The sequence below is a fragment of the Parus major genome, chromosome 12 (genome assembly GCF_001522545.3).
Source record: "Parus major isolate Abel chromosome 12, Parus_major1.1, whole genome shotgun sequence".
In the NCBI taxonomy this organism is placed as follows: domain Eukaryota; kingdom Metazoa; phylum Chordata; class Aves; order Passeriformes; family Paridae; genus Parus; species Parus major.
In genome coordinates, this window is record NC_031781.1 from 16,060,626 (window position 1) to 16,132,714 (window position 72,089).

A 72,089-nucleotide genomic window follows, 5' to 3' on the forward strand; every position below is an offset into this window, starting at 1 on the left:
GCTGTGTCTGCTAATGGAATCATTCATGCTTTTTATACAGTTGATCTAATAATATTTTCCTCACTGCTCTCTGGCATTATTTTTTACTTTGTAGGAAGCATGGCAAAGCTGGCAATGACACTGATGGTGATTTTTCCATGCTTTTGGGTAAGGCAGGGTTTTTTCCTCTCTTTTCACCATGGTCATTCCAATATATTGTGGTGTGAATGTGTGAATCAATGATTGGTTTACAGGATTCTCTAATAAGGAAGAAGACTTTTCCAATATTATTCTGCTGTTTAAACTGCTCTGTTCATGCAGGCCATCAATAGACTGTCCATGAGATATCTTCATTCTTCTCTCTATTTTTTAAAAGCAGTGTACTCCAATGAGCTGTGAATGTCTTTCCTGGTCCCTCTTCAATACAAGAGAAATGGTGTCTCCCACTGGAAAGCACTAGGAGGTGGTGAGTCAATGACTTTCAGCATTTTCTGATAGGAAGGTTTCAAACAAGGTGAACAGACTCTTCTCATTTAGTGACAATATTTTTTTTTTTCTGGAAACACTTAGAAAGAGAACAAATTATGGACTGTAGCAATGACTGCCTCCACTCCATTTTATACTTGCACAACCTCCACAATGAGTTTAGTGATGGTGGGGGCAGAGGCACAACTGTGGCCCTTCAGTGTGAGTTTTCTTCATATTTTACAGAGGGTCCAAGATGCCAAGTGCTACCTCAGGGGAGCACAGCCCTGTACAGAGGCAACAGATGCAGTTCAGCACTGCTCATTCTCTCATGCTTCAGCTCTGACCACAGAAGCACGAGCTCTTGGGACAGAAAGTGCTCTGTTTACACTCAGACCTTGGCATTTTTCCTAAGGGTACCAATTATAATGGTGTTTTTTGTGATATGGGCACACATCCATTATGAATTGGCTTGCACCCACCAACTCATTTTGTACAGGCCATGGAACATCCATCAGATGGCAACGATTCCCATTCGTGTGCAATGTTAAGGAAATCTAGATCATTACCAGCAGAATAATGAATTCCCTAGAATTGTTCCATTGTGCAATTATATGAAGTATGCTAAGAGAAAGGGCAGTTTCTCAATAAAGTCCTCCTTTTTATTTTCCTAAACCACAGGAATGATAGATTATTAATCATGATTAATGCTCAGTTACAGTGAATTATAGTAGAGCAGTGCCTGTAAATCCCAGTCTGCTTGGTAAACTCATTTTCTTGCATAATAGAAAACTTACCTTGCATTTAAGAGAACCCAAACAGATGAAGATGAAAGCAATGGAACCACCCATTTAATATAATTAAAAGAAAAATTTAATAGATATATACATTCTTAGTCTGACACTATTGAACTTTTTTTGATACTGTACAAGCATAATAGGAGAAATACAATTGCAAGCATCTTAATTGTTCCCGTATTTTGCTTTCTTCCTGAGAACCAAAGCCTTCTAGAGCTCAGCTGCAGCACTCAGCCTGAATCCCTAAGCAGCACTGCAAGTTAAGGCAGACTTGTGCGTTGTCTGGACTTTTGGAAGATGTTGGTTGTTGTAGTTGATGATTTCTCAAGAGAATATGAATGATCAAAGTGCTTTAGGAAGCAGAGGAAAGTTGAATGAGGTAATATAATATATTCCATCCCTGTATTTGGGGATGTACATGGGATAATTTTTGGCAGTCCCAAATCTCAGGGACTTGTTGTACATGGAGAGTAAGGCACCAGAGCGACATTATGGAAAGGCCCATGGTCAGTTAGAGAACTTAATATCCTTTGAGATAACTGACCTTTGAACTTTTGGAAGGCTTTTCCAATATTTAGCAAACATCATTTCCCCTAAAATTTACATCCTAATCCGTATTGTGTTCTGAGAACAGAGTGAAGGAGGCAAAAAGACATTTTTGTCTCAAGGATGAGACTGCTGGGTCATTTCCAAGAGGAGATCCTTAGAGAGCATCCCATGGTCCTTTCCTGTGGAAGGTAGCAATGCAGCTCTCCGTTATTCTCTCTGTCTCTCTCTTCCCCCAAGCAATCTGTCAGTGCATTTCTGGTGCCGGGGAGAGGCGTCGTGTCGGAGCGCTGTTCCCGTTTGCAAAACGGGAACTTCTATTTGTTGTTCTCAGGAGCTGGTTTCACGCGCTGACATCTCCCCGGGAGCACAGCTGAGTCCAACATGTTCCCAACAGCCATCCACCCAAACGCCTCCTACTCGAGCACCCAGACCTTCCTTCCCAGTAAATAAAAAATACAGAGACTGCCTCAAATTGTTCCAAACGCTTCGGTTTCACTGGAATGTCTACCCATGTTCAGATCTGATAAATGGGTGTTTTTCTGCACTAGGAAGTCAGTTTAGTGTGGGAATAGGATGACTTTTCAAAGAGTTTCTGGAATAGTTAATGGAAAAGTCTGGCTGACTTTCTCTGGTGTTAATATGTTTAAGTGCTCCTATGTGTCATGAAAAGACAATGTTGCAATTAACAACTTTATAGCAGAAAACAAAATTGTCATAGGCTGCTGATTCTCCTGTGTTGCATGAAATAACATGTTTTTCAAGGTTTCATTGCTCTAAAAGGTCTCAAAAAATCTACTTCCTAAAGCAGGAAACTGAGCAACGTGCCCTTGTACGCTTTAGGCAAGGAGATATTGCTGCATTATTTAAAACACCACCATGCAGTACAGCAGCAGCTCTCAATATATCCCAGTGTGATTCCATTCATGTTGCTGGGACATCCTGGCTAATCATGGCTAAAGTAATTCTGGTTTTGACCTTGCCTGTGCCCTGTAGTAGACATGACCTCAGTAGGCCAACCTGTCAATTACAACACACAAAAAAAAGAAAAAAAAGAAAAAAAAAAGAAAAATCTTTTGAATATTGATTTCTATCAAAAGAAAATAAAAAGAGTTGGAAAAAATTCCAACATTTGTGCCAAAAAGCCCCCAGTTGAAAACATTTTGGGGTATGCCACCCTCTGGTTTCCCCTCCTGGGCTCCATCCAGCCATTGCACATGAAATCTCCCTTTTGGAGATTGGCATCAAGAGCAAGAACTGCCAATATACATCTTGATTAGTGCTTCCCTAGGAAATGGTAAGTGGAACAAGTTTTCCCCCTTTTCTGACTCCTAAATGCCTCAGCTCAGAGTTTTTTTTCATAAATACCCATATGCCACTTTGTCAAGGACAACCTGTGGCAGAAAGTACAGGATGATCCAAGCCTCTGTGGCCTGGTATGTAGCAGTGAGAGTTCAGCTTAGCTTAGGAAGACTTAAGCTCAAATTTCTCTGGGAGAATGCAAATTGAAGCATTAAAACTCAGCACTGCCCATCCTGGGGTGGGTGACCCAAACCAGTGGCTCCTGGATGGCAGTGGGCTGTGCTCTGGGGCTTGGGTCCAGGAAGGGCTAATGATTTAGTTCCTGTGGGTGACTACAGCTCACAATGGGACAATGCAAGATAAGCAAATCTCTTCTATTCCCCACCCATGTCCTGGAAGGAGCAGAGAAATGAGGTGTTCTGGGCTGCTCCCTGCATTGCTGAGGTTTGTTGTCTTCTGGTCCCTAGGCTTTGTTAGACACCAGGACAATGGTTGTGAGTGGTTCTACTTCTTTACTCCAGAAGGGGAGTAAGGAAAGGATATGCACCTAATTTTCTTCCCCCCATTAAATATTTTTGTACCCGACTACTCTGGTTAATAAAAAAGTGGTTTCAATGATTTTAGAAATGCTTAATGTCCCAGTATCTTTCCCAGGATCCTTGTTTGGGATTCCACAAGCACTACTGCACTGAGTGTAGTGGGGGTTTTGGGAGAAATTTTAGTTCTTATACAAAGCAAACACTGACTTTGGTTTTAGTCTATAAATACCTAATTTGAGCAAACAACTCTGTATTTTCCCCTGTGCTTAATACCTGTGTTCTGCATCCTCAGGCAGCTGAGTTTACATGCTTTTGTTGTCATGTGCAACATGTATTTCCTTTTTATTAATCAGACCTCCCATCAGAAAAGAGATAGAGGGAGTTTGAAAGCACAACCAGGATAGATAAAGTCATTTTGTAATCTTTTGTGCCCAGGTGGAGATGCCTGTTTGAGCTGGAATAGGTGGCAATATTCTGTTTCTTGCAGAAGTCCTACAAATGAAAATCAAGCAAAGAAGTTACTAGCTATCCACTGGGTAATTCTCCTCTAGAAGTGTGCAGCCAGTTCCCATTTAGGCTAATTACACTTAAGGAGCCCTTTCCTATAACTAGTGAACAATAGGCATAACCTGTTACTGCATAACCATGGGCCAGCACATTAATACGAATTGCACTACCCTGTGAAAATTCTTCCTCCACAAAATTCACTGGAGATTTTTTATGACATTTGCTGTAATTACCAGTAGCATGGTTTCTTATTCATTTAATTTTTTTCTCCTACCTATACTGGGCATATAGGAGTGTTTTAAGAGATTGGATAAATAAATTTTTAATTATAAAATAATGCTCTATCATAAATTATTTATAATAACCAACAATGTGTAATACATGTTTAGGTATGAATCCATTAGGAAGATGAACTAGTATATATATCAGTCCTAAAATAATGTCCTAATTTGTTCTGTGTTTATGAATGGGGAAATCTGTGTTTAAAGCAATTAGAGGTTTATAAAAGCTTGGATTGACAGTGGGTAAAGCAGTGAGCACACTTGGCACTTAGGAATTCTGTTGTCATCTATGGCAGAGAAGACCCTTTTTTGTCCTTTATTGGTTTCAGCAGCTTGTGATATCATGCCACCAGAATGGTACAGATATAGAGACCTCCAGGGAGGGAGCAACAAGATGCACATAGTCCTCATTGCCAAAACCTCTGGTTATGATTAATATTTAAAAAAAAAAAAATCTCCTTTGTAATCTGTCAAGTAGTTTTGAGGAATTATTAGCGATAGCAGACTTCTGAAATCTCCATGGCGAGTTCCAGGCACTCCCCAGTCTCGTGGCAGGACTCAAAGAGGCTGCAATCAATGTCACAGTCACAGTTGCAGTCGTTGTTGCCGTGGTCTTCGTCGGAGGTCTGGTAATATCTATTGGATGGACAACAGGTATCTGTCAGCCAATGTTCACAGGTATCAGGCAGCATTATAAGAAAGTCCCAAAACTGGCAGAACAAGCAGGCCAGGATAAGTGTTGCGCATTCATCTAAGAGAAAGGAAAAGCAGGGAGATGTAAGAACAAGCGTGAGCTGGGATAAGCCAGGTTTAGGCCAGTGTGGCTACACAGAAGTGAGAGGGGTGAACTAAAAACACATTGATGAGAACTACTTCCATAGAGACAAGTGAGAAGTTTATTTTCTGTTTTATTTGCTCTGGAAAAAAAACAAAACCAGCTGTATGAAGTGAATTTGAATGGAAATATTCTGTGGCAGTGAAATTCAGAAGAACAAGCCCTTTAAACCAAATTTTATCTTCTCATGCCCAGACAGCAAGGAGGCTAGAGAGGCACAAGAAAATGGGAGAGGACACAACCAGAACAGCTGACCCCAACTGGCTAGAAGGATATTCCAGACCATATGGCATCAATATTAATTAGGAAGAGAAAGAGCAGGGTTTTCTGCTCAGATAACTGACTGGGCATCAGTTGGTGAGTGGTGAGTAATTTCAATGTGTATCCCTTGTTTTATATATTATAATTTTTAAAAATTATTATTATTATTATTATTATTATTATTATTATTATTATTATTATTATTATTATTATTATTATTATTATTATTATTATTATTCCTTTTCTGTCCTATTAAAATGTATTTATCTCATCCCATGAGTTTTCTTCCTTCTATCCCTCTGGTACCCCCATTCTGCAGTGGGGCAGTGAGTGAGGGGTTGTGTGGGGTGGAGTTGCTCCCTTGGATTAAATCACAACACCAGCACAGGTGACACTGGAGTTTATTTTCATTTTCACAAGAGTTTGCACTAAAAATGTTTAAGGACTACCAAGGACAGGGAGGGAGAGGAGGTCTGGAAATGAGCATTCACAGAGGGCAGAGTGCTGGCTGAATCTCAGCTCAGGGTCCTGCCAGCTCCCCACCAAACAGAGTTCTCACCTTTTCCTTCACAAATGCCAATTTTTCAAAGGAAACGAAAGTTTGGAAAATAGATTGTGTAGGATGTGTGTCTGGAGCCAGTGAATATTCCTGAAAACTTGGTCACCATGACTAAAAACTCTGTGCTATGTTTGTGCCCTCCCAAAATCAACTAAGTAACTCCCACCCCTCAGCCTCCAGCATCTGGGGAGGCTGCTTGGGTGCAGCAGGTGTGAGATTCCAACTGTGTGAATCCAGTTGGAGCACAGACCCAGACCTTTCCTTTTTCTTTTTTTTTTCTTTTTTTTTTTCCCCTTTCTTGTTTTTGGAATGGAAAAATGCCTTCAACAATATGAATGTCTTTTCATTGGTTCTTTCAGGAAAGCATATGGTTATAACCACATTTCTTGCCCTAGGATGACTAACTGTGAACTCATTCAACTGCATTGGTTCTGTTGTGGCATTTTCTAGCTCACGTAACATTAAGTTCACTGCCAGGAAGTTTCCAGAATTATGCTTTTTTTTTTTTTTTAGAATGCTCTTCTTGATGAAAAACAAAATTTAAGAAAAAATCATTCCAGCTTCTTTATTAAAAAAGCAGTCAAAGCAGGTAGCAAGAACAAATAGCATACATCTGAACTTCTTTCTAAGTGGCATCTTAGCACCAATGTTATCAATTTTAATACTTATTTAAATATGTCAAGATCTCTTTGGGTTCAGACAAGCACAACTAACTTCCAAGTCAGTTCTGTCAAATAAGAATGACTAGATTTTGGTGATACTTGGTAAATTCATGCTTATATTTTTTTCTAGCTAAATGAACTGAAATAATTATAAAATTGAAACATTTAATAAGGTGACACCACTGCATTTAATTGTATGAGATTTACACTGTAGAAAATGTAATCATTTTATGCAGTAGTCCTTGGTGTAATTAAGATTATTCTTTTTAGATCTCTTATGTTTATGAATTTTTTTTTCCTATACATTGATATGAGAGACAGAATTCAAAATTATGTCTTAATTAAGGATTTTGGCAATTTTTTTTCTCCCTCTCCAAAGATTCATTTTTTAATAACAGGTTTTTTTCCATGAATGTGTTAACCATAATGGTGCTTATGTAATCTGGAGAGAATAGATATGATTCTTAGGGCTTCATCCAGGAAAGAGAGCACACAAAAAGCACAAGATTTTAATAATAAAGTAATGTTTCAGCACAGACTCTGTGATGTGCAGTAAAGATGCTTTTAAATTCCCATCAGAGCACACACCATGAACTGTGATAATGGATGTAACACATTTCAAAAAATCTGCATGTGTGAGGCTTTTTGGTCCTGTTTTAAGTGGGGTAATGTATATAAATAATAGATATTAGCAATTAGACATCCATTCCTATGCATTCATTTATATATTTGAAAATAAATTAGCCACAAACTGCATAAAAGAAGATGCAATCTCTTGTTTTCCCCTCTGCTTTCCCTGCTGTTTGCCAAACGGCATTACTGCATTTATCTCAGTGAGAACAATGACCTCAGCTCTCATTCCCTACATTAGTAGATTAATTAGCACAAAAGAAGAATTTATAATAATTTTCCTAGCATGCCTCATCTCTAAGTTTTCCTGCTCTTGTTTGGTGGCATCTGCTCACACAGATGATGCTCTGAACAGCTCCAGTCCAGAGCTTGCTGGAGCCTTTCTGGTCATCCTTGGTGAGACCTATGAGTGTTGTGTTTGCTCTTGTCTGAGCACAGGGAACAAAATAATCATCAATTTCCTCATATATTGCTCTGCCTTCAGAGGTTCTCCAAGCACCAGCAAACAGGATTTGGCCTTGTGTATGTGGAATAAGCAGTAAGTTGTCAGAGTGGAGTGAGCTGAGTATGCAGTGACAACCACAAATCTGTCTTCCTTTGGTTTTCTTGGCTTCAATCCAGCCCTTAACATTATTAATTAAGCACAGATTGGGCTTTTTTTGTTGTTAATTTCCTTCACATTTAGCTTTTTTAAGGAGAATGAAATCTGTTATTTTCATCACATGGGACACACCTGTGTGCCAGTAATGGTTGAGATAGTTCTCAAAGTCAAAAATAGGGAGTATCTGGACAAGAGGAAAAGTCCCCTAAATAAAATAAATACTTCAGATCCTTCCTTGAAATTAAGTGTATTTTAACAGATGTATCAGAGACGTCCCTTTTGTAAGGATCTGTGACACAATAGAGATGTTAATGATTCCTGGAGAACAGGGCACTTTATTGTGTTGATCTGTACTTAGAAATGCTTAATTTAGGAATTGCTAAATGATATGCATGACAGGTCCCAGCTCCACTGGATATAACACACTAATCCATTATTGCAAAAGGCACTCAAAAGAAACTTCTAAAATACTTCACAGAGCCTTTTTTTAACATCCACTGGAATAACCAGGAATAGATTTATCTGATACTGACACTGGTGCTTCTGTGCAAACACTCATTACTAAAGTACAAATGCTCTGTGGCACAATAGGCTCTAAGCTCCTCTTCTACGACTTTAGCATCACTGACAATTTAAGATCATCTTCTAGAAATTCTCATCTATCACACAAATGTCTGCAGGGCAACTTAACATTGCTTTTGGCGATGTTCTTGAACCTCCTGTTCTACATTTAATTTTGAGTTGGTTATACATAGTGCTTTTGCAGTGGGCATTATTTAGAAATCAGCTCAAATGTGATCTGCTTTATAAAACATACCGTCACTGTCTCTCTGATGTACTGATGCATCATCTTCAATGTAAGTGAATTCTCTGCATTTCTCCAGGGAAGCAATGGATGATCTGCTTGCATCTGACAATTTCTTCTCATTTTTGGTACCCTTTGATGAAGCGTCTGTGATGCTGAATTCTGCGACAGAACTCATAACAATACCTTTCATAGGCTTTTCATCTGTGTGTTTTTCATTTGTAAGCTGGTTATCTGGTGGGATTAGGAAAAAAAAGACTGTGATACTAAGGCAGAGATCTGAAAGAATAGCATATGCAGAATTTTCAAATCTACAGTTGTTTACTTCCAAGGCCTAACCCTTCTTACCTAATGATTTCAGTCTCTTTACAGAGGTTTATTCACAGTAAAATTATTTGTGAACTTGCTTTCTAAGGTTTTCTCTTAAACCCAGAGGACTTAGAGGCTAAGTAATAATTAACTTCCAGTGGGTGGGATCAAGTTTGGAAAGAAAACAGAACTATTGCCTCAGTTGACATCTATTTAGAGTTTGATATCCTAACATCAATTTGTGACATAAAAGAAGGCAAAACAATTATCTTGTTATTTTTCAGCTGCAACTTTGCATCCCTAAATTAACAGCCAACGATGTGCACGTAGGCGGTACCTGGATGCAGATGTGCCAGCTCACCGTGGCTCATAATCTTGTAGCAAAGACAGCCAGATGGTCTCTGTTTAGCATCCAGATTCCTTATTTCATAACTTCATCCCCACTTGAGTTGTTGGCCTGGAAGTCAGCTAGGAGATGGGATACTTCACATGCTGTCAGCGTGCCAGACAGGCAGCTCAAAAACCAGAGGGAGAGCTTAATTTTAAGCCCCGACTAGGGGAAAGGTTAAGAAGAGTTCTGAGTTCAATTTATTCTTGAAGAACTTCTCAGGCACAGATAAACACGGGTTGATATACAGTTTCTCTCACTCTCTGAAGTGATCAAGTGGCCAAGAAACTCAGTCATTCTCTCCATGGCGGGGATGATAAAACCTCATCAGTTCTTATCTACAGCTGATTAACTCCTGCACCTCACATCAAGCACAGCCTCACTTTTTATCTCACTTAAATCTTGTGATATGCTTTCTCTTGAGCTATATACAGAAAATCAATCTTTACAAACACCTCAGTTTTGCAAATGCTACTTTCTGAGAGGAACTGTAAGTGCTCTAGAGTGGTTCATCTGCACTTGGCTGCAAGGAGGCTGAGGAGAGGCCCTGCGTGTCTCTTGGGTTTTAGGTACCTTTGACTTCTGACACATGTTAATGGAAAGCCAAGGAAAGGCTGACAGAGACTGAAACCTTGATGAGACTGCAGCTGTTCCCCCAGTATCCTTGCAGCTGAGAGGAAGAAAAGTGGATGGGATGGATTGATTGCGGGTTAAGTGAAAAAACAGTGGGACCATGAGGCTTGAAGGGGGGAGAAGCAAGGATTTGAGAGATGAGTGGTATCTAGTTCAAGTCCAGTGAAGGCCCTGAAGTGATGAGGGGCTGGAAGACCTTCTGTGTGAGCAGAGGCTGGGGGAGCTGGCTTTGCTTGGCCTGGAGGAGAAGGCAAAGAACAGTGCTGGATGCTTTGTTCCCTTCCAAAGCCAGGGTTAGGGAGAAGCCAGACCCCAACTCCTCCCAGCAGCGCACAGATGGAAAACAAGGAGAGGCCACTGTCACAAGCTGCAGCAAAGACAACTGGAGCTGCCCAGGGAATTAATTCCTCATCATGGGATGTGTAAAACACCAGAACAGGCCTCAGCAGGGCTATGGTTGTGTGAAAACTCAGCTGGCCATGGCCCCCAGCAACCTGCCCTTAATGCGGGTCTCTGACAGAGGCCAAACAAGGTGATTCTAGAGTCCCTTCCAAGCTAATTTTTTAATGATTTCTATGACTCCATTTACTTGCAGAATGAGTGAGCAATTAATTTAAATTTCTGCTCGTAGTTGGGTTTCATGCCATTTTTAGATCATTTTTACCTAGTGAAATACATAGAAGCAGAAAAGCTGGGTATAGGTTAGAATAAGATCTTGGGACAAGGTAAGCAAAAAAACTAGGCTATCATTTTCATTTTAAATCACTGCTTTGAAATTGTGTGTTGGCAGAGATATTGTCCTAATTTGAAGTCGTAATGACAACAAAGTCTACTGTGATGGAAATGTGAATTTCCCTGTCCTGGAGAGTTTACAGGTTGGCCTTGGGCAGGGAGTGAACGATGGGGTGGAGGCAGTAAGAGAGCCGTGGCACAGAGAGGAGTCTCAGAAACCTGTAACTATCAGGTTTCATGAGCATTATGATGAAGGAAAGCCACAGGCAAGATGGGAAGGGCAGGATAGGCAGTGGCTCTGCTGGGTGTGACCCAGCAGTGCAAAGCACAGCAGCTCTGCCCTGAGGTTGTACCCTTGGTCATAGGAAATCAGCATCCAGGGCTATGCATGTCGGGGTTTGCCCATCTGTGATGATTTGTTGATGGTTTTTCCCTCAGAGGAAGCAAATACAGCTTCTTTTTTACCCCCTCTCTGACTTCTTGGCCAGCCTCTTCAGTCCAGCATGTGAAAACTCATGTATTTTGGATGTCCTTACATGTACAGTCATGACTGTTTTCCAGTGTTCCTAAATCAATGAGATTCCACAAGTTTCCTGCACTTTCCTTCCATAACAAGCCATCTCCAGGAAAGATTGTGCTGATTAAAGCAGCTGAGCTCAGGAGGAAGCAATGTCCTGCTTATGCACTGGATTTATTGGATAACAATTGTTTTGTGAGTCCAGAGGACACAAGCCCTAGCTGTTATTCAGGTGCCAATATTACAAATGGGTCCTGTTTGTTCACACTGAGAGCTGCACCCAGGCTGAGCCTTTGGATACACACGGATCAGATCAAAGGGCTTAGGCAAGAATAACTATTATTTTCCACTTTCAAAATCTGACCAAAAATCTAAACTAGATATGTTTTAATTCATGATATATCTGTCGAGTTCCCCAATTCTGCAACAATACAATGGCCCACGGAATGCATTTAAGCATTCAAGTAGCGAGACTGAAAAAAAGTCTGACAGAAGTAATCAGTAAATGCCAGACTAACATTTACTGTATCCACCGACTTCTACTATTCATACTTTGAGTCAATTTTTATTCTTGAAGTGCTGTTGAAGAGAAATCAAAACCAGAAATAGAAAGGCATAGACATAACCTGAATTTTTCAATACAGCACCATCAAACAAAAGGGTAACAAAAGCTGTCACTCAGGGACTCTTCTGTTTGTTAAAGCATACTACATCTTGGAAAATACAGTACATTTTAGTGTCAGACTCTTAGTTTGAAAAGCTCCCTTTCAGTAATGTTATACTTGTCTTGTACAGCTAGATCAAGTCTTCATGCAATCACTGTAACAAGCAACTTGCTATGACAAGTGAGATCCTTGCTTCCAGAAAACACTGCGGGAGAGGCTAAAGCAGTGTACAATTATAGGTCTCCATTTCATTTTTATGCAATTACCTTCAGTTCAGCTGTGGGTCCATCTACATTATGTCTTTTATCAATTTAATGTTTGCACAAAGTGTCTGAAGAAATAAAGATTGTGCTAGACCAGCAGGAAAAAAAAAAAGGTGGTTAGCACTTTTTTTTTTTTTTTCCTATTATAGTTTGTTGCTGGATGGAACAGTAGTAGGTTGAGAGTTTGGAACAAATAGATATAGCCAAATAAGCTTTAAAAATATATTACATTGCACTGATACTATTTATGATTACAGTTAAATGAGAATATAAAAAAACCCTAAATTACAATTAGAGAAGGGAAGAGGGTCAAATTTTGCGACTCTCTTTTAAGAGCCTGTGTTCAGCTTCAAATGTCCACATATGTCTGTGTTTTTAACATATAGAAATCAATGACTGAAGTGAACTTAAAGAGAAAAATAAGTGTATCATGATGAAGAAATCTCAGATTATTCAGTGTTAGACTGTTAGGCAGAGGCTGCTAAAGGTACACCCCCACAATGTGCCATTTTTAAATAGTATGAAGTAGCAACTTTCTTCCTCACATGGGGAAGCTGGGACTCGCCTTGGCTGTTGCAGTAGAAGCCTGGGATCGTTCACCCATGTTTGTATTAAAGACAGTCTCAATACTCCCATGGAATTTCTTTTTTCTTTTTCTTTTTGGAGTTGGGCGATTCAGATGGCTGACTATGGAGTCTAAATTCATGAAAGCACAAAGTAAATCACTTACTTTCCACTGATGCCAGCCCCAGATCCCACTGGTTAATAGGGAGGAGCAGTGATACCAAGACTGGCATTTGCAGTATGTCCCCTGACCTCTATTTCTCTTCACTGGCTTTAGGCACAAACCAGCATCTTTCAGTCCTGGAGGAGTCTGCAGATTCCCTGTGTCCTTCTGAAATTAGATTTAGTACAGAGGCATAGGAGGGCTCCGAGTCTATTTGTGATAAGGGACAGAGGATTTAAGAGGTGGTCTGTTCTGCTGAACAGCGACTGCAGCAATGCAGGTGATCCAAAGCAGCTCTTGGAGCAGCTGTTTAGGAGGAGACTCCACTGAAGGAAAAGGAGAATTGATCTCTGACCCTTCTAGGGCTCATCCACATCTTACAACCAAAGGACGAGGGAGCCTGTGGCTCTACTCAGTGCTGACATTTGTTCCAAATCCATCCTGGCAGTGGCCCTTTGCCTCACACCCCTGCTGCAAGGAGTCCCAAAGGTTAATGCTAAACTGTGTGGAAAACTGCAGCAGTTTAGGACCTGTAACTTTTTAATTTTCCCCTGAGGCATGTTGGTGTATCAGCGCAGCAAAAACACCAAGGGAAGGCTGTTTTTTATCCCGTGCCCTGCTGTGCTACCTGTCCGTTTAATGTATCACATTCTCATCACTGAACAAGCCGTGTGCCATGTCCATTCAGTCCTGAGATGACACAGGCAGAGCTACACCAGACCTGATGGATGAAAACTTGTACGTATGAAGGCTTGATCTGAACTCACTTGGTCTGAAAGGACTCACAGAACGATGAAACCCAAACCTCAGGGTTTGACAGCAGTGCTTCAAAAAAGCAAAAGCCAAAGGAAAACAAAACACTTTTTCTTGATTTTTTTAAGGGATGTAATAGTCTGCCAAGGAGTATCTCTGCATGCATGTGCCAGCAGCTTACCTGGATGGTCCTCACTGCTCGGCGTCACCCCAGGGAGGGCCAGTAGAGGCAGGGAGCTGGTGCGACGGTCTTGGTGGAGAGAAGAAGACAAAATTGAAGAGGGATAAATGTCAAATAAATGTGGTCTGGCACAGCTATCACCCTCAGCTGCTTAGTGACAGTCATTGACCTCAGGCATTGTTGCTCTGAGGTCAAACAGAAGCAAGTGCATTTCCTTGCAGAGGGAGGTTAGCTGGCATGGTGTGCTGTTTGTGTTACCCTCTGTCTTTTTTCAAGAAAGGAAGCAAAAAATAAAACAAACTGCCAGGAGAGAAAGTTCCACCCAAGAAGAGGTGAAGAGGATCACCAGCAAACAGAGCAATTCAGGTAGGTACAGAAAATTTGGGAGCTGGAAGGTCTGAGATGAAATGTGGGGCATCATCCATGCCCAAACACCCCAGATACCTTAGATGAGGATCCCACATCATCACCAAAAGAGGAGAGAGGAAATTTAAGCCCAAACTCCAACCTTCATGGCTTGGCAGTCTTGGTGGACAAGATGCCCAAGGTCCCCACAGGTGGTGGCAAGCCCAGGTCCCCACACAGAACAATGCTGAGCTCCTCCACCTCGGCTGTGCCTGCCAGGCTGTTCACTCCATGCCTAAGCCTTGGAGGCTTAAATCATCTTTCTTTCTCTCTCCAAGTGTCAGGGAGGCAAAGTAGGAGGGGGTGTGGGACTATCCCAGCAGTGAGTGCAGCAGATGGAAAAAAACCCCATGGGAGCTGCTGCCGCCCACATGGGAGAGGCCGGAGGGAGCGCGGGCGCCGTGGCCCATCAGAGCAGAGCTGCTCTAGACCAATATATCACGGGGATTTCAGAGATCCGTGCCCATTACATTCTGCTGAGCTCAGGCAGAAGGATGCAGGGGATTTGGAGACTGTTTATTTTTGTCGTAAGGAAACAGGAAATAGTACACAAGGCTATAAATACATCCCAGGCTTCAGATGACATCATGAACTCGTGCAAGTGCTTCACTGCTGATTTACGATGATGGACTGGGAATTCACAGGAGCTTTGGGTTTGCTTTATTTTGCTGTTGCAGTAACAAAGCTAATGGTGCAATCCCGGGAGGGGGTATTCTATCAATAGTGAATTTTTGACCTCATTGCATACGTTTTAACTTCATGAATTAGTGACCCAGCTAACTGTAAAGCCTTCTATAGGCTTATTGTAAATCTATCACAGGACTGGCAAAAACTTTTGGCCCAGATCCTAAGCTCTGACAGGCATGTGTTGATGGACTGCATAGCAAGCACTTCCACTAATATTTCTCACTAATTATACCATATATTAAGAAAAAATGAATGAAGCCAATGTTTATATGCCGCTTTAACTGCTTTTCATATAAGAAAGCAACACAATCCCTAATAAATTTTCACCTTCAACATTTCTATTCATTATAATTTTTACCATGATGAATGAAGTTAGAACTGGAGAGGGAGGGGGTTCATCTTGAAATCTGTTCAGTGAATGACTGAATTTACTTCCCTTCCTCAACTTGTGTTGAGGAAGGAGGGAACAGATGGACACAGGAAGAAGAGGGAGGCGAGTGCGGAACGAAGGAGAAGGGTGAGGAACAGATGGAGTCAGGAGAAAGTGAAGAGGAGAGTCAGCAAGGATGGTAGAAAAGTTTTCCACTTGACCTTGAGTTGAAATGGAGATCTGCATGCAGCATGGGACAGCTAGATTTTCTGGGATGCATTCTTTTTTAAGGTCTTGTAGGCCGTCCCAGCAGCTCAGTGCATCCCAGGGGACCTGCAGAGCCAGGCCCTGGATTTTCCCCAGGGGTCACCTGCTGCAGAAGGGCACCTGCACTGTGTTCAAATAATGGTAACAGCAGGGGAAAACTGTGTGCCAGCACAGGAACAAAATTTGGTTGGGATGTTGTAATTCTCCCAAGCCAGAAATAGGAGTTTATAATTTTGAAGATGTGTACTACACCTAGTTTGTTAGGATCCAATGGCCAAAATACTTAGAGTAATTTATGATTTTACCTGTTTAAAGCAAGACATTTGAGATGGCCTGATTTTCAGAATATGCTGAGCATCTGCATTTTGATGTGTATTGAATTATATATCCCAAATCACTAGTAAGTCCTGGAAAATCTTGATTGTTTTCTTAATTCTGTTAAATTGCCTGCATATACTCCACTGGTTCTGGCTTTGCTAGCTAAAGAATGGAAGAGGTGAAAGCTAAATATTGGCCATGTGTGTCATTCCCTTTGAAGAAAATGGGAGCCATGTGCACTCACCTAACAGCAATGTTTGGCCCCAACTATGATTTCACAGCTGGGCCCTAACTTCAGGAATGCCAAAGCACTAAATGACTCAATTGGAGTAATCTGATCAATGCTGTATTTTCGCTGTGGATTTAAATTGCACACACAGCAAGAGCAGAGTTGGTTTTTCTTCTCTCTCAAAATCACTTTTCTCTGCAGATTTGATAGCATAAATATGAAGTATTGCTCTCATCACACAAATAAGTGAAATGGCAGAAAACGTATGTCAAATAAAATGCACAACATTACGTCCTTTTTACTTTTTGGAGACTGTTTAAGAAAACGGCTTCATTAATTTTGACTGAATAAAAGGTTCCTTTAAGGGATTTCAATAGGTGACATGAAAAATGTTAATATGAATGATCAAGACAATGGAGGTTAAAACTGTTTTGAAAATATGTTTCTTTTATAGATCTCGGCTGTTGGAAGAGTTACAGAATAAATATACGGTAGTGCTGACATTCAGTGCTGTTTCATCTTAGCAAAGAGTTTTTAATAAAGAAAATTCTTTTCAAGGAATGCTTTCTGCAGCCATTCTTCAAAAAGAGGTTTTCCCCCCTCCCAGTTTAATAAAATTAAAGTAATTTATGTCATATTGATATGTCGATATGTTTTTCAATAAACTTTTTCACAGAGGTTTTTTTTTTTTAAATTCTCTTCACTTTAAAAATTATAATTATATGTCTTCCTCCCACTTTGAAAATGGCACAAGGTGCTCATTTGCAGAGCTCTACTGTTCAAATCTTCACTGAGAATAGAAATGTCATGACTCAGTTAACAATGCTTTATTATTCACATTGATCTTTTTTTATAGTGTTCTTTATCTCAAAAACATTGTAAATCAGATATCTTCCTCCCACTCTTTTGTTCATTTGCAAATTTTTATTATTCTAGTTTAAAAAAGCAATGGAGTGTCAAGAGTCAGTGTATATTGTTTATGTTCTTTTTTGCTTTAAAATTACTTTTAACTATAAAAAGTAAGATGTATAGCAGAAAAAAAGAGCTGGATTTAAGGATGCTTAAAAAAGAATTGAAGAGATCAGTGTGAATTTTATGCTGTTCTCTTACACCTTGGAGTTGTAACAACTTTACAAGAAGGGGGACTGAGCAATTTATGGAAAGGTTTTTATGTCCACAGTCCCTGTTGCATCAGACATCATCATCTGTGTTAAAGGCTGGGCATAATTCATGCCCAAAATGACCACAATAGAAAAATTCAGAGTGTGTTCACTGGCTGGTTTACAGGGCCTGCCCAGAGCCCTCCTTGTCCATTGCTCCCTGTCTGGGAACTCCTCAGGAGCCCTTGGCTGATAAGCACCAGGATAAATCACTGAATTTTCACAGGAACCTCACAGCTTTGGTATCAAGTGTTAACTGCAGCAGAAACCCAACATCAGCTGGTCAACAGGCAAGGCAATCCCTGAAACCCATGGGGCTGGATGTGGGATACAGCTGTGCACTCTTCAGGAGAGCCTTATTGAAGCCCTAAGGACTTGTTTGTAGATTGGCTCTCCCAAATTCCCCTTCAGCCACTGTTTTCTTTCCCTGTCACATTTTTCTTTAGGTCCTTATTTCTATCCTGGCGGTCATGACTTTTTGAAATGGCATCCATGAGATAAATCTATTACAGGAATTGGAGTTACCCAGGGAGCAGCAGGATCTCGTGGCATTTCACATGCTTCTTGCTGTTAGGTAATTTTTTAAAATCTTTTCCCTGTTTTGAATTTCATGATCAGAGCATCCTGGCACCCTGTTGTTATTCCAGCAGGTCTTGAAAGAGATCATCCTCTCTGGGATTCACTGAGATGGAGTGGCTATACCTGAAGTTGTATTTAAGCCCAGAGTGGATTTTTTCGTTTTACTGAATTTTAGAGTGGTTTGGGTTGGAAGGGACTGAAAGGTCATCTAGTTCCAACCACCCACCATGGGCAGGGGCACTTTCCACTAGACCATGGTTGCCCCAAGCCCTGTGGAACCTGGCCTTCAACACTCCAGGGATGGGGAGGACCATGTGTGGTGGCCCTGTTATATGAAACAGCCCTAAGTAGTGTTGCAAATGAAGCTAAAGTCTGCTTTCCAGATTACTTTGTTTCTTTTTTTTTTTTTAAATCTGCACTCTGCAGACTTTTGCTAAAAGGGATAATTAAGAAACTCAGAACAAGTCACAAACTGAACCTGAACTGAAAACACAAACTGAAAGCCTTGTCCCTCCCCCTCCAAGTGGAGGGCTTAGCAATGTTTGCTTTTATTGACATCAGTAGGTGACTCCAGTCACCACATGGCTCTGCCAGTCCCTGTTCTCTTCCCCAGGCTGGGATTTGGGATGCACAGCACCACACAGAGCCCCTGATGGGGCTGCCTGCACACCCCTCTGTGGCTGCTGGGGCAGATCTATCCCAGTGCTCATGGACAGCTTCTTGTTTTGCAGGGCTAACTCAAACCTCTCAAATTCTCTTTATTCCTCACTGAAGAGAGTAAAACTGGAAGGTTTGATGTATTGTCTCATCTGAATTGACCTTGTTGTTTCCAAAGCAGAGAAAAAACAAGCTTCACAATTGTTGTTGTTGCCTCGATGCCACTGCTGCATTAATTCACTCTTCCTTCCTCTCATGGTTAATGACTCACCCCACAATGAGGTTAAGGTTGTCTGCCAATATGATCAAGTTTCAGAAACAAAATCCTAACCTGAGCTGAGCAGCCAGAAGTGGATGGAGTGTTATTTAATATGCTGGCACAGTAATTAAAGGTAGGTTTCACCCATGGATATCCTCATGTAATTGCTCACTCTTTAGCTGGGGAAATTTATAAGGCAATATAAAACAGAAAATGCTGAGTTTATTACAAAAGAAATTTTTTCCATGTAAAACTCTGTGTCATTAAATTTGGAAAGCACTTAAAATTCTCAGTTTTATTTTTGGTAAGCACTGTGTATTGAAAAGTGAAAATATCAGAGGGATCTCTAGGCAGAATTTGTGAACTTTCCAATGAAAAGACAGCATGTCTTCCTTTCATGTCCCAAGGTCCTTGACAACTGTGCCACTTTCTGAATGACACTGAAGTTATGTGCCAAGAGTTTATTCCCAAAGCAGGCATTACACACAGTTATGGTCACAAAGATATCCTTGCACAGCACTAATGCCAGAGCAGCTCTGAGACTGTCAGCATCTTCATGTGGTGCGGGGAAGCACCAACAAACCCACATATATGAACACCATCAAACCCATATATATTAAAATAAATCCAAACATTTTAAATGCTGTGAAAGAGAGGTGCAAATCACAGAAGATGCAGCATTTCTCACAGATAATCCTTAGAGCTCTACTGGTGATAAATTAACACATGATAATATATGACTACAACTCTCCATATCTTCTAATAAGTTATAAAAGCTTTTCTTTGATTTGAACCCAATGGTGAGTGGCAATCTGTGAGAGTCTTATGTTTTCTATGAGACTTTCCTAGCAAACACGTCCATTTGTTTCTCTCTTGCTTGCATGCCGTGCTGGAACACAACTGGGAGCTGGACTTGCACACTGTAATAAACATTATTAATCTTATTGCCATCTGAGCACCTCCCCAGGTGTTGCAGAACAGGCTGTGCTGGACCATGCTGGAAAACTACTTATTTATCTTCACAAGGGCTTGATCCTGTATCACCAGATGTCAGAGAAAACAAATCCAGGGAGGTCAGATCAGGCTCCAAACCAGCCTCCAGTATGGTGGCCTTCTCTGGGTTTCTTTGCTCTTCTCTTCAGAAAAAGCCACAGATAAAGCAATTAGCAATATCTGAAGCAGAAGTTGTATCATGCTGTGCATCTTTTCACAAATCCCTTTTTCCCCCTGCACCGAAGATGCAGAACATCTATTCTGGGGGCAGACAGATGACATCCACTGTTACTTATGTATGTAATAAGTACTCCTAAAACGGTGTAGTCTTGCCGGCTCTGGCAAAGGCAAACATGGTAAGTGTTCTGCTCACAGCATTAAACACACTTCTCTCACTGTGCAGTGGAAGAATGTGTTTAAACTCGCAGTCTATCACTATTCCTGGATAGTGTAGGAGAGTCAGGAACACTCAAGATGTCTTTTCCTGTGTATATTAACTTGTTCTGAAGAAAATAGTGTTCTTAGAAAACACAAATCTTATGGCAGAAGAAAGTTTCCTTCATGATTGTGATACAAAAGTTCCCGAACAGCTGCTTGTTCTTTTGGGTGCATGAAATATGAGGTTCAGCCTGCTCAGAAGTGCAAACACATAATTTCTTCTCACTGTGGCTCCTTCACCGCGGTCATTTCCACCTGGCTTTGTGATGCTGGCAAGTGCAGTAGTAGCACAATGTCTCCATTGTGTGAGCTCTTGGAGGAGGGCTGCAGAGCTGCACAGCCCCAGGAAAATGCCCATCTCCCCAAAGCTGTCTGTTTGTCCTGCTTCACCAGGAGCTGCATTCACAGGGAGTTTTGTTAGCCTGATACAGGCACTGAACACCAGAGTTTCAGGTGCTGCTGGAGGGTAGCACAGCTCCCACCTGCCTGTGCACCACACACAAGGATTGCAGGATTTGGGCAGCCTTCAGCAGGCTGGGCTTGCCAAGGCCACAGGAGTGGCACCCCTTGTCCACCTCCTGCCCAGGCACAGGGGCAGGTGAGAGCACAAGTGCTCTCCTCAACACTTCCTGACATCAAAATCATCACTGAAGTCTTGCACAGGGCTCAGGTGTACAACCCCTTCCAAGTGAGGAGGTCACAGCCCAGGCCCTGAGAGGAAGAAGTGGGTGTCAAACAAATGGCAGTGTCACTATTTTAACACAGATTAGGCAAAATCTAACCCCCATTAATCCTTCAGAGCAGGACCACTGGTTTATTCTTTTTTCAGTCTGTTCTGTATTCAAAGCAAGTACAGTTTTTTTCTGTCGCTGTACCGCTATTGTTAACAACTATAAATGTATTAAAAACACAGGGGCATTTTAGTATGTGTATTGTGCATAAGAAATATTGTTACATGACAAGCTCCAATTGGCAAGTGAAAAGAGGTTTTATTGAAGGAAATAGCAGTAGCAAACAGTGAACTATGCAGAATAATGGTAATTGTTCCTTTAACATTGGCAGCGCGCGTTCACTTAATATGACTGCTCCTCTGTCTCTGCCTCATCCAGACCCAGAGGACCTGTTAGACAAGCAGGCAGCCACCTCTCTCTGGGATCAAGCTGTCAATGCAAACTTGCTTTCTTTCTATTTCTCCGAGCTAAGCTATACCCCCAGAGCTCCTGAAGCTTTTCCTGAGTGAAAGCTTTAAAAAAGCTCCATTCTAAATTACATCACACGAGCTGTTCTCTTCAGACTGACAGAACAAAAGCAGGAGGGGGGGGAATGCCAAAAGTACCATCTGAATGACTTGAGTTGCACAGGATGATTTACCTCCTCATGCTTTATCAGAGCAGGTAAACATCTTGACCTTGCCTACCAAAGCCTCATCAGTGTCCTCTAAGTAGCAGAGAAAGTTTGCATCATGTGTGTTTCCAGCACAACTAGAGTCATAGAATGGTTTGGGTTGCAGAGAACCTTAAAGACCATTCCAAGCCCTCTGCCATGGGATGGGACACCTTCCACCAGACAAGCTCCACCCAGCCTGGTCTTGAACATTTCCAGGGATAGGGCATCCACAACTTCTCTGGGTAACCAGTGCCAGCTCCTTGCTGTTTTCACAGTAAAACATTTCTTCCTAATATCAAGTCTAAGCCTACCCTTCTTCAGTTGTAAGCCATTCCCCCTTATCTATCACTTCATGCCTTTGTCAGAATACCCCTCCCAGCTCTCTCCTAGGCCCTCATGAGGTACTGAATCCATTTGGTGTAGGCTTTTTTGATTGCAACAATACAATCTTGGGTGCCCATTCCTAATGGGGCCATGGTTCTTTCTAAAATTTTTGGATGATGTGGTTTCAAACACAGCCAGCTCACTGCTGCTGGAAGAGCCCAGCCTGTGGGTGCTTCCCAGCCTGGTGTGCCCATCCTTTAATCAGGAACACCCCAATTAATGGTCATGGTGAGCACTGCTGAGGGCCACTGCCAAAATCTGGAAGATGTCTTGGGTTGGCTCCAGCTGGGATGCTCCAAATGCCATTTTCAGAAGTAATTGGAGCAAATAAGCATTACCCACTTCTGGAGTGGCTGGGTAGAAAGCAGATAAATTGGCATATCTCCCCATTCTAAAGGCTTTCAGATGGTGTTAATTCTTATGAGAAGCCTCAGTTAGGAAAACATCCTCAGCTGGGAGGGGATAGGACCACAGGCCTTGCTGCTCCTTTGGTAGATAAATAGAGGAAAGAGGGCAAACAACATCATGGCAGCTCTCCAGGTAATGTGCAGAATTAGTAGCCCTGGAAAGGAGGCAGCTTAAGGGTTTCCTGATAGCAAAGTAATAAACTGAGATCCTGCAAATGGGAATAAGCAGCCTTTTTGTGGCTTCTAAGCTGACCCTTTTGGGGTTCTTACTCAATTTTCATATAAAAATGTCAGTGAGGTTAAAAGCTTGTTCTCATGCACTAAAACTTTTTAGGCTTAGCCCCCTGCACAGAACTTTTGTGTTTCTTCTGTTTTGAGTAAACTTCAAAATGTTTCTTTAGCATCATTAACACAAAAAGTAATCTCAATTTAAAGATGTGCTGAAGGCTGAAACAGGTGAAAAATATTAAGGAAAAAGTGTTGCTTCCATCCCCCAATGGAATTAGACTTATTGAGCTAATTTTTTCATGGAAGGTGCTACTTCAGTACCTGAAATGATGTGATGCCATGCCCTATATGCTGTAGGGAGAAGGAGCTGAGAAGGTGAAGGGTTTACCTGAGTTTCTAAGGGGCTGCCCAGTTTGAGAAAATAATGGGGAAAGAAAGTTTCACTAATCAGGAAAAGCTCCTCAGCTGGTGATGTGCCTTTGTTATCCCACAAGGGTGTTTTGTGAACACCTCAAAACTGTGCTGTTATCAGAGGAAAGAGAAAAGTCAGGCTATGTCCCCTAATAGAATTCACAAATATGTTAAAGATGACTCCTAATAGAAGCTGGGAGCTACCCCTTCCCTTTAGTTAAGGTCCTGTGGCTTCTCACTGAGATGATCTTGGATGTGTTTTCCAACCAAAGTGATTCTGTAATTCTATGTTTTTCCCAGGGAACACAGCAATTTTCATATAGTCAAGACATCTTGTCTTACCCAAAAGAGTGAAGACTGCTTTAGGATCCTGGTTCACTGATGCAGCACTGAACCCTGAGTTTCTGAGTGAGTAAACTTTTTTTTTTGATGTCTTTTATTTGGTAGCTTGTGTCTGAGTTTTCTTTATGCACCTGGTCAATGAAATGACTCTACCTTGATCTTAGGGACCATCCTAATGCCCATTAAAGGTGATGGAAATGTTTGGCTGCAGGGCAAACCATATCAAGTGCTGTATCTGATTCCTACACCAAAATGAAAACCTTAATTCTGCAAAACCCTTCATTAAAATGATTGCAACTGAGGCAACTGCTGGTAATGAACTGTATGCTTTGTTACATCCCTGCTGCTACCAAGGATACAGATAAAGATGCTGGACTTTTGAAGGTAGTGGAATAAGTGGAACATAACCCTAGTCTAGTTTTCTGAACCATGGGTTTATGATAGGTTGGAAGGTTAAATTTAGCTCACCCGTTTTTATTTCTCTGTTTCAGCATAACAATGTTTCTTACCTTTTTAGGTATTTTAAGTTTTTGCATTGCCTTTCACCACCATGGCCTCTGAGAATCACTAAATTTCTAACTGGCAGAGCTGAAAACTTGGTGATGTCTGTAGCACTTTCTCCTCTCTTTGGAGGAGAAGATGTAGTTCTTATCTAAATGACTGAGTACTTGGGTGGCACTGTGATCCTGATGGATATGGGATTTTGTGCCACAGAGGTCACTAAAATAATGTTTTGCAGTTTCTTTGGTAAATCTTGATCTGGACACAAATTGTGTCTCAGGTTACGTTTCTAGTAGTGCTAACCAGTAGCTTACTTTGTTATAAAATGAGGAAAATGTTATCTGGAAATAATTTTTGGATAACAGGCAGGATGCCATGGTTCTATTCCCAGACTCAATTCCAGCTCAGCTGGCCTTTCTGCTGGACAGCAGTGAAGCTTCTTGTGGCTTGGAAATGAGTGTGCTTGTAGGCAAAGGCTTGTGAGTCTCTGACACTTGTGAGTCTCTGACACTTAGCCACAGGCAGGACATGGGGTCCCTGGGGAGCTGTGTGTCTGAGAAGGGATTAATTTGCTTATGCCACTGGGCAGACCACACTGCCCTCTGCTCCCACCCTGCTTGATTCACAGCCTGGGTTGCTCTGTCTGGTCCCCTGCTGGCTGCAGCCTCTGGGGTGGGTGGAGGGAATTATTTATTCCCATCTGGATTGAGGTCCAGAAAATTTACTTAGAAATCTGTAGATATTTCTCCCTTTTATTCTCCAAGAAAGTGTAAGACAAGCTTTATGCTGTCTTTGAGCTTGCTAAAAAGGGAACAGAAATTCATGCCTTTTTCCATGTGTGTATTTTGAGTCACGATTCTTCTGGGAAGGGTTATTTGTTTGTCTTTCCATGACAAATGACAATGGTTTAAGTTGCATCTCTGCCAACCTCTTTCTAAGTGGTTTCAAGTAGTTTACTTACAGGGATTATTTCATCTGCCACAGAACATGAGGCAGCTCTGAGGTAGTGTCTAACTTGCACTGAACAAGACCATGGAAAGTTAGCTTGAGGCAGGAAATTTAAGGTTCAGTAGACAGTAGGATCACAGGAGCATGCAGTGATGGTTTGCAAGTGTTTTGTGCTTTGAGAAAAAAGAAATTGTTTGACTTTTCCTCTCTGCTGGTACCAGGGAAGACCAGGAAAGTCTTGTAACATTGGATGTGCTGACTGCTTAAATTCTGACTGTCCCTCAATAAGAGCTTGTGCTATTTAACCCCCTGTAAAGTGGGAACATACAGTACCTAAGCATATATAATTTGGTGCTGAAGTCATTGCTGTAAGCTAATATAGGCTTTGCAAATGTCATTGTCCATGTCTTGTGGCTGCCTTGCTGAGCCTCAGAGTCTGAAATCTCTGCAGCAAACTTCCCCAGCTCTCACAGCTTAGGGTCACTCGTTATCTGCAGCAGGAGGGTCGGACTTCGGAGACTGCAGCTTCTTTCCAGCCTGCAGGTCTCCTCCCCCTTCAAGTCTGTTTTTTACTCTTGCCAGTACCCTGCCTTCTGTTTAAAAGCATTAGTAATACCAAATAAAGCTAAAGACGCTTGTTATAACAACTAAGTTGTTTCCTTTTTAATCAGAGCACATGCTTATGCCAGGTTTGGCATGAAGAATCTGTGTAAGTGTTTGGTTCAGGGCACAGTAAGCTGATCATTTGTTAGAAGTAGTGCCTTACATATCATTTTGCTTTTAGTGGTACTATTTACTGGGAGGTTGGTACAAGTATTGGTAATATAATTTTTGCTTGGTTGGAGGTGGTTAAAGCATAAAGACTGGGAGATAATTCTATTGCCATGTGTGCTGAATTGTGGTTTGGTCACAGCAGTTGTCTGTAGCTAAGTGGCCATCAAAACCTTTCTTGGGGTGGCAATAAATTATAAAAAAATCTTCTGAAAAATATCAGTTTTCAAAGAGCAAAAGATGCAGCAATTATTGTGACACAGGTTTGCAGTCTGGTTCTGATTATCTTTTTGGCTGGAGAGTTGGGGTTTCTAATTGTAAGGTTAAGGAATCCTTTTTATCTATCTCTTGCCTCCTAATCCTATGCTAGACAGTATTGATTTCTGTGCCTTTTGTCTTCTGGGGAAGGAGACAATCTCTGGCTCATGCGAACATCTTGTTAGAGTCTGCTGAGGATTAGGGGGTGTGACAGTTTTCTTGCTGAGCCTTTTTATTGGGGATTTTTATGCCTGCTTTTCTGGGAGGTCTTTGAAATGTCTTTTATGTAGCAATCATTTCACTCTTTCTTTGTTGTCTCAAACGTTGAGGCTGTATTCTTCTCATCTGTTCCTGTTTATATTCCATACTAGCTGGTCATAACAGTTTAGCTTGAAACTATCATCACACCGTGTGCTTCTGAATCATAGGAGTGTTGCTAACAGCTCTAGGACGACTGCAAATTTGAGGGGTTTTTTTTTAGTGCATCTGAAGATTTCGCATGGTAGTTTAGCATGAAATACTGATAAAGAGGTTCCAGATGAAAAACAGTCTGGGAATTGGATTTTTCAAGCATTCTCAGCCAGGTATAGGCACTTAAAAATGCTCCTGCTCTAAAGAGAAAGGTCCCCCTTGGTGGTGTTCATCATTCCAGCTCTACCTGATAGGTAGGATAGTTGTTCAATCTTGCCTAAACTCCTACAGAAATCAATGAAAGACAAGCCTATCCTGCTGCAAGTCACCTTACCTTGACTGAAGAGATTAAGCCAGGAAAAAACTGCTTTTTTGAAAGTCTGGTTTTGTCCCTACTCCATGCCTTCCCCCTAGAGCTGGCTACAGATAATTATCCCAACCAAAACCCAAAATTCTCTGAAGTCAGATGATTGACTAATCCTGGCCAAAGAAATGAGAGAAACTTAGCTTTTCATAAGGTTCTTCATCTCAGTTTCAGGAAGTAATGGGTTCAGTCAATATACTTCAATTCAGGTAAAGCAGTAGATTTTGTTTCCTAAAATTTTTATTAAATCAATGTTTCTATATCTTGAGTAGCTACTTTAAAACATATGGACTTCTCATATCTTTTAAGATGAGATGGTATTTCTGACACTATGTAAGTTCAGGTACCAGCTGGGCAGATCCTAGATTTAAGGTTAGGCAGGGAGCCAGGGTTACATAACCTTGCTGATAATGAAGATATGAGAGACAGGCTTCTGAGACACTCATAAGGAAAAACTGGTTGCATCACCTTCCCTTTTGAAAAGATTGAGGTAAAAATTTTGGTATTGTGACTTCATTACCAAAATGGAGTGACTGATGTGCACAAGATGCTGGTTCAAAATATTAATCTAGCTAAACTCTTTATTTCATTAAACAGTGTATAACACCTTTGTGGAGGAAGAAGCTACCTGCACACATGCTTACTTTTTGCTGCAGTAAATACTTTCCTGCAAGCTGGCTTTCCTTTTTTCTTACCCTACCAAAAATTTGCCCCATATTATAACAGCACTTCCACCTCCCTTTCCTTACTGCCTCTCCAGCCTAATTTTTAGTGTCAAAAGCCATATTTAATATAGTTCAATTTCACACATAACCACAAACCCCATTCTTCCAGATATGACCTCAGTTTATTTTATATCACACATCTTTTTGTTAAGATATTTTATACATAGCATAATATGCAATGATACGGCACTGATGTTTATCAAAATTGTTTTACACTGTACTTATTTCTGTTCCTGTCTTTTGGATCAAGCACAATGCAGCTGCAGATTAATACCACCTTTTAAAACAGGCTTAATGTGTTTATTTTCTTACCACATTCACTTCATCCACTAACTTGTTATATGGATTATATTTAATGGGAATCTAGTGGGACTATCAAAGGGCATTTATTTTCTATTGAAATAACAATTAAGATAACACTCTGCTAATATAGTAATCAAATAAACCTGACAAATAACAAACTTTTTTAAAGCTGCAGAGGCATGCTAACAAATCTATTTGATCAATATATGGGATGTGAAAAAAGAGGAGACAAGATTGACTGATGAATAAAATGGAACTGACACAAATAGGCTGACAGCCAGTCGCAAGTCTCTTTAGGGCAAATGCAATTAACTTAGAATAATAGACTCAAATTTGATGGTTAGAAATGCATTTTTATTAACAATCACAGCCTGAATCATTATGCACTCTTATGAATAAAATTGTAGTTATACTGAAAGTCTGTGTATACATGTATGCATGTACGTACAAAAAAGCCTTGTTGAAGGAGAGCTTTATTTTTATGACAGAATGGTTGTGTGGGATTTAAAATATAAAGCATACACAAGTATAAATCTAAATATTCAAACCAGTGATATAAAAATCACATATGTAGTGTGCTAGTATTAATGATAAAGGCAATAAGCACCGGTCCCAGGACTGCTTGTTCTTTTGGGATGTGAAATTGCAATCAGGGATTTACAGATTTCATTCTGAGGCAGAGAAGTCATTACTAGAAACATAAGCTCATTCTCTTTACTTTAATAGCTATTTTAAATCATTCATTTAGAAAATACATTAACTATTTATTGTATAGGCAGTACGTTTCCATTGCCTTTTCATTTTCATGCTTTTTTATAATCCTTTTTAGCAAATTATTTTATTAAAAGAAGATTAGAATTAGCAAAAGGATCCTACCAATTTTTGAAAATGCTACTCTTGAAGAAGAATATTTCCCATTATTAACAGGTATGCAGCATTAAAACTTTAAAGGAAGGGAAGAGATTCAATTGCTAATGTGTCCTTTTTCTTTTGACCTTCATTGCAGTGGCTGATTGCTATTTGTAAATTGCTTTTCAAAATTATTAATCTCATTTAATTTCTGAATAAATACATAATCTTATTTTTTTTTCCCTACCCAAAAATCCTAGGGTTTTAGATATGAATAGAGCTGCCCAAAGGTTATGCAGTGGTGCAGACATCTCTTATTTGTGGGAAAAGAGAAAAAACACCACGTAATGCAGACAAACACTACAAGGTACCAGCAAAATATAACATGAATATGAAACCATGATACTTGCAATGCTTGGTGCCTAAATATCTTGAGAAAAAGGTGGAATAGTAGGAAGTAAAACTGCACTGGGGATTATTTAAATCCAGTGTTCTCCAGGGTCATGTTTGTGGTGGACTTCTGGCTGGGCAGGGACAGGAGAGCAGCAAGACACGATGCTCTGGCTGCCTGCAGCATGAAAAACCTCACTCTGGTTCTCAGCCAGCTCCTGGGGCTGCTGAGATGGATCCAAGCAACATCCACGCTTGGTTTTCTCCACCTTGGAGGTGATTTTAAGCCTTCCCAATTCTCCAAAGTGAGAAGTGCACAGACATACCAGGGAGGCAGAACACCTCCTGTCTGGTAGGGGAGAGGCTCATGGAAACCATTGAGAGCAGGGATGGTGTCTGGCTGGGGAAGAGATTTTTCCAGTAAACACCTGGTGTCTGGGGAATTTGCCGTTTTGGTTTTCTGCCTCTAATTAGCCTTAAAGTCATCACTGTGAGGGGAAAAAACTTCTTGGGAACTCCAACAGTTGCTGGAGATGTTCCAGCCATTTCTTTCTCTCATAATCTATTCTAGATAGTCACAGCAGCCCACCACAACACTTTGTGAGCTGGCTTCTTGAATAGCTGGCATTGCTCGTTCTTAGAGATAAGACAAATGGATCACATATTGTTCTAGCACCACCAAACCTGGTGTGTACCAAAAATCCTGTTGGTTCTGGCATAGTTGTTTTGCCCAAATATCATTGCAAAATACTCCAGGACTTGGATTGCTGAAGATGTCTCACAGATCTGCATTTAGTGTAAAAAGGAGTCTGAGTAGTTCAACTTGTGTAATCTATTTAATGCCTCCTTTGTAGACATGTTGCTGTAGACTGATGGAAGAAAAGCTACTTTTTTGAATGTGTTGCTAGAAAAAGAATGTTCTTTGACCACAGTTTTTTTTTAAAGGAGAAACAGGACTTACTAAATTTGGTAAGTTACTTTAGGTAAACAGGATGCTTAGAAGGAAGACCAGATGATCTCCTGATTTTGATGGGGCAGCTGCTTTTGAGTCAGTGCAGAACTGCTGTGGAACTGGGGCTGTGGGCTCAGTTCTACCAACTTGTTGGTTTTAGGCCACTGAAATATTTACTTCACCCGGTGTTTCCTGATGTATGGTGATGTAAGAGAAAGGAGGCTCAGGCCCTGCATGATGATAGACTAATTCTCCACTGATGCAATCATCCAACCAGAACAGGAATGACTCATTCTATCCATAAATATCTTGAGGCCTTTGTGTGATCGTTTAAACTCGTTCACACCAACCTCATCTCATTTGCCTGAATGGCCTTTCTCCTGAGTTAGAATGATACATGTAAGAGTAAATCCAGGCCCTTAAAAATAAAATCATAATTAGTTTCTCTTAATAGCTGCTCTATTAAAAAAAGTCAGATCTTCAAAAAGTATATTAGTGAAAGACAATGTATCTAAGTACACTGGGTTTTTTTTTCCTAACTCAGCAGTCACAGGCTTGTTGCTGATGTTTCATACTTGCAGTAGGTTTCTATTGCCATTTGTGTTCCACATTTTTTATATTGCCTTCTCAGAAATTATTTTGTTTAAAGATTAGAACTACCAAAATGTAACTCTCAGATCTTGAAAACACTTGCCCTGAAAAAGGTATTTCTCCCCAGCACCTTCCACTTTTGTTCCACTGCATCTTAAACCTGCTCTAGTTATGAACTCTGATTTCATCGTTTCATCCTCCCAAAATATTAAAAGATTACATTTCCCATCGGTTTACACCTTCCTCAGTTTTTATCTTCTACAAATATGGCTTGGCCAAAACGTTCTTGATGAAATAAAAATACTTTTGCTTTGCTTTCTGTTCACCTCATCCTCGAGCAGGTGCCAGGCAATCTGCGGCAGCTCTTCTGCTACCTGAGAAATCTTCAGATATAGAAACACCAGGCCAGCCTCTGTTGTCACAGCATGGAAAGCCAAAAATAGATGACATGAGAACATATTTCTTCCAATGAAAATTTTTGCAGCTACGTGAATTCATCAGATAAGCAGGTTTCAGTGTTGGAAGAGAATAGTGTTGGAGTGAAGAATCCAGAATGTACATTTACAATACAAAAATAGTCTGTATAATATAGGCTTAATTAGACAGGGATAGGCATATCTGGATATTCCTCCTTCCAGTGGTGAAGAATTGTGGCAACAGCTGGTCTTCCATGTCAGGTGCATGTTTCCTCCTATTAGTGTGATTGGAAAGCCACAAAGTACATAAGTTTCTTCAAAAAGCCACATTTGTGACATATTTGGTTTGCCCTTCCCTGGTTTGCTGCATGGTTCAGGACTATCCTGAAGGCTGGGTTGCACCAGACATCATCTTGTGTTATGGGCACCAGCATGGGGGAATGATGGAATATTTGAAAGCTGAGGAATGCTGCCAAAAAGAATTACAGGTGGTGCAGATCTCAGTTCAGCTAGACCCAGACTTCATGACATCAAAGTCTCTGTGGGCTAATCCCTTAGGTGTTTTCCCTCTTATTTCTCCTTAAGCATCATTAAGTGACAGTGCCAGAAACACTTCCTAGGGCAGAGCATTGCCTAATCATCCTTGCTTGGAAAATATTTCCCTAACATTCAGGCTATGTTCATTCTTTTCCCCAAATAAGTATAAGGGCAGGTGTCCTACTGTGAAAGTGGAAACTTATAAAATGGGTAAGTAATTCCAAGTGGAGGAAAGAAGTCAGCACTGCAGATTCGTCAAAACTTGGTATTTCTGGAATAATTTGTTTCCTCCTGCTCTTGGTGGTGCAGCTTACTTGTGCTTTTCTTCCCAGCAAAGGGTCACATTTTGTTCTCTCATGTGGTTTTCTTTAATATCAAATTACCCTTAAAGACACCCAAGGCAATTGCCATTTCAGTTAGGGTCTAAGTATGCTTGATGGATATCTTATTTATAATAGGCAGTGTCAGTGGTGCTAGGACAAGGGGTTGATTCTGCCTTAGCTTTTATGACAGGGCTAATAAAGTTCTCTGCTTCCCAGATAACATGTAACAGCCCCGTTACTGCAGTGCAAAATTATGGTTAAGACTCAGCTGGTGGTTATTGTCCTGTAAATGTTCAGCATATTTCAGTGGTGCATTAGCACAAAGTTCTTCAAGTGACTGGTGATTTCTGCCATGGCCAGAAATCTGTCACACTAAATGCTCAGTGCAGACACAGGTGAAACGTTTCTGTCCCTGAAAACTTGAGGTCTGCATAGACAGCTGAATTATGGTGATTTTACAGATGATAAGCTGCAATGTGGGCACAGATTTATTTTTTCTGAAAACACAAAAGCAGCTCAGGTAAAGTCGGGTATAAAACTGTGTTCACTTGAGTGCTAAATGGATAATGAAAAGTCTATTTTTTCACCAGTTTTAAATAGTGTCAGCTATAGCCTTTATCCTCTATATGTCTGAAAAATCCTTGCTTCATTTTCTGCTGTCATCAGGGAAAGAGCTACATTGATTCACCTTCTAGGTGGCTTTCCAGTTGTGCATGGTGTGTATTTTTAATTCCTTTAGGTTCAGTTTGAATTGTTCATAGAACACTTACATAATTTCAGTGAAAGTTCTAATATTCTCCCAAGAGAAGGTGAATTTGTGAGGGTTGTCACTATGCTTCTTTTCAAACAATCTCTCCCAAAATTTTAAGGAAGGAAAACCACAAAATTGCACTAAAATGGCAAAGAACACCTATATAAATGTTGCTTTCTTATGAAAATAAGCAAAAGAACTGTAACTGCCTTGGAATTCAGAGTAGTCTATGGAGCTCAGTGATTTTTGGGAACAGGCTAGCCCAGTGCAATTATCCTCTCTGTCTGGAGCTCACAGAAGCCTCCTCAGTAATTTTTCTTTCAGAGGGATTTATTCTTTGCTGCATTAGTGAATGCAGTCAAACCCCAACACATCAGCAGAGAGCCCTGTCTCTAAATCTAGGTGCTGCTCCCTGAAAGCCAAAGGCAGTTTTGCCATCGACTTTGATGAAAGTAGGAACAAGCCCTTTATTTGCAACTTAAAGCAAGTAGGTTAGAATTATGAAGAATGATTATTTAAAATAGCAATGATGTAATATCAGTGTCAATTCCATTATTTTAACAGATGTAAATTTGCTCTGCTCTTGAACTCTGGTGAATTTTAATGGCAATATTAAAGAGATACTATTAAGACTACTTAAAAGAACTATTTGTAAAAAGTGTCTCTAGTTAGGGGGGGGAAAAAGTTTAAATTGCTTTTTTATTCAGTCTGCACAATTATTTATTGAAGGGTTTTGTATATTACAAATTAATATGCATTAGGAGCTGAAAAGATCACACAATAATTCCAGTAGTCATTGAATATGGGAGAGCTTGCACTGTTTAGACAAAGCAAATAGAGTCTTTATCCAGCTGGAGTTTAGGCAGTCTTCACCACAGTGAAAATAAGGATTTTATAATGTATGTTATGGGCAATGTAGATGAAGAAAGCAGTTTAAAATCAGCTGCTTAAATAACTGTAGTGTAAATTTACATGCATTCCAAGGCAAGAGCCATGCCAACAACTGCAGCGTTGTACCAGGCTATTGGTGACTGCTGTCTCTGCCCTGGCAGTCCAAGGGAATCCAGGATTTGGAGGTACTTACAGGATTCAGATCTAATTTTTAACAAAATCTACATTCCAGTGGGGACACTGATGGGAGAAGAAGGTCAGAGTGACCAGACCTGGAGTGAGACCACTTAAAATTTATGTACAAAGCTCTGAGCATTTGCCTCAAAAATGTTTATTTTCTGGAATGAAAGTTTAGTTTTAAAACCAATTCTAAGGCTTCAGTTCAGAGCTGATAAAATGAAATGTAATATTTTGAACAGGCTGGTATTGCACAAACAAGGTTATCACTGGCCAGAAAAGTGGATGTTGCCACTTTTTTTTTATTTTTTCATTTTATTTTTTTTAACATGATAAAACAAATAACAGAAAATGAGTCTGAGAATCAGGGAGAGCCAGATTATAACAATTGGGTGCTGGCATTTTTATTAAGGCTTATTTCTCTCACTAATGTGATTTTTACCTCATCTACAGCTATTCATTTGGGGTGCTAAAATTATTTCTGTTTATTTCTTGGTTACGTGCAGAGTTCATCTTCATTAAGAGATGCTGGGCACTGTAAACTGCAGTCAAGGGTCTCAGCTACCCATAAAGCTGGATATTTAGGATATCTAAGTATTACATATACCTAAAGCAATCATACTTCTAAGTAATTGCTTCACCTCCAGTCCTATTAATCACCTTCATGGAGGAAATAGGCTGCTGTAGTGGTTAAGTGCTGAAAAGGATTTGAGATCCTCAAAAGAAAAGCAAAAATTTGTCAAGTTTTTTACCTCATAGGGGAAAACAAGGTGCCTGAGCAGAGCTGGACTTTGTGAATTATTTGACCTCACAACTGTTTCTTCTGAGTAAAGTCTGGGAATGCATTCTAGGAAAAATTCAGCTTTGATCCTAGAGGAAATGTCTCTTTCCATTAGTTTTTATTTCCTTTTCTTGCTTCACACAAACTTGAATATTACAGAGGGCAAATCCATCTAAATCCATCTAAAATCAAACTTTCTCTAATTTTCCATTGGGAGGTGAATCAAGCTTCATCTTCAAGTGGCAGTCTCTCAGTTGTGCAAAAAAAATGTCTTTAATTCTGTAAAAGCCACCAAAGTGAGAATTCTAGGCTGACCTACTGAGGCAGGAGAGGTGGAGGGTGTATTTGACTGCAGCATCTGGTGTAAACTCACATACAGATAGCTTTAGACATCACTGCATATAAACACAGTCTCCAAGGGTGGAAAGAGCTTTTTCCTGTCAATAGAAACACACCACAACTAATATTTTCCTTCTGTTTTCTCTGCATATAACAATGTTCTCTGTATTATGCAGCAAACCACAATGATCAGCTGCTCAAAGAGCATCTCCTTGGCCACCTGGCCACCCTGGCTGAGACATGACTGACCCAGAGGGGTCAGTGCAGCCTGTTTGCATCCCAGTTGACTCAAGCAGCTCTAGCTCAGCACAAAGTTTTAAACAGGCAAGGCTTGGAAGAGTTTCCCTGCCAGAACTCAAACCCTGTGCTGCCAGTTTGCTTGTAACTCATTGGTATGGGCTACACAGTGCTCTTGAGATTAATAAATATATAATCCCATATCCCATTACTACACTGTGTTTGAAACATTTCCTATTAAGAAAATACAGTACAAACAGGTAAAAATATCAATGCATCTCATTAGTGGGGGGAAAATGGAAAATATGTATTATATTAATGCCAAGTTTTGGGCTCGTGGGAGAAGTTTAAGGGGGTGGGGTGGGGAATGTATTTTTCCAGGTGGTCTCAAGTGGAAGGATAGAGTTTCTTGACTATACCAACAATTAGAAACAGAGCAACACTATAGCCAAGATGTGGCCTCTAATCAAAACCAAGGCATTCTTCATCTCCTATCAGAAGCAGATTCAGCCTAAGCACAAGCCTAACTTCAGGCATATGAGTAGTTCTGGTGACTTTGCTCTTGAAATCTTGGCCTAAAGAACCATATCTGATGTTTTCATTTTGTCAGTATGTGCTTGGGTTGTTTTGTGTTGCACAGCAACCTGCAGTGTCCTGTGCTCTGATTTTCTTCAGCAGTAATAGAGAACTTGAGTGTGACAGAAATGAAGGTGGGGCTAAAGTATGGGGGGATTAAAACCTTGGGAAAAATAATAGAGGAAAACTGTGTGTGATGAATACATGCATTGCAGACCCATGGCCTGAAAACCAAACAGACAAAACCACTCAAATCTTTGAGTGGCAAAATATTTTTCTCTCATTTTATAAGAATGCTGGAGACTGAAATTAGCACTGCTAAATACTAGAAGGGGAAGACTGACATTATTCATTTCAGTGACCATCTTCTGTTCTCTAGGTCTTCATGGCTGACACTGTTAAATTATCTAAGCATGGACACAGGAAAGCAGATGTTTAATTTGTGTTTTGGGTCTGGGAGGGACCCTGGTAGCTGCTGGACTCTGCCTGAAAGATGAGGTTCAGATGGACCAAAGTCCTTCCATCTTTGTAAGGTTCTGCCATAGCAGGGGGTGGGAGCAAGGTGGTCTTTTTAAGGTCACTTCCATCCCAAAATATTCTATGACTCTAAGTAGATAAGCAGCTCTTATCTGCTTTTTTTTTTTTTTTTACTTTTTGAGTTGAAACAATCAAACTCATAATTCAGTGGGTGGGGTTTTTTTAGGGAAGCAGTTCTCCTTGGTGTAGATTTAAAGGATATAATACACTGCTTCTTGAATAAACACAAGTGGCTAGTAAATCCTAACAGGTTTCCAACCACGGTTTAGGATGCCTTTGGCAAAACCTGGAGTACCAGTTTTTACCTGGGATCTTTCTAACTCACTCCTAATGTAGTGTTTCTGGAAAGTTCTTCATGGGGGAAAAAAAAAACCCAACAAACCCAGCTAAAGAAATTGGAAGCTTGGAATGGGAGGTCTGTTGGTTTTCTGCTCTCATAAATTGCTTGCAAAACACACGTGGCTGTTGAAGGGCCGTGTTGGGGGGATAATTCCCCTGTCAGAGCAGCACCACATGTTCCTGCCTGTCCATGTGCTCCATGCAGCTGGATGGGGGATCACATAACGCAGTCAATGCCAGCTGGCCACCCCTGGGGACCCCCAAAACTGTAAATAGAGTGGGCAAAAAACCTCCCAGAGGCACAGCACTACCTGTGGGAGCAGGAATGCTTGAGCCAGCTGCCCAAGCCACACATGATAGGTGGCCATGCCTAGCCCAGGGCTCTTAGTTTGTCCCAGGCTCTTGGCCATGGTCTCATTCTCAGAGCCTGGATGTCTGCCAGAGTAGTTAAGAGGTCACTGAGGGTGTCTTGGGGGCTGAGGGGAGGCTGAGGAAGTGCTGTGTCCTGCAGATCTAAGGGCAGCTCCTCGTAAGGTGCTCAGTAAAACTGGGGCTCCCAAATGCTCTTGCTGCCATTGCACTGAAAAATCATTCTGTGAGCAGAAGGGGCACGTGGTGTGTGCACAGCTAAGATTTTACAGTCATTTTCTTAACACTAGTTATTAGTTTAATTTGTTTATGTAGTAACAGCTTTTGTTTAATTGAGAAAAGTCTGGACTATATAGTCAAACTCTTGTACAATCCATGGCCAGCTTTTCTGATACCTACACTCCTATGTGGTGTTGTGCTCACCCTTCCCACATATGATGTCCTGAAGCTCCTGCTGTGTTTCCACCTTGCCCATCTCCCTCCCTGTCTCTAGGTAGCTCAGGCAGTGCCTGCCCAGGGGGATTCAATAAGGATTGAGGGCATTACAGAGGCAGCCAGCAGGGATATCTGCCTGTGGGAGGTGTGACCTTGAGAGACCACCCCTGTAAGGTTCATCAGCAGAACATGGAGAAGAAATTTTTGGCAGGCAGGATGATAGTGGAAGCAAGATTAGGTTAGATGTAGCCCAAAGGACACTGCCTAGACACATGTACCATTTGTTCTCCCAGGGCTGATGAGGAAGCATCATTGTAGTCCAATCATCCATTGCTCAGTGTTCTGACAAGTTCTTGTTTTATGAAAATGTACAGAGATAAAAAAATCCCAACTTGGGAAAACTATGGCATTTTACATATAAATCTGTTTTATTCTGTGTGGAATTTAACTGTAATGATCTTAATGATTTATGTAAAGTGAAATATTGGGTTTTCCTGTTTCTTTCTCTTTTAGCCCTGGTCTCACACAGGCATATTAATGATTATTTGTCAAAGTCTCACTGTTTGCTTACAAGGTACGAAGGCTTTTTAGACACTATAATGACAGCTTTTGATTCACTTGATAATATTTAGAATAAGCCATAAAAGCCAATCTCTGAAAGAACAGACCGCTTTTATTGGCTTTTAGTGCTATTACTGCTATCATAAGTGGTAAATTGGCCTAATGCAAGTAATACTGCTGTGTCATACTGTAAAAACCACTGCTGAGTTTTTATATTTTATTTATTTTTCATGAAAAATTTCAAGGCATGGGGGCTGTACTATCCTTCTGAAAGTATTGGTGATTCCCTCCAAGCCAGAGCTGGGGAAGCTTCCACTGCTGTTTGGAGTTTCTTTGCTCATGGTTACCATTTCTGATGGAACAGGGCTGATCATAAAGCTGGGGACCAAGAGTGTGAAGTGAATATCTCCCTAAAGCTCATGGGCTATTTATTTATTTAAATCATAAATAAACTTGGAAAAGAAAAAAAAAAAAAAAGATTGCTTAGCTGGAAGCTGAATTTGGATATAGTTCAAGTACTTTATGCTAGATTTTATATGACTTGTTTTATAATAGCAATAGTATTTTTTAAATAGTAAGCACTTAAAATATCTGCTGACAATAAATTTGGTCACCACGTCATCTAGCCAGAATGACTACCAGGGGCCATAATTGCTTTTTCCTATGATTCTCTTGGCTTTCTTCCCCTAATCTCGTCATCTCTTATATTGTTTTATCCACTCCTGGAATATAAACATGGACTTCTGAGCTTCAAAATTAACCTACAACTACTCTTCCTTTTAATAAGGAAATTTGTTTTTTTCGTATTTATAGATGTGGGAAACTGTTGAGAAAGTGAAACCGAAGAGACTTGAATTGACTTTTGAGTTTCCATTCTTTTATCTCCCCTCTTCTTCCCCTTTGCCCATGAACTTTCATAGTGGGTACTTTTCAGTGTTTCTTGTTTGAGGGGAAAAGTGTAGTGCATTTTAAGTTTACTTAAAACTTGAATATTCTGAAGGCAAATTAAACTTCATCATGGTATTCTGTGTGGTTATTAAAAAACTAGTCTTGTGACAGAGAAGTCTGAGTAATAATCACCAACTTAACTTGGATGCATGCTTGAAATAATTATTCATATTCAATATGCTCTAGGAACAGGAAGAATCATATTCCAATTTAAATTCTGGCATCCAAGCATTTGTGGATACATGAAAGCATTTTGGCACAAGTTTTAGTTGCCATGGGCATGTAACTAAACACAATTTTTGGTGCTAAAAGGGTTTATCTTCTATTTAAGACAACTATATTTACAGACATCACAAAGTAGAAAGTTCTCTAAGTCTGATATCTGAATTTTCTTCAGTTAGAAGATACTGAATTGACCTGTATCTTACTCTGAAGAACTCAAGCAGTCCTATTTGCCCAAAATCTACACTTCCTTTAAATTGCAGGTGCAAAAATATAGGCAGAGTGTTCCTAGTTGCATCTCTGCTGCAGTAGCATCTTCTTCATTTGAAACAGTTTGCAGACATATTTCAGCAAGAAGAATATAATCTGTCAGTAATCAGTTCTCTCATGTCTCAACAATATCATGGCAATGTTTGTTTTTCTGCAGAGCACTGCAGTGAGTGGTGCATCTAATTCTCTGTATCTGGAGCCCACTGATGTATTCAGGAAGAAGTTTTTCTTCCTGGGGATATTTCTGTGCTGTGTGTATTCATTTATATGTGAGAGAAGACAACATTATCATGTTTAACTGCTGCAATCATAAGCACATTAAGTAGACAGATAATAAACAATCCATCTGAATTTATGATTAAGTTAATTGTGTCTGTGTTTTTCTAATGTGTTTATTCAGATTAAAGACTGAAATTAGAATGAAACTACATAATCAAGAGACCCTAAGAGACTGTTTGACTCCTATAAAATAAAAATTAATTTAGTTTAGGGGAATAACAAAGATCTCTGCAACACTGAAATATCACTTAGGGGGTAAAGAGGCCTTGTGCAATTCTCTTCAAAGAGATGAATTTCAGGAATAGTTGGAGTTAAGGAACTCAGCTGACACTGAGGGCTTCAGCACCTCATTTTTGCATGAGCCCTTCTGTCCAGCAGGCAGCAGACTCCCTGGTTGTCAGGCTCCTGAGATCACTAAGCTGAGGGGATAGGTGAGGAAACATGGAATTAAAGTTGGATAGCCTGTTGAATCTCAAAGCTTTTCCACTTTTTACTGATAGCTGAATGCTGTCCCTGACAGGAGCCCATCTCCTGTCCTTCACTCAGGTGTCCCTCCCTCTCTCTGCAGCAACGAGCTTTAAGGGCCTGCCCAGACAGAGCCACTTGGGAACCTTCAAACCACGATATTACACAGAGTATCTGATTGCTGGGGATGAGAGTCTTCTGGAAGGAGTGAATCTGAGTACTCTCATATGTTCATGTGCTCTGAGCCCAGATCTGAAGTCACAGATCTAATCACCAAGCTGTTCTGAGAGCGGCTTGTGTCCAGGATTTTATTACTGGTCATTTAAAGCAGTCACTTTTAATGTCTCTTTCCATTTGGACTTAGTTCTAAGTACTTATTTAAAAAATAGTCACATCTATTTAAACTAGGACAAGATGGAAAATAATTTTGTTGAATCTCAGCTAACAAGAAATGTTTAAACTAATTTCACTTCTGATTTTTTTCCTGTAATATCTTCCAAAAGCAATAGGCCACCAGCCTGCCCAGTCTTTAGCCCATCCACACAGTACTTGAGTACTTGGAGGCAGTTGTATTTTAGAGAATGATTGGAAATTTTCAGTCAGATGAGGGGAAGTCTATTTTTTTTCATAACCTAATTATATTTAATCTGAATATTTCATTGAACTGCTCCAATAATAAGGATTTTGCTACCTCTGTATGACTGTGACTGTCAGTTTGGCTCCACATACCCCTCCCAGGCCTATAAAACACTTCCTCAAAACAGGCTCTGAATAATCCATGATCATTCTGCCTTCTAACTCCGAGTAAATCAGGCCAGCATAGTTTTTGTTGTTATGGGCTTGCACTGCCTCAGATCTAGCAGACCAGTTTGGCATTTGACCTTTTCCTTTATGAACTGAGGTGGTAAAATGAACCATGGCTTTGTTCCTCCTGCTGCAGTGGTGCCCTGGGATGATTTCTGGTATCTATTCTTAAACATATTGGAACAAATCAGAATTTTTGCAAGCCAGTGCAGCTCTGTTGCTTTAATGGAATTATTCATCTATTTGACACTGACCCCTAGGCTAAGATTTTCCATGCACCAGTTTGCCATCTTAAGTAGGAAGTGCTATGGAGGTACTTGGACATGAGGGTTCTGCTTTAATGTTTATGTTGCTGAGATACTCAACAACTAAAGAGTGTCTGTAGTGTTATTTCATGTTTTGTTCTACTGACAATGATGGGCAAAATTCTGAATATTTTGCCCAAGTACAGCAAAGAATAGAATTGGTCTGGAAAACTTCCAGTAGTGAATGGAACAATACATTCAGGTCCTCCCCAGCACTGGCAGTTGAATGATATAAACTTTTCCTTTATAAAACAAATTTATTTCAGGCAATCAAACCTAAATAAACATTCACACATATTTTTATAATAGATATCCAGGATATCCACCAGAGCATGACTTTAAACCTTTAAAACTTTAACACTGTCACCCAGAGAAGTACCTCTGTTTTTACTGTACATACAAAGTCTTACATCTTCAGGGATCTTCCAGCTCAAAGGTCAAGGACCCCTCAGTTTATAACATTGTAATTAGGAGTGGTGAGCTGGGACCATTGCAGATTTCATATACTCCCTCTCCATTGGAAGAGTCTTTAAATCTGCTGTTTTACAACTTAAAGGAAGGGTTGTCTTCATTAATTCATTTGGTCATAGTCCTGAAGCTGACAAGGCATCTTCCAGGAATTTGAGCCCCCTGGGATCCTTGTCATCAGTTTTTAAATGCGCTCTTTTTTTGTGTGTGTGGTGCTCATATCTGGAAACAGTCTGCTTGGATTAGAATATTCATCTGAGAAGCATTTGGCATTTTCTGTTACATGAAACTGAGAAGCCTTTCTTTGCTATCAGTCTTCTATAAAGCTTTTCAATGCAATGACTTAATTCAGGCTGAAAGAAGAGAGTGAAAAAAGCTTCTGGACCCAAGTCAGCAAAATTCAGGAAACAAGTGTCCAAGCTTGTATGTAAAATTCCATTCAGTGGCTTGTGAAATTTTAGGAAGAAATTCTAAAAATGCCATTTAACTCCCTAAATGAAGGGATGCAAGTCGGATCAAAACACTCTGCTGAGAATAGTCTCAGCAAAAGTACAAGATTTGTTCTTTTACTCCGGTCCTCCCAAACCAGGGATAAAACTGGAAGGTTGTAAAAACTGAGAAACTCCTTGAGTGTCTCTAGGACTATTCTTCTTCTGCAATACCAGTCTCATGGCATTGTGTCCTTCCCACTTTACTGATGCTTATAAAAGTCTCTTCAAGTCCTGGGTAAATGGGATAGGAGTGTTTTTGGAAAAAGGCATTTTTGAGTGCTGCCCTATAGAATGGTTTTCCTCTTATCCCAGGACCAGGCTGTGGGAAGTTTTGGTGAAGTCAGGAATAGTCTGCTCCTGTGCTGGGATGTATCAGAATTGTGGCCCAGTCTCACCCAGTGGGATTAATACTGGAATAAGACATTATTTGAATAATGTCACTGCATCCAGGTCTATGATATGAGTAAATCTCTCTTTTCATATGAAATGTAGTCCTTTTAAGGGGTGAAATATAATCCTGAACAGAGGCTCTATTTACCACTTAAGCCTTATTTTATGGTTTAAGTGCTGACCTTTCAGTGACCCTCAGTACTGGGCTGAATTTCACCCTACAGCGAAAATCTGCTGGCTGGAGCAGTGGATTAAAGAAATTGGGGCTAGACTTTTTACTATTTGCAAGACAATGAAAACAGGCTTATTTTAGACAAAAATGTTTCTGATTTATGGGAATTTTAGTGCAAAAAGGGGCTATTTTGGAGAAAGTCTTGAGATTAGATTTTCAGTTATATTTTTGGCAAGAGAGCAAGGAAGCCATTTCATTAACTTTTCACTGGAAGTTATATATGGAGGGCATTTGTGTACACAGCTGGGCAGCATAAAACAGGAGGGCTTTGTGTGAAAATATCCTGAAATGAAATTTCATTTCTCTGTGACTTGGATCTGCATTCCTGGGCTGCTGTGGCCAGTTTGGGATGAAACCATGGGAGGGCAGTGTGAGGCCCTCAAACTTTTTTTTTTTTTTTTTCCCTTGCACTTGCAATGGATGCAGAAATAGTGAACAGACCACTGTGGTCCCTGTGCAAAATCAGTGTCACCTTTTATAGCTTTATGTCCATCAGATAAGCTCCCGCCTGCTCCCACGTATCCATATGGCTGTAATCATCGAGGGATACCAAGAGATTTGTTTGGAAGGAGCTCCAAAAGCCACATGCTGGGGATGGTGTGAATTTAGCTTTGCTTTGACCTCCCTCCTTTCCCAGCAGATGGCTGCTAATCTGGCACTAAATCACTGCCATGGTGAAGGAGTCACTGGCCCGTGTGGAAGAGGCAGGGCTGTGGCTGTGCTGGACAAGGTGGAACCATCCCAGAGTCAGTTCCTGGCAGTGCTGCCCATCCTTGAGTGCTGCTTTTATAAAGTACTGTCTTGTGTAGCTTCCAGATTTTGCAGGACCCTCTAATGGCCATGTTGAGTTAGGGGCCCAGAGATGCTTCTTGTTTGGGTGTGATGATCTGCTTGTTGCTCATCAAATCATAGAATCATGGAATGGTTTGGGTTGGAAGGGACCTCTAAGGTTATCCAGTTCCATCCCCTGCCATGGGAAGGGACACATTTCAAATCCCAGGCTGCTCCAAGCCCTGGCCTTGGACACTTCCAGGGATCCAGAGGCAGCCCCAGCTTCTCGGAGCACCCTGTGCCTGGGCCTCCCAACCCTCACAGGGAAGAATTTCTTCCTAACATCTAATTTAAATATCTCTCTTTTTTTTATTATTTATTTTTAAACACTTCCCACTTTCCCTGTCACTCTCTCTCCATGGAATCTTGTAAGTGCATGAAGCAGGTGGGGATGCAAGGCCTTGCAGAGGACATTTCTCAAATATTATCTTCAAGTTATATTGGCTCTATTTATACATGTCATATTCTAGGCACTGCCATTTATGTTATTTTGTGCATGTCAGGGCAAAACGTGCATAAGTGGGGATAGCACATGCACTGAGGATTCCAGCTCCAGTTTTTTCCATGGCAGATAACTTTTGAAGTGTTTCTTTGCTAATGAACCCATGTTTCACTCTGCCCTGATATTTTGTAAGCCCTGACACGGGGATCTCTATATCTCCATCTGAAACCAGCTCCCATCTCCAGCAGCTCCAATCTTCTTCTCATGGGAGGAAGAAAGTACCAATAAATGTCTCCATTCCTACACAAAATAGGAGTAATTGTCTGGGGTTTTTTGCTATATCCCAGGCTTTCCTTGGCTTGGTTCACACCAGTGTTAATGTCAGACAAGCAGAACTGCCTTTTCTCTGTGCTCATTCATACAGGTTCTTGTTGATTTGCATGTGATGGTCTTATGCATACTGTCCAGATGCAAGGTTTCTCCTCTGTTGTGTGATCTTTAGAAAGAAACAGTCCTGAAGAGTATTCCATACTATCAGAAAACATTGCTGGTATAAATATTCCTTACCCTGAGACATGTTGGAATAGGACTGTAAACATTTCACCATCCTTGTTCTCACTTTCAGCCCTGGGAGTCTTTCATGTAATCCACATCTAGACTTCAGTGCTAAATGCCTCAAGAGATAGAGATGTTTTGGGACTTTTTAAAGTCTAAGCTAACCTAGAAAACACATTTAACACTCTTCTCCCCTGTTTACATTTTGATTACTATTTCATTATGGTTCTACATTCTGCAGGTGCTGTAGAGGACCCTTCACCAGAAAAAAGCTTGTAGCACAAGCAAAAAAGAAAGGGAAAGGATAAATTTGTCATTATCCTCTAAGAAAAACACAAACCAGATCAAGGCCATGATTATGTACATGTTTCTGTCCCAGACTGTGCTGACTTGAGCAGCATTTTTGTCCCTTTGTCATCTTTAACTGCCATCAGTTTCCTGGTGCACCCATGGCAGGGGTGTAAGGGCACATCAGTGAGTAAAAATGACTTTTTTAGAGGCAGAGCCATGAGCTGAACTGTTTATACTCTTCCTGCTGATAAGACACAACCCTAGAAGCCTAGCCTACTGTTTTTCTGTAATACTTTTGACCAGGCTGGTTTAGTTTCTGTTTTGCTTTGGGAAAGTTCTCCCTCAAAATGAGGCTTTGATTTCTGCTCTTAGAGGATTCAAGACAGAATTAAATTATCTCTTTCCAAGAAAAAGTAGAAGATAAATAACTGGCAGCCAGATCAACACCCCTCCCCCTACCCTGATTAAACAGTTTCTAATGCTGAAAGACAACAAAAATTTGTAGATACCTTATTTTGCTGCTGACCCACTGTACAACCAGTCCATGAGTTTTTAGTTTGCAAAGCATTAGGAAAAACTAAAGTTTAGAAAAGACACTAAAACCACAGCCTAGTTGTTTATTTCTGATACTATGTGGTTCATGATTGTTTCTTTTAGAAGGAACAAATAATCAATACAAAACCATGAATAAAAATAACTTTTCTTTAACACTGGATGCTAAAAGAACATATAGTCTTCTTACTGTGCCTGATGGAAACAGTACAAGTCTGTTCTCCACAATTCTTTGTTTATTGGAATGCCTGAAATCTATACATGAGGTATTTTTAAAACATTTAAACATAGAAGTTAAGCTTCTGCTCCAGACAATTTGTTTCACCATATTCTAAAATCCCAGTGCATACCACAGAAGTGCTTAAAGCAAAGAAACAACAACAAATTTTTTTTTAAAAAACAAACTTCAATTTAAGATAAAATAATTTCCATATTCTTATTTCAAGGAAAATTTGCTTTCTTCATGAGACACATTCAGTTATTCACTCAGCTGCTGTAGATCTTCAAGGCCCAATTCTGCTCAGTGGCACTTTGGAAAGGAGAAGTGCCAATAGTCAACATTTGGCTCTTTCTGAGAGATTGTAGCTCCTCCAAGCACAGAACAATCAAAATGTTGCTAATGATCCTGAAATTCTGCATGGGGTTTCTCCTTAGGAGCTGGAGAAATAAAACCTTGTGAAGTAGTGTCACTAATTGAAATGAGCTCAGGTGGCTCTGAGCTGTTCCTGGCTCCTGGAGGAGGTCTGGACCAGAGGATAAATATCAATATGAGACTCTGAGGACCCTGCCATCAGTCTTACCCTGTTCAGAGACATGCTAAAGTCCTTTAGACTTCTATATCCCTTTCCAAAGTAGCAAATACCTTGTGTTCTACTCTCTAGTGATGGAATAAATACTCAATTCAGTTAAATGTTTGCTGTCTGCTCACTCAGCTTTATCCCACTCTGGGACACTCAAACAACAAAGTTTCTGCTTGCTGGGTTGTTGTTAAAGTTTACTTTCAAGCAGGAATTTGGGTGTCCATTCAAGGCAAGTCTACATGTTGGTCAGTGCTCCAGTGGGAGTTTTTCATTCTGTGCAAATGCTGCACAAACATGGGAGGCTGCAGGGCAGGAACATTAATTCAGGCCTTCTTTGCTGCAAACTCCTTTACAACTAAAAGATCTAATGTACAGCTAATGACATGAGCTTAAAATAGTGATGCACATCTTAGAGATGACATAAAGTGGCTATAAATGTGCCTTTTGCCCAATACCCCTGTAGCTGGTGTTTTCAAAATATGAGGTCACTTGTTGAGTCTTCCCAAAATATGTTTTTTTAGGATTAGAATACAACTGTTCTCATTAAAAACCATAATTTTCACCCAGCCATGGACATTTAATTTCTCTCTTGTGCATCATGGAAGCCTACACTTGGAACTTCTATTTAATTCAAATCCTACTTGTCTGTATTAAATGCAATAAAGGGACTCTGCTATGACCAACAAATTTGCATAAAGATGTAATAAGATGTGTTCTAACATGGCAAATCAATTTTTTTCAGTGAGAAATATATCCTAAGAACCTTTCTTCATTACTTGTACAAACAATAAGGAAACATTTCAAAATTTTTCTTTGTTTTTTTAAAAATTAGCTTAACAAATGGAACGTAGTATTTGAAATACTGGTATTTGTTTCAAATTAATTACTTAACAGGTTTTCTTTTTCATCCTTTTAAATCTGAAAGGTCCCCATACTTGTCCTGTATGACTTCTCTACATTTGAGGGTTGTACAGATGTTTCTGTACATCCAAAGCGCTGACAACTGATGTAACTTTATTCTAAGATAAAACACTGCAAAATCCAAAGATTCAGGCTTGATCTTTACTCATGCTTGAGAAAGTAATTGTTTATAATAATTAATAATATTAATCCAATTCATTAACAATTTCAGTTACTAAAAATTTTTCATCAGAAGTAAGACAATCGTCCATACTTATAGTTCAGGTCAAATTAAACTTTCCCAGGAATGCAAGGACATTAGAAAAATGAGCTTTCAGGTTACTTTTAAATTTGGTAATTTAGGCTTTTCTGTACCAAAAGAAATTGCATGTGCATGTTGCACAGAAGTCAAGCTATGGAATTTTTATGGTAGAAATTTCAGGCCTAAATATTCAAGCCTACAGGCTATTTTCTGCCTTTGTTTTTAGAAAAAGAGAAATATCTGAACACAGTAAGTAATAATTCAAAGTAACTTACCTTTTTTCAGCCAAGAAATGTTTTGCTTGTCATGTTCAAAACTTTCAGCTGCTTTGATTTTTACCTTGTCTGTCTTGTCCTCTGACATCTGTGGGAGAGAAAAGAATTTGGGGATGTCAAGTTCTCTTAAGGAAAGTTTGACAGAGAAAGATGTTCTCTGTTTAGGTTCCTGCCATAATAAATTGTGCATACTTATACAGACACTTTTTTTCCCTGCAGATTATTGATACTACATAATATCTGAGCCGTTGAATTTATGTTCTGTTCCTAAATGCTTTATCAATATTACATGGTTGCTGTTTGTAGAGGGATGCTTTTCTAATGTAACTATAAATTACATTCTGAAATAAATTATAAGCTCAAAGCAGGGTGGTAATAGATAAACATATAACACATAGAATAGGTAGGGTCAGGCTGAGGAGGAGGCATCCAGCCTGTTTATTGTGGCTCAAAGTTGCTGTAAAGCCTGCTGTCAGAGAGCTATAATTATATAAATAGTAATAAATATTTATAAAGGCAACTTGAACAAAGTGTACCCCCCCAAAATAAAATCCATACTGCCACTTGCACCGATTTATTTGCTGTAATGCGAAGAATCCCGAACAAGTCCCGGTACCTGAGGGCATTGCACAGCCCCTGCGCTGTGGTTTACTGCTAGGAATAAGATTAGGCAGTCTGGGCTTCTCCTAACTGCTTTCTATTGCCACTGAATGCAGTTAGCTCAAGCATTTCTCTATTTTTACCTGTATCTCCCAGCCGGGGCAGAGAGCAGCAGGGTTCAGGCGCCGAGGAGAGGAGCTTTTGGCCGAGTCCCTCGCTGGCTGTTGGTGTCCAGCATTCCCACACACCGGCAAAGCGAAAGGATGAGCAGTGCACTCTCTGCCTGCCTGCTGTGTGGTGCCAGATTTGTCTTGCTGCCAGCATCAGCCAACTTACTGCTGAGGGTTTGGGGGTTTTTCTTTTCCCCCCCTCGTTGTTGTTTGCATGCACTTCTAGAGCTGGGGAGAGCATGGAAGGAGGAGGGTGATCAGCATCCCAGCACTGGTGGAGTGATAAAAAAAAAATAAAATATATTTTTATATATATATATATATATATCAGAAGCTTTTCAAATATAAAAAAATTGGTTTGGAAATGTTATTACTGCAGTTCATAACCCAGTGAATCTGTGAGAGGAGGGAGAAAATAGAAAGAGGACCAGGAAATTAATAGCAACAAATCAGATAAATGTGTCATGGTTTTGGCTAAATATAAGTTAAGATACCGAAGGATATAGAAATTAGACACTAAATATCTATTTACAGCTGTCACTTTGGCAAAGAAATGGTCTCAGCCTGAGCTGAGTGCTGTGACCCTCCCCAGCTCTGGAGGGTGAAGGGCAGCTCAGCCCTTCCCTCCAGTGCCATGGGGCTGAGTGGTCCCTGCTGGGGACACCACAAGGCTGGGTGGGCTTGGCAGCAGCAAAAGGGGGCAGGGGACCACCTGGGTGGGCTGTGCCAAACCCTGAAGGCACCACAAAGTTGAGTTTGTTAGCTGGTTTTGAAAATTCTCTTGCCATAGTTACCAGCAATATTGCACTCATGGTAGTAGGAGTAGGGTGAAACCTAAAGAGAACAAGATTTTAGGGTGCTTTGGCGTTTTGTCCTTTCATATAGGACAAAAAAAGTCACTCTGCTTCCCAGAACTGAATTTTGAAAGGGTTGGTTGTGGAGTAGGTGCAGAATTACTCATTTATCATACTTTTTAAGTGATATTTACAAAATTTCAAGCAGCATTTGTCACCAGATACTATAATCCAGGATTCCAGTGCTTAAGTGTGGCCAATAAATAATAACATATTCCCTTTGTTATGACAATTATCTTCCTCTATTCTCCCATCACATGTCATTCTTGCTAGAAAAAAAATGTTTTCTTTTTTTTTTTAAATCTCCTGTGCCAACCTGACTGAGATTCTTCTACCATCTTTAGCTAATTGTGAACTGCATGCTAAGTGCCTACTTACCTCTCCAAATTGCAATGATTAGTCTTGCATGGTTTGAAAACCTATTTTAAGCAGGGTACTTCAGAAACAATTGCAACCACAGTGGGGGGGAAAAACTCTAGTAGTATTTTAAGATCTTTGTTCCATTCTCTTTGGATGCAGCTTTGAGAATCATATATTTTCAACTGCAATTCCTCATTCTCCCAGAAACACCTATTTCTCCATGTTGTTGCATCTGCAATGTTTTAAAGTTATCAGTGGTGCTGGCTCTTCAGCTGGATTTGTCAGGCTGTGGAGCTCCTGGTGGGTCCCAATAAAATCATCTGGGCTCCACAAGGAGCAGTCTGAACCTCTCTGATTGTAACAGATCTGGTGCTACTCTGCATTTCAGAAGCCACTGTTTAAAATGAAGATATGGGTGTTTTCCAAAATAAACTGGAGTGGAAGTTCTCCAGTTCATCTGGCACATCCTCACTGTTTTTCTAGAGGTTTTGTCAAAATCCTAATGCCTTTCCCCAAGAAAGTAAAACAGATGAGGAGAAAGCCCTTCTAAAACCACAGACCTGGAAACTGCTGTGCCTGAGACAACAGCCCCTCAAGTCCTGTCCTTCAGGGCTTTTGTCACTTCAACTCTCTTTGAAGCCAGCAGGAGCCAGGATGGAGCCTGGGCTCAGCCTCCAGGAATGTCAGCAGCCAGTTGTGCTTGAAGAGAAGCTCTTTTGCTGACTGTATCCCCCAAACCATGACAAATACCAGTCTGACAACACCAAAAAAACCTGATTTTTCATCGGGTTTTATCCCTTTGTATCTGAGCCTCAACAAAGGTAATGCAGATTAGTGCTCTGAGATGTTCTCCTCACCTGCTGTCCTGAGATGCCCTGCAGGACATTTTGGTGGCTTGTAAACCCACAGAAGTTACTGAACATGAAATATCCCACCAGTGTGTTAAGGAAACATTAAATAACATTCTTACTCTTTGTATTCATTACTGATATTCAATTAATGGTCCTAATGTTTTCAGTCCAGGAATATTAAATGTAACCTTTCATAATCTTTACCAGCTCCAGTTTTCTACTGAGACATGTTCCTGTGAGCTATTTTTTGCTTCATTTAATTAAGTTATTTTGGATAAATGCATCAATATTTCTGGTTCCTAATCAATCTTAAAGTAGTTAGAGGAAAGGCAACCTTGCCATACATCCTCAGTAATGCCAGGCTTTGCAAAGGAAGAAAAAAACATTATGAGAGGTTATTAAAATATTGAGTAAACTTGTTTCTGTTAAAGCTGTAATTGAATTTTTAAAGCCCTGGCCCATTTTAAACACCGAACTTTAGTTTATGGTTTGATAATTCATTTCACTTTCATTTTATAGGTTTTATTTTATAGCTACTAAATATCTATGGGCCATCCCATGTTCATTTTCCTTCTAGGTTGTGAAATAGGGTATTTAAATGGAGGTTTAAAAATAAAAATCATAATGCCAAAATAGATGTGGTATCAATCAGTTCCCAGATAAATGTACTGTATCAAGTGCTTGTTGAGATTCAAGAGTATATTTTTCTGGTCTGCTCAGCTGGGACTGCAGTAAAGTCTTTGCAGAATTTGAGAATAGGAAACTTTAATTGGTTGTAATAACCATCAAAACCGAGGGAAAATCTCACTGTTGATTTTAGCAAGCATCAGAACTGTTCAAGTTTCCATAATGTTAAGGCCAGGGGTCCAGTACTGGATCCTGTCCTGAGTACAAGTGAGGATGTGTAGCCATAGTGAGGAGGGTTTTTGGTTGCATCTATGAGTACAGCATTTAAAATAAGTAAAAAGTAATTTTAGATAATGATATTAAATGAGGATATGAACTGTGTGGCTAAAACTTGAATTTTCCAGCGTGAATTTTACACAGCTCAGCATTAAATTAAGCAGTTACTTCTTTCTTCCACAATCCAGGTAAAATACAGCCACTTGTCCACTGGCAAGTGGCGCTCTGTAGCTTTGGAATACCCCACACTGCAGTAAATGTGGTTTATTAAAAAAAAAAAAAGGTATGATGAAACTATGTCTTTGCTCCCTTTTGCACCCTGGGGTGATCATTTCCAATAATAAAGTGAGTATAATGTGATGTGCCCTGTCAAAGTTAAGGAATCTCTTCTTGATCATGCATCTGTAAGGTAGAATATTAAGTTGTGGGAACACGATATACAGCCAAATTATCCTGGTGATTTCATGTAAAATGCATGGTTTTTTAGCCGAACCATCATGTCCTGTGAGTGCTTCAAATGCAAAACAGGCTGTTTAGAGAGTCTACCTCAAACTGGCACTGACAAATGATCTATATGCTGCAGAGACCCAGAACAGTACAAAGACAGGATTTTACTCCTCATCACTCTGTCTTGTAGACACTCCAGATAATTTTTCAGCAATTGTGTCCTGCAAGAGGAGACACAGGTCTTTATTTCACTTTTATACCCAGTGCCACTGTAGGTCAGTGAAAGTCTGGGAATGTGTTCAGGCTGGAGGATGGAATAAAACCTTGAAAAAGATTGCAAAGGCAGGTTAGCACAGAGGTCACTAATACCATGGAGAAAGCCCAAACAAGTGAAATTAAGAAGTGGTCTGATTTCCACTGAGTAAGGAAAAGAGAGAGACTGCACATCTTTTGTTGTCCAGGAAGGCAAGGTGTCTGTGTGAAAAAGTGACAATTGGACACACCTAGGAAAAGAGGATGAAGCTCCAGGGTGAAATAAATCTGAGGATGACTGGGGTGCTGGGATGGGGAAGGCAGAAAGACCCAGTCATGAGCCCTGGAGCCACGAAAGCCCCATCTTAGCTGGGAGAGGATCTCTAAATGCAACAATGGCCTGGGCCATTTTCTCTCCCACCAGTCAATTTATGAGTTTGCAGTACCACACAAGCTATGTGTGCCTCTGTATATCCTGGGCTGTAGCAGGAAATCCTCCCAATCTGTCTCATGCTTTGCACATTATGGGTCACGTTCTCCATGACCTCTGTGTGTACTGTCTTTACCCTTCTGCTTGGCCCTGCCATTTGGGTGGCAAGTATCTTAAATCCAAGAGGTTTTCAAAACATGGGTGTGTAGCATGTTACAGAGTGATCTGACATTTTAGAGACTCAGTTTGGTGCTTTTGGAAAGGCAGGTGAAGCAGACCCCTCATGTCCCTTGACCTGGAGGCATCTATCCCAGCTACAGGACACTTCTGGACAAATAATTGAAAACTTCTTGGGCATCACAGCAAAAATTGGGACAGATTTCTTATGATGAGATGGAAAACAAGCTGAATAATTGCTGCTGTATCCCAGTATGTACTGGGATAAGTGAGACAGGAATGTGACCATCTCATGGAGGTGTAGCCTTTGGCAGATGGGTGCAACCAACCATAGTCACAGGACTTTTATGGCAGTTTGCAGGTGTAAACTGAAAAATGAAGGTAATGTCTTCATTGAAACAATTTTTTTACTGCTGTCTATGAGCTGGATATCTTGGATTATTGCAAAGCCACTAGCTGAATATTTTCACCATCACCTCCTTGTTTAGCTCAGTGTGGGATTGTCTTGCCAGTGCTCAGACAAGCTGTCCTTGAAGGCCCATGAAGACACTCAGGCACATGCCTTTTCCAGGCAGTCCAGTGCTTTTCAGTCCTGGTAACAAATACATAAACTTCTCATGATGTCTATCCTAACTCTTCCTACACTGTAGATTTAACCCATAACTCTTATCCTTTCTAAAATGCTCATGCAAAGCCTGGCTTCCTGTCCCTTTGCAACAATACTTAGAGCAGATGAAGGAATTTTATCACACATTCCCTCAGTTTTTATCAGTACTTATATTTAGATCACATTCTTTAGCCTGTGGCTAAATTCCATGGCTGGAGTGTCACCTTGCTGGTAATGAGCTATCCAGAAGTGGTCGCATTCCTCCACGTGGGATAGAGCAGGGAGGTTTCTGGAATGTTCTACAAGTTTTCTTCCTGTTTGCAGGTCCTGGAGTGACATTTGTCTTTTTCATGACAGCATGAAATTGTTGAATTATGTTTGGTTTATAATCCTTGCTGCTCCCCAGATTGGGTTCTGCAGCACAGCAATGTAACCAGGTGTTTTCCTTTTCAATGCTGCTGTTTTCTCCTACCTAAGCATAGGATTGTGCAGCAGTGCTTCCAGAATTTCACTCTAATCTTCCTCACACTGTTTTCTTGGTTTGTGAAGGTCATTTTGAACTCTCATCCTGTTCTCCAAAGTGCTTGTTAGCCCTGACCTGTTGTGGTCCCACCATCATCTGGTGGACATTTGTAGAATTTCTGTGGAAATCCCTTGCCTCTGCAATATAGGTGCCTGGAGTAGGTCAGAAACAGAGCTCTGTGCTTCCCAAACCACACATGTGCCCCCACAGTATATTCCCTTTCAGGAATCCATTAATATTCAATTTCTGACTCTTCATTGTCTGATAAACTGCAGAGGTATCTTCTAGAGCATCAGTTTGACCCATGTGGGGACACAAAGGAAAATCCCTCTTGTTTTCAGCCGTGCACACTGGGAGCACTGACAGGCAGATCACACCGTCTTTAACATTATTTGTGAGCCAGGTAAGCACAAGAGTGATTTGTTACATCTTCCATCAAATGTAAAAAGCTGGTGGCAAGTATTTTCTAATGAAGAGGAACCTGAGCACTTACGGACTCCTTTGCTGACTGGCAAAGCTTGACAGCAGCTCCCTAAACAGCACTATCCCAGAAAAGATGTCAGTGAAATCACTGTGCTTTTTAAACAGAGAGAAAACTGACTTGAGTGTTTTCCCCTCATGCTTTTAAATAAGCTGCTTCCCAACAGTGGTTGAAATGTGGTCGCTTCTCGGAGGTGCTGAGTAGAGCTGAGAAGGAGGGGTTTTGTCTAAATTACTCTTTTAAGAAAAAGACAAAATTAGATCTCTACATTATTTCAGGAAGGTGTCAAAGGAATCTGTAGTTGTCTTGAAGTCAGCACTATTATTTCTTAGCTAACCACTACTGAAATGAGTTTTTTGCATTTTTGCTAAGTTTGTTTGGCTTGTTTAAGTCCTGATCAGGCCAGATACAAGGCAGCAGAGATGACAAATCAGCAACTTGGTGAACTCTCATGTAGGCTCTCCTTGGGGTATAAGAAACTTCAGGTCAAACTCCTGGATGATTAGATTTCCTTCCAGCTAGAGGGAAACAGCTCTGGCAGGAGAGATTAAGAAATTGTCCCAAAGGAGAGAATAGGTGGTCAAGGGGGTTACCAGGAATCTTTCTTGCTAATTCATTTGTGAGATTCTTTGTAAAGATCTGTGATTTGGACTAATGAAAAGTTGGCCTGGAAGTGATAAAGGCTGGTTGGATGGTTGGGTTGGGTTCTGAGCATCTTGGTCTCAGGGAAGTTGTCACTGGCCATGGAAGAGGGGTTGGAACAAGATGATCTTTAATATTGCTTCTGACCCAAACCATCCTATGATTTTATGGAATGGTAAAAATTGTGAAGTCTCTAAGTTTTGTTTAGGCAGTAATATGTTTCATGCCTGAGCACATGCAACTGCAACTGAAGAAAATGTGAGCTCCAGGAGTTCAGAACCCTGAAAATAAGTCCTGATGTCTAAATGAAATTGAACTTCAAAAGGAAAAGTAGTTTTCTGGCCCTTTTGGAGCCAAAACAAAGAAGTATTTATTCTATTTGATCAGCTATTCACAAATGATGTCTTTGTATCTTTAAAATAACTACAAACCAAATTTAAAACTGAAAGCTCTCATCTTTGATGTTATCTACAGATAAGACAGAGCTTTGAAGCACTAGCAGAGGCTAATTGGAACAGAATACCAATACAACCAAAAATTAATAGAAAACACAAGAATTGTTTGGAGTACTGTCATTCTAAACTGGGACCGTTTCTTTTCAAACCCTACAGAATTTGTGGGGAAAAGTGCAGTTCTATGGACTGTAGATAAAAGGGGAGAATTGTCTGATTCTATGTACCATGATACTTCAAACACAATCATTACATTAGTTAGTTGTTAGATTGTATTTGTTGTATTGTACTTTTAAGTATCAAAATCTTTCTGGTGTTTAGCAGGCTGAAATGAGGTGGAGGAAGGTGTGCCACAGGTGAAATAGTATCCAATCCATATTTGCATTTGAAACAGGCTCTTTATTTCCCTGTTTTGTTTTGAGGATGGCCTCACTTTCCATCCTGAACTTGAAAACAATTTTTTAAAGTTGGAGGTTCGGTTGGCTCCTGGTGAGAGAAGCCATGGAAGGGCAGAGCAGAGTGAAAATGTGTTTTATTTTGGGGAACAACTTGCCTGTGTATGAGTTCAGGCAGCACTTGGATGTGCTGCTTTGCCCTGTGGACAACCTCAGACTCTAAACTGAGATGAGGTAGTGGAAGTGAGATGTGTATGTTTGTATCCTCATTCCCAGCAGTGTTTGTAGGCAATTTGCTCTCTAGACTTGTCCAAGAAACCCCCTCGGTAGTAAAAGGAAATTATTACTGTTGCTTAGCCAAATACTCTGATATTAAGCAGTGCCAGAACTGAGGTTGCTCAGGCAACCTTATTTCTACTCCCTCATTCATTAACATATGAGGTGATCATATGATTGAAACTGCTAATTCTTATTTCATGCTGTATCTTGGGTTCAGACGAGGACTTGTTTGCTATGGAAAGCCTGAGGACAGGGTCTCAGAGTTTTTCAAATACTTCACCTGCTTTTCTGGAAGTGTGAGGAGCAAGCAAGAGGTCTGTGGCCATTCTGAAAAACATCTGTCAAGTGTGAATAAAATCTTTGAGGAGAACTGTGTTTCTATGAGGTCCTGGCATAGAGACCCTCTATCTTCTTGGGGACAGCACTTCACCCTCTGCTCTCTTACCCAAAGGTAGCCCAGCCCCTGTATCCACATTTCTCTTAGCTGTGGTTCTCACATTAGGAAGCATCTTTCTGTCCAGACAGGTATCCATGGACTTCTGGGGACCAGGCAGCTCTTTATCTCTTGTAAAGCACCACCTCTCCTTGCCAAAACTGCAACTGAAAATGCTGTTGATGTCACTGCCTGCAGTGCTTCAAACCACTCACCATGCCTGTTCTATTTTCACAACTGGTTTGCTACCTCAGTAGTCATTAGTCCTTAGCTAAACCAACAGTGACTCTATTTTCAAATATTACCTGGGTGGTAAAACATAGGATTTATACATTTTTGCAAAGGTCTCCTTCTGCTGTGCAGAATGGATGACAAGCACTCTAACACTTATTCAGCTATGCTTAGTCTTCTTCTTGAAAGCAGATGATGTGTCTTATCTGTAGAAGTGAAAAGTTGTACAGTATCAGCAGCTTTTGTTTTAATGCCTACTGCTTTTCCTTCTTGAGAACTTGGAATTTTGCAATCCTGTTAAGTGCTTGTATTCTCCGATAAATATTCTGCACTGTTGCTGTATTTCAGTTGTTAGGTTTCTCAGGGGAAAAAGGCAGTAAAGAAAGAAAATGAATAAATAAACAGCTCAAAGCCTTGAGTGTCCAAAAATATTGCAGTATCTTGATTTGAATAATCGAAAATTGCGACACTCTATTTGGGTACATTTCATCACATTGAAAGCTTTGCATGCAAATCCAAACCCTGCTATTCCCTACAATTCCTTGGAATATTTTCATTGCCAATCTTTTTCTATTTTGTTGGTTAAAAAAACCCCAAAAAAAAAAACCAAAAAGAAAGAACAAGCCTACTTTTCATTTACAAATGAAGTTAACTTGTATTTAATGCAAAAAAATTACCCACTAAATCTATTAGGAGGATTGTATTCCCACATATTTGCTATTACTAAAAAATCCTTGATCATCGTCTTCTATTTAACTGCAGAAGCACAAGAGATACCTACATAGGATGCAGATCTATTTCAGAATATGTAAAGCTGTATTTCTGTTAGTCATAGCTGGAATTACTGAAATTCTAAGTTAAAACAGCAACAAGACACTTGCTCCAATACTTCACTGGAAAGCTGCATTTAGAGAGGACTTAATGCCATTACCACAAATGAGAGCATTTTAGTGGACTTTTGTTTCTTTTTAAACTCCAGAAAAAAGCCATGGATCAGTTTAGTCTGAGTTCTCTCAGCTTTGGAGTTTGCCAGGAAGGTTTTCTCAAATTAAATCTTTGGTTCAGATCTGTTTCCTTCCATGCCTGATCACAAAAGCAAGGAAAATTAGTGAAAAATTTGAAGGATGAGGGGAAGAGCCTCATTCCCACCATCTAGCCAGGCTTTGGTTCTTCCCACAAGCTGCTCTCTGTGGTCCCCCTCTGCCTAATCCTTTATTCCACATCCCTTTTCCTTTAGTTTGTGCCATGATATAATGCCCTGCTGACCCAAAGCACTCAGAAGAACCAGGGAGCTCTTCTGAACATCCTCAATATGCCCAAACACAGGGAAAAGAACCCAAAAGGTTGGAGAGGGCAGTGGCACAGTGGAGCTTGACACATCCCTCAAAGATGGAATGAGTGACGTGAGTACATCGGGGCGGGGAGCTCCAGAGGCTCGCATTGCCTGGGCCAGCTTGTTTGACAGTACTTAATTTTTAACTTGTGGAAATTTCTGAAATATGCATCTTGAAATATCTGCTTAGCTTGCCTAGAAAGCTTTAATAATTAATGGAAATTCAGACTTGAGGTATAGTAATGATTTATATGGGGAGCTGTCTTTACACAATCTGCTCTCAAAGCTTTCTCGAGTATTACTCTTAGTGTCTAATTAGCTTCCGAAGAGTGATACTGCTCCTTTCACTGCACTGATTGATCAAGGGCTTAACTGCAAGTCATATTTTCCAAGTGATTCCCCAGTGTCTTCTCAGCTCTTATGAGTTCTTGCTGAGGAATAGAACTGTCTTGGACACCAAAACTACTTTCAAGTTTTCAGATACTACATCTTTTGCGTCAGGCTGTTGCTGTTTAGCCCCTGGAGCCATTGCACAGAAATTTCTGGTCCTTGGATATGGCTTTGAGTGATGTGATTGGAACATTTTTCTTCTCCCCAGTAGCAGTTCTTCATAACATATCTTTTGGAGCATGTTCCTTTCAATGTTTTGAGACTTCTGATGATAAAGATTACACAAAAATACAGTAAAAATTCAAGTTACTAATAATGATTTAGAGCTAAATTGTGGTATTGTAAGTCCCAGCTACCAGCAAAGGACTCTGGAAAGACAGAGTCACTCCCTTGTTTAACCATTTGCATGCTGAGGCATCTGTGTAAATCACCTGTAGAAACCTTGGGATGATCATAACTAGCACCATGTATATTTTCAGGCTGTTGAGTATTTAATTTAAATTAAAAATATATGAGAATGAAAAGAGAAGCTGACAGGACTGTGAACAGGGAAGGTCTTATGAATTTCAGGGTCTGTTCTTCTGTCAGTAAATTTGCTGTCCCAAGTAATACAAACCCTTAGAGATCCATGGATATGGGAAAGACAAAGTGCAGACAGCTCTTTGATTGACTCTCCTTTTAAGAAAAGATCAGGTCCCTCTGCAGAATAATTTTTAGGATCACCAGAGGATGGTGGGGAAAAAATGTGCATTTTCTCAGTAGTTAATTATCTGTTTAAGGCTTTTTAGTCCCCCCAGTTCCCTGTTCCTTGCTCATGGTCTCAGTGGATGTCTCAGCTCTTGGCACAAGTTGCCTTGTTACCCACAACCAGTGTGTTTTATAAGTATTTTTTTACCCATAGCTACATTAACATTCAATATTGTCAGCTCATGGTCGGCTGATGTAAACCTTCAGGAGGGGCAGTTCTCTCTGGGCCACAGATAAGCTGTCCTGACCCCAAAAATCACACCCCTGAAACTCTTTTCAAATATATCAAGTTCTACAACCTGCTATTTTTCTTAACCACTTCCCTCCCCGATTATGATAAGTCTTGTCCAGTAAAGGCTGTTCTTACAGTATTGGGTGTGCCATATTTTCCCTGGATACATTTTTTAAAATCTATTTTATCTTTTTAAAATTATTTTCACAAAATCAGTCCCTTCACCTTGCACCCGAGGGCTGTGTGGTGATGGAACTGGCTTCAGGGACTGTGTGCTCAGGCTCATCTAAAACTGAGAGCCACCAGCTTGAGAGGATCAAATATTCTTCTGAAAGGATTAATGGCCCCACCTTTTAAGAAATTATCTATACCTCCATTTCCTCTTTCCATCCAAACAGCATTTCTGGTACTAATAACACCAGCCAGAGCAAAAGAGAGGATAAAAGCTCTGGTGGCAGAGTTCCATGTGTGAAGGAAGGTGTCATAAAGCCTTGGAGAGCTCATCCAAAGTTTGTGACATCCAAAATTAATGACTGGCTTTGTCATATAAATCACTCCAGAACCCCAATGTATTTATTGGGAAATTTCATCAGGCAAAAGCAAGTCTGAGAGCCCCACACTGGAACTTCTTGGGGTATTTCATTTCTCTGGAGCTAGAATGAGGATGTTTAATGAATCTTCATAAGTTACAAGCTGATAACTGAATTCAGGTACTTCATGTTTTTTTTTTCTCTTTCCTATATGCAATTTTGTTGTCCAATTTTCAGCTCATTCTGTTCAGGTGTGAGTGAGTTTGGCTTCTTATGCTGGAATTCCCCAAGGAGAGCTACAAAGGGACAGATGGACATTGCTGTTCCAGCATTTTTTCCAAACTGAAGCATTTGCGTTAGATGCAAATTATATTAGAGATAGTATGATCTTGCTTCAGCTGGATTCTGACATACTTTACCAACAGGAGGGAATGCACATGAAGCATGTGATAAGGAAATGAGGATCTTGTCCAATCAGCTGTCTAATTTAAAAAAATTTGAAAATAAATAATTTTGACATCTGGATGGTGAAGCTTCAGTCTCCTGTTTGTATTATTATTTTCAGAACAAAGCGTTCTGACATGATTAAAGAAGTGCTTGGTACAGGTGGAATATAAATATAATTCATTGCAGATGGCAACACTTTGTTCAAATAGGAAAATGTAACACTGGGTTTGTCCAGTGCTTTGTGCTGGTCTAGTACTGCTCCTAAAGGATAAACCCAGTGTTAAATTTTCTGCTGGTTTTGTAAGGCTAATCTCTTATGAAAACCTCACCCCAAATCAGTTACACAATTAGTGAAATGTACTCAAAGAATTGTAGGTATGGTTCTCATGTCTCAGCAGCATTGGTAGAAACCCTCTAAATGTCCTAAGCCATAAGTTTCCAAAATCTGGCATGGCAGCAGTGCCAAATAGTTTGGTATGTTCCCCTTTTCTGTTTCTGGTGTTACCTTCTACTTCTGAGCAGCTACTGATAAAAAATTTTTGACCCCTGTGCAAAAAGAAGTGGAGTTTGGGTAACAGAAAGTGTTAAATCCTGTAAGAAATGGATGTCTCAACACAAATACCTGTATCTTCTGCTAAGATGTCTTGTTTATCAGCCTGCCTTCCCTCCTTGTGGTACAGGATAGAACTGCCTTGGCTTAAAAACAAAAAAGGTGGGTGGAAAACCCTTGCAAATGAAGGCACACAGTTGTCTTAGTGCACTTATGAATCACTTTGAAAAGCTCACATTCCTATTGCAGCAATTTTAATAACAAAACACATTGCCCAGACAGCCTGATGTTAAGTGTGTGCAGCTCTTTAGAGAAGAAGGGCTGCAGACAGCAACATTTAAATTGTGGGGCTTCTCCAGGGTGAAGCTGCACAAGAGCTGATCAGTAAAGCAAGAAATCACTGCTGTAGTGTGTGCAAGGGAAGGAGGTAATAGGGATGCTGCTACCTGAGGAAAAGGGCAAGTCCTCTCACAGATAAAGGAAGAGAGAGCTGTAAGAGGAGAAAACCATGTAAGGAAAGATTAGAATTTTTTAAAATGTGGAAAATTGTTTAACATTGAAGTTGTATCTCAAGCCAGTCCCGTCTATCCCAAGACCACTGCACGTTTGTAACCTCAACTTTGCAGACCACACTGTTTCTCCTAGATAACAGGGATATGCAGATAGTAAGAGGCACAAAAAATAAATTAGAAAAGGATTTCTTTAATGCTTCTAATAATGTATTTGGACATGATTATCATAATGAATCTTGTAAAAGGAATTTACTGTTTCCCCTTTTATATGATGTATTTCTGACCTTCACCCGCTTGATATGCGATTCCTATTCAGCGAAGGTGCCCATAATAGAGGGGCAAGAAGGATGATCAGAGTTCAAACAATAGGGTAAGAAATGCAGAGTAGTGGGAAAAAGCTTCCATTTTCCCATAAGCTGGGGCATAGAAGATACTGCAGCCTCAGCTCTACAGTATCTTATGAACAAACAAATTATGCATGAGTTTGCTCAGGGGACTACTCAGCTACTCAACAATAATGGGTAATTGCCCTCACAAACTTATCCTCATATCACTCATACACACCAACACTTATACTGAAAAGAAAAGACGCGAAGAACAAATTTCAATATAAAACACATTATTATTATGAAAATGACACATTTCCATTTAACCCTTTTCTAACAAAAAGAACTCGCTGCGTTTCAAAGAAAATGGGGCTGGGGAATTTTAAACGTTAGTCTCGGTATTTTCCCTTGGAAGGCACACTCAAGATTGTTTTACTTGGCACATTCTGTACTCTTCATTGTAGCAAAGGCTTGCGGGTATCTAATGACACAATCACAGAATGCCATAGAAATTTGGAACAAAATCCCCATCTTCGATACAATTCAGCAGATTCACGCCATATGGAAATCCTGCTGTTTAATGTAACACCATTAAAAGCCACATATTGCTAAATTCATCTCTCAAAGATTTTTGCAAAAGTTGCAGGAACAATATTATTTCTGAGTTTTTAACCTTTATTCAGCCTCCAGCATTCTTAGGAGTCAAACGTGTGTTTCATAACTGGAAATCCAACTACTTCATATGCTGGTGATATTTTGATTTCTCAAACATACGTAGTAGTATAATGGTCTTTTCTCCTTCATAAAGAACTAGTAAGTTACAACTTGATCAATAACTGGGAAAGAGATGAACCATAGCTAGCACTCAGGGTCCTAAAATATAGATTAATTTAAATTTATTCTCTACATCTTCACCCTGAATATCTTATTCATTCCTTTTCTCTTTCGTATACTTTCAGTTCTAAGTGGCAAGCTCCCTGGGTCTGAGATTGTGTTAACATTTTGAATTGCAAAGCTCTTTGGTATTTCTGGACTGCAAATGAAATAATTGATAAAGCTATTTGCTGCACAGCCACCCATTCGCATTTTCAGTCCTTCCCTTTAGGAAAATCTTCTCCTGAAGGCAGTGCTAAGGATATGGAATTTGAGTGGAAGGAAGGTGGTTCTGGCTGCTGTGTAGATGCTTTACCAAAGCCTTACCCATCACCTTCAATGTCTGCATAGATCTCAGCTCTTCTTACTAGACTGCTCATAGGTACAAGGATTTCCCAGCTTTATCTGCTTGCAGGAATTGCATCAGAAAGGGTGCAGAAAATGGTAAAGAATCCCTTTTTACAGGATGTTTTCCCAAAATCCTGTTGAAATCTGAAGCAGTGTTTATACCCAAGATTGAGACTGTGACTAGAGGGACACCATAAAAATGAAATGTGGTGCAGTTTGCCATGTTAAAAGGAGTATCTTTAAACTCAGAAGTACCTTGTGTAAGATGTGTATACCAGGGATCTCAAAGGCTCTTGGGAAGAGTCCTACACAAGCTGTAAGCTGCTTTTTCAATCTGAATTTATTTCAGGTGTATCCACTTCCTTTTCCAAGTCTAAAGCTGGGGTAGAGATCATCAAAAGGGCCAGCATCTCCAGGAGTGGCAGGTTCAACCACACTCCCAAAGAGCCAACATTTCCAGATGCCCGAGCCCTCCTGAACATATGGAGATCACAGGTGTCTAGAGAAGGGTCAACATCTTTCTGAAAATACAATTCAGGGAGAATCCAAAATCTCTTCCAAGTCAGCAAGAATAATGGCAGGTGACTAAGAGCCTGAGAGATTATGCAGATACTTCTGTTATTTATATAATTGTGTCAGGGATGAGCAAGATGAGCTGGGTCCAACACCTCCAGGAGATGACAGAAGAGTTTAGAGAGGAGGAGTGAGTGGACCTAAACTAGGAAGAGAGAGGAAACATGGGTTGCTGTCTTTTGTCTGCAAAGTCATGGTTTACAAGACTGTTGTCCTTGATCTAGGTGGCCAAACTTCTGGTAAGTTTTCAGAAGTTGTTGGCAGCCCTGTAAGTCCAAGATTTCCACCCCAGAATTTCAACAAGGTAATTACTCTTGCTTTGTCAATACGAGCAAAACAGGCTTTAGATCTCTTTAGGGAGAACTATCAGAGCAGCAAAGAGTTGTAAAGGAAGGAATAGCTCTTTTAATAAGATCAAAACACACTGAGTAAGAAATTACCTGGGTGAGAGAGAAGCACCAGTCCTAGGAACATTCCCAGATTTTGGCTGGTGCATTTCCAGCAAGTAACAATGTGTCTCTGTAGTGGGAGCCCGTGAAGCTGCATTTGAGGGCTCTGATGACATTTGTATATCCCTAATATATTTATAACTTAGGACAGAGTACCTGTGTGTATGTCTCTCATTTTTTCCCTAGTAGATATGCAGAGATTTAAACAGGTGAAAATGTGTCCACAAAGGACCATAAAGAAGAAAAGGAGTTATAAGGTAATGCAGCAAGAGCGCTGGTGCATGGTTATTGAAAGTAAAAATGGTTAACATGTGGAAAGAGGTATATAAATGACTGCAAGCCACTTTTTCAAATGTCTTTCCCTGTTGCTTTCAGCAATATCACTGAATGTGATCAAATCGTTTTTCCGCTCCTTTGGCACAGTACCTTCCCCAAGTTAACAGCCACCTTAAAAAGAGGGCACAGGGGCCATGGCAGATAATGCACGTTCTGTTGTGTGATTCTCAAATGCTGTTAGGGCTCTTCATGTGGGAGATTAAAGCCACTCACCACTGGTTTGCCTCTGCTCCCACCGGTGTCGGTGTGAGCTCCCTGGGGGCTGTGCACAGCTCCCAGCCCTGCTCCTGTGGAGGCTGCAGGATGAGGCCCTTGGCTGCAGGTTTGGTAGCTCCCAGCCTCAGTCAGATCCCCATGTGTAAGCATTGGTATAGTTTTAATTTATTTTTAAGAACACAAAGATCCATGATTTAAATATTGTGAAATCCTGTATATATTTTGGCTCAGTCAGTCATATGCCTGTTTACTCACAGATTCCCCAAAATCTGCATTTCCTCAGGCATTCATGTCTTTCAGATTCTTTTTGCTGCTTTTTCTGCCTCAGTTATTTCTTAACACCATGCTGCCTGCTTTCCCTTCGATCCAGTAGAATGTGGCCTTTCTGGTAAGGCTTGGATTTATCACCCATGGTCAAGTGACCACTGCTTGATTCCTTCACTCAACAGACAACAACTTTTTATCAAGGTGGAAAACACCTTTCTGCCCCCTTCTTGCACCCATCCTTCTCTGTGCAAAAATTAATTAATAAATCTAATTATGAACAACCCCATAACCACAAAATGAGGAACAACAGAGGAGTCCTGTTGGGTACCTGGCTACAGAGGAGCAATGTCTGCTGTGTTCTCCCAGGAGCAGGGCCAGAGCTTTTTCACTTTCTGGACAAAAAACTGTTTAACTGAATTATGTGTTTAAATTTAAAAGTGGATTGTGACATGCCTCCCTTCTTGGGTCTTTGTGTAGGACAGGTTTAGGTTGCTGGATAATGAAAGGGTTAATTTTGGGGTGTGTATGGCTTGCAAGTACCAGACCCAGGAGCACAGGCAGGCTGATGAAGGATTGGGTTTCCCTTCCAGGGGACAGGCACCCACCTCCCTACCTGGGTCTCAGTTTCTTTGCACTTTGATTTCCTCACTACAAAATGGGAAAATCTCTTCCTTTCCTTTCTCTTTGAAGGTGCCATCCTAGGGGTAGGGCCATGTGCTTGTGCTGCACCCCATGTAACAGGATTCTGCTTTGGGTTGGAAGATCTTGATGTTAATAAATTAAATTAAGACTGTTAAAGGCTTTTGTTTCCCTGGGCAACACGAGCTGCAGGAACAAGCACACCTGCAAACTTCAGTGAATGTGGCCTTTGCTGTCATTGAGAAATCTGTCATTGAATTCCCCTTTCCCTCTCTTACCAGAAAGAGTTTTGTTTTTGTAAAAGTTTAGGGTACTTGCATTATCAAAGAGTTTGCAGTCCTGATTAGAAAATCTATTTAACCTGGTGTCAATTGGCCTCCTTGATGTGAAAATACACCCAAATCCTGGGAGAGAGGGTAGGCAGTGCCCCAGCCAAGCTTTCCCTAAGTTTTAGGAAGAAGCAAAGGAAAGCAAAGGCATGCCAAACAGTCAAAAAATGAAGGGAATGTCTCAGTGGAGCATTGAAGGGAATAGATGCTCATGCTGGTGATGAGATTTTGTTTTAATCATAGTGATAAACCTTTTAATTTTGGTGTGCAGTAACAGCAGCTTTAAAAATGAAATAAAGGGTTTGTGACTAGCAAGAATCCTTAGTGTTGCTTCCAGAGCATTGCTTGGGCTGTTATTAAAGCCCTGCCAATGGTTTCAAGTGGAACAGCTAATGTTTCAAGTGTTCATAAATAATTGTTTAATGTTCCAAGCACTTTAGAAGCAGGTTTTAAAAACTAGCCTTGCACTGATTATTTCCACTACTGTAAAAACATTCTTTTGACAGCAGCTTTTCCTGCTGCTTACAAAAAGGGGAGAAGAAAACAACCACTGTCCTTTGTGAGCTGATAGAGGGATGCACCCAGTGATGAACCTGTAAAATAACCTAAAACTAATGCAAATTCTCTCCAAAATTAACCAAAATTTGGAATAACTTTGTGGTGTTACAAGACCAGGACCACATCCATGGCTGGTATTTGAGGGGTGATGATGGCCCATCTCTGCATCTGCAGGTGTGGGGGTCCCTCCTTGTGGCCACAAGATCCCAGAGAGGTGGTGAATACCTCAATTTACCCATCCCAATAGGTGACACTTTAGACCAGGGTTAGAGGTGAGGTCTTGCTGCTGTTCCCAAAGCACCCTTAGTGCCCTCAAGCGCAACCCAAACAGAACCAAGGACTGGGCTTGCTTGACTAAAGGAAAAATGACATAACAGAACCACAGGGCCAGAAACCTGGGGAGGAAAAAGCTTGGGAGGAGGCAGAAGTTTTCTTGCTGAGGCTGTACCCAAGCCAGAGCAGCTCGTCACAGGACAAATCGTGGTCCTGCTCTGTTTCTGGGGTGAGGAAGGGGAGCAGGCCTTGGAGAACAGGAGATCCAGCAGCATCCCTGTTGTCACCCCCATGCTCTCAAGGTTTGACAGCAGGAGGAATTTGTGGTCGTGAGAGAGCAAAATGCCCAACTTAAAGTGAGCATCTTGGTCATGATTGCATTTTTAGTTAATTGGTAGCTCAAACCATGATTTTTTAAAAACCTTTATTTATTTTCTTTTCAAGCTGGAGCAAAGAGCAAGGAATTTTCATAAGCAATCATCCTGTTAAAGTGAAATGGGTTGGAATACACATTGGCTCCTAACTATGCTGAAAATTCCCAGTAGTTTAGAGCCTTTCAGCTTCATCCCTGTAACTTCCTAGGAGTAGTCTGAATGCTTTTCCCTAACACAGATGATGTTTTAGTGCTATTTTGCTGTTGTGTATGTCATATTCTTTTCTGATGTCTGAAATTTTATTTAAAATATGATTTTTCCTTCAAAAAAAGGGAAAATTTTCTTTAAAAGATCCAAGCAATTACAAATATATATGCACACACGAATTTTAAGGAATTAGAAGTATTTATTTAGTAACAAAGATTAAGAAATTGTGTTTACATATATTTTATATGTACATTGGAATTTAGAAATATCTGTAGAAGACATCCATGTGTAAGCTCATGAAGGATAGTCATACAAGCCTCAAGCTTTCCATGAATGAATGATTTTAAGATAGAGCCCTAGGTCTTAGCCCTCCTGCAAGGATTTAGCTGCCAGTTCTTCCACTGCAAAAACACATTCCCCTTTGTTTGCTGTTATAATTTGAAGATTAAAAGCCTGACTTTATTCGTGCTGTTCCTTAGAACTGGCTCGACCATTAAGACTGGAAGCTTGTGCAAACATCGCTTACCACTCTGGTGGTCACTTTTTCAGGATGGTTTTTCTTATATACCTCTAGTAAACATGTCTTTTTAAAAATCTCACCAGTTATCTGGGCAGTGCAATGACTTTTTCAGGTGGAGAGAGCTGGGTGAGGAAGCAGCGAGCTGCCCTGCCAGGGATGCGGGGAAGGGAGGGAAAAAAGGGGGAGAATGGGATAGAAAAAAAAAAAAAGGAAAAAAAAAGGAAAAAAAAAGGGTTTTGAGGCCAATTGTTTGATGTGAGGAATACCTGGAGCTGTATCCCTGCTCGGCTGGGATTATTCCTGCTTGGCTGCCCTCTGCCGGCATCCCCGCACGGTGCAAAGCCGGGATGCGGCTCCGCACCCCGCGCAGCGCCCCGGGACCGGCCGCGGAAAAACACCCCCGGCCCCCAGGGACCAGAGACAACAATACCCAGAGTGCCTGACCAGAAAACAACTGCTTGTTATTGAGTGAGGGGATTGCGCTAATTAATCCAAAAGATATCCCCACTGCTAAATGAGGTGAGGAAAGAGCGCAAGGATAGATTGAACTCCGGAGCCGAATACAGCTGAGGCAAGGGGGCAGTTTGTGACTCAACACAGTAGAATTTCTGCTTGTAAATGGGATTGTTAGCGTTTTTTTTTTCTTTTCCCAGCCGCAATTTTCCTAACTTGCAAATGAATCTGAAATATCTAGAAATAATAGTGTCTGTCGGGTAAAATGAATGCAGGTTTTTCTTCTTTAAGGTTTTATTTTTAACTGTCTCTAGTAAAAGTGCTTTAGTCATATTTATCTCACTCATGAAAGAGCCTCTTTCTGTAACTCGTTTTGGATTTAACCCCTTTAGGATTAGCTACAGTGTCAGCACACTGTCCTCTTTAGGCCACCACTGTCCCTAATTCTTCATGGGTGTTTTATTGACATTAAGGAGGCCATCCTGTGTTAAGAAATAGCAGAATATCACCACTGTCCTCTTTGTGGTCAAGCAGCCTTTTCAATGCAGAGGGAAAATAAAGTGAGGGAGTGCTGTTTCCACCTCCTTTCTCCAGCATTTCCTTTCCCCTCCTCACTGTTTCCATTTCCTCTTACATTTCCCACTTTAAAAGATGGACGATCAGTACCTGTGACCCTTAAATATCTTATTCTCTGCTACATTTACACGGAGAAGATTATTAAATCTGCAGATAGAATTAGAAGCCAAACTAAATTCTTTTGTATTGATATAATCACGGGGGTTATTTTCAATGTGATGGATGTAACCCGAGAGCAGAGAACGTCCAGGATGTCTAAAAGGCAGACACTGTATAAGTATTTATGAAAAAATCTGTGTGCTCTTAAGATGTCACGCATAATCCACACTGTGTGTCTCTTCAGTGTCACAAGCACATTTACATAGATTGTCATGAATTTCAAATTGCACCTCAAATCAATGCCAGAGTAAAATTACCTTGGAGCACAATGCAGCCTTCCTTTAAGAGTTAATCATGCAGGTGCCTCTCCGTTCGGAGGCAGTGCTGGCCCTGCAGTGACACTCACAGCTTGCTGCCAGTGTCAGGTGCCCTGACACATTTGTGGTGCCTCTGTGGGACCGAATGCCACCAGACTCTGGTGCCACCTCACACACTCCACAGAACACCAAGTGTGAAAATCGTGTATTACAAAAGCAGCCATTGCCTTCACTGGTGCCAGCGGTGTCTCCAAAGGGTGCCATGTGCATGCTTAGGGCTCTGCTTTGACAAACCATTTGTAAACATCCCGTGGGGACTTTGCTCCAACAGGTACCAGAGCTCTGATCGAGCATTTTCCCAATGCTGTAATGCTGGTGCCGTCATCTAATTGCATGTGCCTCAACTGTGGGGAAAGATGCCTTAAGTAGGCTGTTCTCTGGTTCAGTCTGACCATAAAAGGCTAAATACAGCCTTGCTCCAGCTCCATTGGTTGCCCACATCCAAATGGGATTAAGGCTTAGGCAGCAAGACCTTCTGGTTGTGGGGAGACAGGAGGAACCGGGGGTTTGACAAGGACCAACCAGCTCAGGGTGATACCACTCGGTGGGAACAGCTGGGTCATCTGATCCCAGGCTTCTTGCCACGTCCCGAGGCATGTTGCATCTTTCCAGAGAGGATAAATGCTTCCACTATGCCCAGAAACAGTATTTATCTGGTGTAATGAGTTTATTTCTGGAGCGAGACCATATGGCTGAAGCAGTTTCTCGTGGCAGATCACCAGTTTGCCAGTGCTGTAAATCATGGTGCATCCCGTATTTTTGCCACTGCTCTCTCTGCTACAGGCCACCCTTCTACTCTGCAAATCCCTGTATCCAGAAGCAGGCTTCCAGCAAGCCTGGCCATTCAATCCCAGGGCTGGAATTGCCACGTGGGGCTGGGGCAGGATGCTCCTCATGTGCTCCTGCTGCTTGGGTAGCCGGTGGGAAGGGAAAAGGGAAGGAGGAGTGTTTGGGCCGATGGCAGAGCAGCAATGAGACATGTAAATGCCAGCAATGCTTTTTAGCATTTCTCAAGCAAGGGAATGGGCCAGCAGATACGTCGTGGAGCCTCGCCAAGCATGTAGGGGGACATGTTGTTAACTTGCTGGTGGCTGCTGTAGCCAAGAAACCGAGTAGCCATGTAGGAACTGTGGCGGGCGGGAGAGAGAGAGAGAGAAGAGCACATGTAGAAATAAGGCTTCTCACTCAACAAATTCTGCTGTTTGCATGCAGAAAAAGAGGTATTTTTGCAAGCAGGGACTTAGGAACAAGATGAAATCTTCCCACTTTTATCAGCTAGGCAGTTAGTGACAAGCACATGGTGAAAGGCTCAAATTTTGGTGCAAATTACCATGAAAATAACTGAACACATAGAAAATTTGGAATTGCAAATATCGGGAAGCCATGGCTTTCTGGACTGACAAGATGGAAAAGACATTCATTCTAAGGGCTTTGAGGTGTAATTTAGTCTCCTGGGAGCTATCCTCCCTTCTCGGGTTTGGGGCAGGTTGAGACATTCCCACTGAGAGACACAGCAGGTATTTTATGTACATAGAAAACACAAATATCCCAGGCACTTGGGACATCTAACCAAGTATGGAAACACTGCCCAGGACTGGGGAGAGCTGTCCTGTGAATGTTCTCCTGGAGATCAGCCCTCTGTGTACTTAACTGCTTACCTGAATTCTGATAGAGAATTTATTTTTCTTTTCCAATCCTGTTTTAAAAGATGCTGGAAGTGAGTGCTTTGTTCCATCTTAAGGTAGCCGCAGTTTGGTGGTAGGTGAAGTAATGACTATATATAGTCACTAAAGTGCCTTTGGATAGTTCTGGAGAACAACTGATGTATAAAATTAAGGTATTATTATTATTAAGGTATTATTATCCCAAGTTTGCTGCAAGTTAGAACGAGACTGCAAGAATTACCTTGGAGCAGCTAATACTGGCACAGCTGTGGAGTTTAAAGTTCTCTTTCTGTCAATATTGTGTTAATTTTATCTGGTGCTTTTGATTAAACAAACTAACCTGGAACAATTTTGGCAACTGATTTTCTAAATAGAAAAAGCACTAATAAATGAACATCAAGTTGCACCCCCCTGGCATCCAGAGAAAGGAAAATCCTTTATGAACAAATCAGATGTGGTCATACTGAGTCCTAAACACTACTCAGCTACCATCATGCTGATTTAATCAATCCACACGAGGTAAAAGAGGTAGAAAGTGGAGAATAATACCTCTGATGATGAGATATTTTAATGAAATGCATTGGGATAATTTAGTGGGGAATGAAAGTACTATGGATAAAAGTGAATCAGAAAGCATGAAAAAACATTGAACAGATCAGAACATGTATAATATCAAACAGAGGCTGAACATCCCAAATCTGTGCTTCACAGGTCAGGGGATGAATTGGAGGTGATTTGGCTGTGAGCCAGCAGGGTCAAAGAGAAGCTGATGCAGGAATTAAATGGTGGCTGTAGTCTGGGAATGAATGGGAATAGGTCTTTTGGGATTCTGCAGTTGCTGTATCTTGCTGGTTCATTAGAAATCATCCAGGGAGAGCTCCTGGAGTGGGGAGATGTGAGGAGTTGGTGTCCTGTTAAGTGTGAGCCCACAGACTTGTACTATTGGCTGTGAAACAGGGTCCTCAGTGAATTCATAGGAACCACCGTGGACTGAGCAAAAATAAGATTTCCTGGGCTCTGTGGCCATGCAGTGCCCTCCTGCATGATCACCCTCCTTCATGCATGACCTTATCAGTGTGAGGGATGCAGAGGGGTGCTGATGCCCAGGGAGTAGGTGCATGTTTGGACCATGACCTAAAAGTAGAGGAGCTCACTGCAATTTGTTCCTCAATATTTTTGTCCATAAGACTGGTTTTGGGACTGAATAAAGGTGCAGCCAAGATACATGGTCAG

The 72,089-nt window shown here is 40.7% G+C and overlaps 1 protein-coding gene across 1 annotated transcript; it reads right to left on the reverse strand.

Moving 5' to 3' along the window:
* Window positions 1-1,109: 1,109 nt before the first annotated feature.
* MDFIC2 (MyoD family inhibitor domain containing 2) lies at window positions 1,110-48,602 on the reverse strand. The gene is made up of 5 exons (XM_033517547.1): window positions 48,315-48,602; window positions 47,572-47,659; window positions 13,938-14,006; window positions 8,782-9,003; window positions 1,110-5,167 (listed from the first exon to the last, which is right to left on the reverse strand). The coding sequence occupies exons 2-5, from the start codon at window positions 47,657-47,659 to the stop codon at window positions 4,908-4,910; spliced, it is 639 nt and encodes a 212-aa protein (XP_033373438.1). The 5' UTR covers window positions 48,315-48,602; the 3' UTR covers window positions 1,110-4,907.
* Window positions 48,603-72,089: the final 23,487 nt, after the last annotated feature.

Excerpts from the sequence above, each read along its gene's own strand:
- MDFIC2 (XM_033517547.1), bottom strand. The coding sequence starts at position 47,659 with ATGTCAGAGGACAAGACAGACAAGGTAAAAATCAAAGCAGCTGAAAGT. Across the intron at positions 9,004-13,937 it reads GAGCAGTGAGGACCATCCAG|ATAACCAGCTTACAAATGAA; the intron begins GTAAGCTGCTGG and ends TAATCCCACCAG. Across the intron at positions 5,168-8,781 it reads ACATCAGAGAGACAGTGACG|ATGAATGCGCAACACTTATC; the intron begins GTATGTTTTATA and ends CCTTTCTCTTAG.